Source organism: Phyllobates terribilis, unplaced genomic scaffold (genome assembly GCF_046119375.1).
Source record: "Phyllobates terribilis strain yellow unplaced genomic scaffold, ASM4611937v1 Scaffold_3__8_contigs__length_932513732, whole genome shotgun sequence".
Lineage (NCBI taxonomy): Eukaryota > Metazoa > Chordata > Amphibia > Anura > Dendrobatidae > Phyllobates > Phyllobates terribilis.
In genome coordinates, this window is record NW_027362763.1 from 642,618,943 (window position 1) to 642,691,031 (window position 72,089).

Here is a 72,089-nt window from a genome sequence, read left to right on the forward strand (position 1 = left end):
AGTGTGTGTGTATAGGTAATACAGAGATCACCAGTGACATTACACACAGGGCCTCTGTATATAGTGTCAGTGTGTGTGTATAGGTAACACACATACTCACCAGTGATGTCTCTAGGTGAAGTTCTTTATCTGCCGCAGAGCGATATATCTCATCTTCTATGCAGGACTTATCTCTGCAGAAAATAACATAGTTCGCTATAACTGATCACTTCCAGAGCACAATCTACACTTTTCTCAAGATTTCTACACTGCATGAAATGACAAAAAAAGAAATCTAATGAAGCACTACACAGTAACATTGCTCCAGTGTCATTCTGTGCCGGCTCATCTCTGTCAGCAGACATATTGTCAGATGGCAAAGATGTAGCAGAGCTGAAGACAGAAGACCTATGGATTACGTTGGAGTGAGGATTTTTCTTTATTAAAGATGGAGTCCCTAAATGTGTTTTATTTTTAATAAAAAAAAAAATTTCTGTCTTTTTTTTCTGTTTACTAGAAATTCATGGTGGCTATGTCTAATTTGGCGTGACACCATGAATTTCGGGCTTAGTATCAGCTGATAATACAAAGCTGGCCTGGTACTAACCCTATTATTACCCAGGGTGCCACTCACCACCAGGGCCGGTGGAAGAGCCGGGTAAAGCACCTGGAAATGGTGCTATGAGGAATGCGCCACTTTCAGGGGTGGCTGCGGGCTGCGATTTTCAGCGTGGGGGGCCAAGAACGCTTGGACCTTACCATGCTGCGAATCCCAACCCCCAGCTGCCTTGTTTTATCAGGCTGGCGATCAACATAAGGCGGGAGCTGGGCAATGGGCATAATTATCAAATAATATATACCTGACAGGGGCCCATAGATTCTGCTGCCTCCAATAATATATACCTGACAGGAGCCCATACATTCTGCTGCCTCCAATAATATATACCTGACAGGAGCCCATACATTCTCCTGCCTCCAATAATATATACCTGACAGGAGCCCATACATTCTGCTGCCTCCAATAATATATACCTGACAGGAGCCCATACATTCTGCTGCCTCCAATAATATATACCTGACAGGAGCCCATACATTCTGCTGCCTCCAATAATATATACCTGACAGGAGCCCATACATTCTCCTACCTCCAATAATATATACCTGACAGGAGCCCATACATTCTGCTGCCTCCAATAATATATACCTGACAGGAGCCCATACATTCTGCTGCCTCCAATAATATATACCTGACAGGAGCCCATACATTCTGCTGCCTCCAATAATATATACCTGACAGGAGCCCATACATTCTCCTACCTCCAATAATATATACCTGACAGGAGCCCATACATTCTGCTGCCTCCAATAATATATACCTGACAGGAGCCCATAGATTCTGCTACCTCCAATAATATATACCTGACAGGAGCCCATACATTCTGTTGCCTCCAATAATATATACCTGACAGGAGCCCATACATTCTGCTGCCTCCAATAATATATACCTGACAGGAGCCCATACATTCTGCTGCCTCCAATAATATATACCTGACAGGAGCCCATAGATTCTGCTACCTCCAATAATATATACCTGACAGGAGCCCATACATTCTGTTGCCTCCAATAATATATACCTGACAGGAGCCCATACATTCTCCTGCCTCCAATAATATATACCTGACAGGAGCCCATACATTCTCCTGCCTCCAATAATATATACCTGACAGGAGCCCATACATTCTCCTGCGTCCAATAATATATACCTGACAGGAGCCCATACATTCTCCTGCGTCCAATAATATATACCTGACAGGAGCCCATACATTCTCCTGCCTCCAATAATATATACCTGACAGGAGCCCATACATTCTCCTGCCTCCAATAATATATACCTGACAGGAGCCCATACATTCTCCTGCCTCCAATAATATATACCTGACAGGAGCCCATACATTCTGCTGCCTCCAATAATATATACCTGACAGGAGCCCATACATTCTCCTGCCTCCAATAATATATACCTGACAGGAGCCCATACATTCTGCTGCCTCCAATAATATATACCTGACAGGAGCCCATAGATTCTCCTGCCTCCAATAATATATACCTGACAGGAGCCCATACATTCTCCTGCCTCCAATAATATATACCTGACAGGAGCCCATACATTCTCCTGCCTCCAATAATATATACCTGACAGGAGCCCATACATTCTCCTGCCTCCAATAATATATACCTGACAGGAGCGCATACATTCTCCTGCCTCCAATAATATATACCTGACAGCAGTCCATACATTCTCCTGCCTCCAATAATATATACCTGACAGCAGTCCATACATTCTCTGGCCTCCAATAATATATACCTGACAGGAGCCCATACATTCTCCGGCCTCCAATAATATATACCTGACAGGGGCCCATACATTCTCCTGCCTCTAATAATATATACCTGACAGGAGCGCATACATTCTCCTGCCTCCAATAATATATACCTGACAGGGGCCCATACATTCTCCTGCCTCTAATAATATATACCTGACAGGAGCCCATACATTCTCCTGCCTCCAATAATATATACCTGACAGGAGCGCATACATTCTCCTGCCTCCAATAATATATACCTGACAGCAGTCCATACATTCTCCTGCCTCCAATAATATATACCTGACAGCAGTCCATACATTCTCTGGCCTCCAATAATATATACCTGACAGGAGCCCATACATTCTCCGGCCTCTAATAATATATACCTGACAGGAGCCCATACATTCTCCTGCCTCCAATAATATATACCTGACAGGAGCCCATACATTCTGCTGCCTCCAATAATATATACCTGTCAGGAGCCCATAGATTCTCCGGCCTCCAATAATATAAACCTGACAGGAGCCCATACATTCTCCGGCCTCCAATAATATATACCTGACAGGAGCCCATACATTCTGTTGCCTCCAATAATATATACCTGACAGGAGCCCATACATTCTGCTGCCTCCAATAATATATACCTGACAGGAGCCCATACATTCTCCGGCCTCCAATAATATATACCTGACAGGAGCCCATACATTCTGCTGCCTCCAATAATATATACCTGACAGGAGCCCATACATTCTCTGGCCTCCAATAATATATACCTGACAGGAGTCCATACATTCTCCTGCCTCCAATAATATAAACCTGACAGGAGCCCATACATTCTCCGGCCTCCAATAATATATACCTGACAGGAGCCCATACATTCTGTTGCCTCCAATAATATATACCTGACAGGAGCCCATACATTCTGTTGCCTCCAATAATATATACCTGACAGGAGCCCATACATTCTCCTACCTCCAATAATATATACCTGACAGGAGCCCATACATTCTCCTGCCTCCAATAATATATACCTGACAGGAGCCCATACATTCTCCTGCCTCCAATAATATATACCTGACAGGAGCCCATACATTCTCCTGCCTCCAATAATATATACCTGACAGGAGACCATAGATTCTGCTGCCTCCAATAATATATACCTGACAGGAGCGCATACGTTCTCCTGCCTCCAATAATATATACCTGACAGGAGCGCATACATTCTCCTGCCTCCAATAATATATACCTGACAGGAGCCCATAGATTCTGCTGCCTTCAATAATATATACCTGACAGGAGCCCATACATTCTCCTGCCTCCAATAATATATACCTGACAGGAGACCATAGATTCTGCTGCCTCCAATAATATATACCTGACAGGAGCGCATACGTTCTCCTGCCTCCAATAATATATACCTGACAGGAGCGCATACATTCTGCTGCCTCCAATAATATATACCTGACAGGAGCCCATAGATTCTGCTGCCTTCAATAATATATACCTGAAAGGGCCCATACAGTGCTGTCAATATGATTAGCGAACCAGGGGGGCCCTCTGTTCTCTGTACAGGGCCCAGGGGGGATAGGGGGCGGGGCTTGGGGGCGTGGCCAATGGGACCCAGGGCCCACCGGGGGATTTCCTGATCCTCCGGTGGGCCAGAACGCCCCTGGTGGGGTCCCTGTGCCCCCCTAATAGGTGACATACTAACTAGCTTAAAATTTACACCCCAGCACCATCTTTCTATCTCTTAAGCTGACAGTGGATGTGTTGGTAGTGTGGCGCCCCTGAGGGTTCAGTCGCCACAGGGGTACTGCACCTCAGAAAGAGGTGTGGTATCTCCTCTCTCAGGTAAGGATGGAGCATCACACAAGACCCTACTTCACACTCAACGCTACACCACTCCTGTCCTGTAGGGGGCCTAAATGCACCAGGGTGCTTCCCCGGCCCGGGATAGAGGAAATGGGGGGGAACCAAAGATAGTGGGAACCATGCAGTCGGTGAGGGTGGAGGAAGCACTTTACTTTAGCATCATATATATACAGTGGCCATCTTTATAACCTAGTCTTTTGTCGTGGTTCCTTGGGAAGGTCAGTCAGCACAAAGCTGCGGCCGGCTCAGGGGTCACGGTTCCCGGTCTCAGGCCTCGAGACGGGGGGTTGGGGCAGAGTTGAGTTATAGCTAGCTCTGTCCCCAGTCAGAGTCCAATCAAGAAGGCCCAGGAGGGGAGCAGAGGAGATAGGCTCCACAGGCGAAAGGATCCCAGGAGGGTACGGACGGAGCGGAGTCGCCACCTGTATTCTTCACTCTGGCCTAGCCTGAGGGACTCCTGCCGCAAGAGGGGACCGGCCTCCGATATCTGACAGTGTACTTCACGTCACCGTTAGAAAAGCCCGGAGGCTTAGTGGATCCCAGGGGGACACGGACGCAGCGGAGTCGCCACCTGTATCTCTCAACCTGTGTATATCCAGTGGGACCCAGCCTTACTCCACGTTCACATCACATACCGTCAGGAGAGGACTCAGTGGGAGAATCTAGGAAAGAGAGGAACACCCCAGCGGGGTCTTGACAGGTGCTCCTGATCTACCTAGGAAGAGCTGAACCCCCTTCCTGGTGGCCGCAGCGCGCCGCGAGAAGCAGAGAGAAGCTTTGCAGCTGCTGTTACAACTCTCATGTTAGTTTTTTTTTTGTTTGCTGGTCACATGACCATTTTGGCCTATTTAATCCGGCTCCGCCCTCCTGGCTTTGCTGGACTTCATTTGTATTTACTACTGTTGAGCTAGCTTGTTGCTCTGTTGCCGTTCTCTGTTAGTTTTGCTAGGTCTTCTGACCTCTATGCTTTTTGTTGTGTGTTTATCTTTGACTGCTACTATTTCTGCTAGGAGGTGTCCAACGTATCCCAGTCCCTAGATCTTGTAGGGATCCCTCCCCCACATCTATAGGTCTGCGTTCAGACTAGCCGAGGACTTTAGCGGGTCTGATCGCAGGATCAGGTTCCCCGTTACATCGTAGGGATCTAGTTTAGTTCTATTGTAGGGACAAATCTCCTTCCTTTCCTTAGTTTCTGTAGCAGATCATAACAGCTGCTACTTCATCAAAGTGAGTAAATCTTGGATGACTTCACATACTGCCTCCGTTTGCTCATTCCTGCGCGGCACTGCACCCACCACAACTCCCCAGATCCTCCATACTGCCCTGAGGCTTACTCCGCCTGTGGGGAGTAGTACCAAACAAGCTGCCAGAACATCAGCCTCAGAGGACTGCTGCAGCGCTGGTGGCCATCACCAGAAACCACAGGTGGCGTAGTCGAACATCCACTCATCCAATAGCCCATTCTTTTTATGTGACAGCCCTGGGCACGGACTGGGTCGCGGCCACGACGACACCCACATACCCCCACCATATACTGACCCAGCACCGAGTAACCCCACCGCTCAAGGAGGGTGTCGCAAAGTGGCGTAGTCGGCAGGATCGCGTGCCCGCAGCAACGGAAGAAGATAATCCCATTGCCGCCGGGTACTGTGCGCCTTTCACAAAAGACTGTCGTTACACACTCAATGTGGCGCCCGCCCAAGAAGAACGGACACCATTAGGTGCCAAAACAACAGCAACTTAAGACCTCCTATCGTGGGCCAGGTTTCCCAATGGTGCGAAGAGCTAAGACCGCTCCTTGCATTAGAGACTGTCCGCATAGTTGTGTCCGTCAAAACGGATGGGACTTCCCAAGGAGTGCCCGTCAGCCAGCCGCCCAGGAGCCTCCCAAAAAGGAGGAGGCGAAAAAGGCCGCACCTTGCAGCAGAGATGGACGCAGCCAAGGAGATGTCCTCCGAGTCCTCCGACGCTGGCCCACCAGCTGCCACCTCCCTCGGTATGGAGGGAATGTACCTGACCCAGGAGGAGGCCGAGTTCCTCCGCGGTGAAATCCAGGACCTGACCCGGAGGGTCGAAGAGGCCAAGCGACTGGCCGCTGCGGAGTGGAGAGAGGAGGTGCTGCAAAAGATCCAGGCCTGCCGCCAGAGCTTATCATGCCTGTCTACAAAGGCCTCGGCCCAGGGGGAGGAAGCCCCGGAGGCCTTGTGCAGCCCAAGAACGGGAAAGGCGGAAACCCCTAACCCGGGCGCGGGGCGCACCAAAGCCCTCCTCGATCTCCTGCCGGCACCCCTTTCCCCGGGTGCCATCGTTTGGGAGCAACTCTTGGCTCTGAAGGCTGAGACCCAAGCCACCGCCATCACTGGAGGCCTGATATGCCACACGACTCCCGGTCCAGAGATCCCTGCACTTTCTGGGGTGTCCACCTGCCCCAACCCGGACTGGTCCGCACCAGCAGAGGGCCCGCAGCAACCCCTCCTGTCGCCGCTGCCCGCGCCTCCGGTCGCCTGCCCGGCGGCAGAAGAGTTTGCCTGGGACAACCAGGAGGGTGACCTGATGGGCTTCCCTCGGGAGACCCAGTCTGAAACGCGGAGGCGGGAGGAGTTCTGCCGCAGGGAGCTTCTCCAGCTCGAGAAGGAGCATCGACAGAGGGAGATCCGCTGCGAGCACCTGGAGGTGCGCGCCAAGGCCGCAAAGTCGCAGGCCCGCCAGGCAGAGGCCGCCCGTTCAAGTCCCCGGGAAGAAGGCCTTATTGTGCGCTTCCACCAGAAGGCCGGATGGGGCTTCATTCGCAGCCCACAGTTCCACCGGGACGTCTTTGTCAACCGGCGGGACGTCGAGCCGCGGCTGAAGCAGGGCCACTAATAATTTTTTTATGTACAATCAGGAATTTTATCTCCAATGTAGAGGAGTATCCATGGGATCTAGCTATTCTCCATCGCTAGCAAATATGGTAATGTCCCATTCGGAATAAGTTCAACTGCACACTTTCGCTAATCCATGGGCCCGTGATGTTTTCTGGTATGGCAGATACATAGATGATTTGATCTTTATCTGGCGTGGGGATGTGTCTGCCATACCGGAATTCATCAAGTATTTAAATAACAATGAATTTAATCTTTCTTTCACTTACACCTCTGATTCTAAGTGTATATCATTTCTTGATCTAAAATTGGAGATTCTTGACGGTTCCATCACTACTTCCACATTTTCCAAACCCATATCTGGGAATACCATTCTACATGCCAAAAGCGGACATCCGCGCCATACTATAAAAGCTATACCTGTGGGGGAACTGACAAGAATCAAACGTAATTGTAACAATGCCAACAAATTGGATGAAGAATTCATCAGGTGTAAAAATAAATTGAAATCTAGGGGTTATCCGGGTTGGTCTCTAAAGAGAGCAGAAAAAATTGTGGACAGTAAAAATAGACTGGATCTGATTGATCTGTCTAGGACAAGGATTAATCGCAATGATATTACAGCACATAAAAATCGAAATGTTATTTCCTTTAGATATAGTTCACAATTTCAACTGATCAAAAATATAATACTGAAACCTCTTCCTATTTTATATGAGGATACTGTATTATCTAAAATTCTTGATTCTGGAGTTTTGGTGGTGGCAAAAAAAGCGCAAACAATAGGGGGGCTATTGGCATCTAGTCGCCCAAATAATCTACAAAAACGGCATACCTGGCTTAATTGTAAAGGGTTTTACAAGTGTGGTTACACCAGATGCGGCATTTGTCGCTATGTAAAAATCACTAAAAACTTCCTAATGCTGATTCTAGTGAAACACAATATAAAAAGCTATCTGAATTGCAACAGTAATTCTGTGGTTTACATCATAAGATGTGCCAGTTGTGAGCTGTTATATGTGGGATGCACCATAAGAAAACTAAAACAGCGAGTGGCAGAACATCTCTCTGATATTTTTAATGTCACTAATCAGAACATTTCTTGCGCCTCCAGACATTTTATTGAGCAGCATAATAGAGAGACATCCTCATTTCAGGTCTTTGGCATTGAAAAACTTACCTTTGATCCTCGAGGCAGGGATAATAGGAGACGCCTACTTGATCGAGAAGCATTTTGGATGTATCATCTGAACACTTGCCAACCAAATGGACTAAATTTACGGAGGGAACTGCTGTTCCATTACAGCGAGTAACTTTTCTATGCATATGTGATTTCTTCTTTGTCATGTGATTGTTTTTACTATGCATATACTTTGGAAATTGGTTTTATATTTCTGTATGCTAATTTATGCATCATGTGACTTCCATTTTGTATGTGATTGGTGAACAATGGTTTATATACCATGGGTATGCCATTTGCAAGCCAGTCTTGACAAAGAACGCATCTTTAGCGTTCGAAACGCGTTGCCCTGGCTACACTATGTGACTATGGAATCTGTTTTTAAAGAGCTTTTCTCACAATAAAGTAACCTAATTTTTGAACTATTCATGAAGCTGGTAATCCTTTCTCTTTATGCTTTGTTTGCACCCGGTTTATTTAGGATGACATTGTGCCTGCGGATGATGAGCAGTCTACAGACTGGATTGTGGATGGTTTGCACCTGTTTAGGTGATCACTATTGATTTTATACAAAGCCATTTCTACCTCTGACCTCAGAAGTAAAACCTGTCTGGAGTGGCTCTCCTGGAGGTCCAACTCAGGATCTCCATGCCCTGCAGCCACCCCAGGGCCTACGTTGAGGGTTTTGGGCAGGTCCCTCATGCTGCTGAACTGACACTTTTGTACAAGTATTCTATATCTATAATGTCTTCCTAATGTTTTATATGTTTATACTATATCTATATAACCTGCAACGTTAAAAGTATTTGAGCCTCCCATAAAGGGAAGATAGTTATTTGTTTAAAAAGCATTTAAAAAGTTGTCTGTACCAATCTTTTGCTCTATTGCAGCCCGCGGACGTGCTGTGTTTCACCAGGGGAGAATGGGGCGCCCCTGAGGGTTCAGTCGCCACAGGGGTACTGCACCTCAGAAAGAGATGTGGTATCTCCTCTCTCAGGTAAGGATGGAGCATCACACAAGACCCTACTTTACACTCAACACTACACCACTTCTGTCCTGTAGGGGGCCTAAATGCACCAGGGTGCTTCCCCAGCCCGGGATAGAGGAGATGGGGGGAACCAAAGATAGGGTGAACCATGTAGTGGGTGAGGGTGGAAGAAGCACTTTACTTTAGCACCTTAAGCATCATATATATATACAGTGACCATCTTTATAACCTGGTCTTTAGTCGTGGTTCCTTGGGAAGGTCAGTCAGCACAAAGCTGCGGCCGGCTCAGAGGTCACGGTTCCGGGTCTCAGGCCTCGAGACGGGGGGTTGGGGCAGAGTTGAGTTATAGCTAGCTCTGTCCCCGGTCAGAGTCAAATCAAGAAGGCCCAGGAGGGGAGCAGAGGAGATAGGCTCCACAGACGAAAGGATCCCAGGAGGGTACGGACGGAGCGGAGTCGCCACCTGTATTCTTCACTCTGGCCTAGCAAGAGGGACTCCTGCCGCAAGAGGGGACCGGCCCCCGATATCTGACAGTGTACTTCACGTCATCGTTAGAAAAGCCCGGAGGCTTAGTGGATCCCAGGGGGATACGGACGGAGCGGAGTCGCCACCTGTATCTCTCAACCTGTGTATATCTAGTGGGACCCGGCCTTACTCCACGTTCACATCACATACCGTCAGGAGAGGACTGAGTGGGAGAATCTAGGAAAGAGAGGAACACCCCAGCGGGGTCTTGACAGGTGCTCCTGGTCTACCTAAGAAGTGCTGAACCCCTTCCTGGTGGCCGCAGCGCGCCACGAGAAGCAGAGAGAAGCTTTGCAGCTGCTACTTCATCAAAGTGAGTAAATCTTGGATGACTTCACATACTGCCTCCGTTTGCTCATTCCTGCGCGGCACTGCACCCACCACAACTCCCCAGATCCTCCAAACTGCCCTGAGGCTTACTCCGCCTGTGGGGAGTAGTACCAACCAAGCTGCCAGAACATCAGCCTCAGAGGACTGCTGCAGTGCTGGTGGCCATCACCAGAAACCACAGGTGGCGTAGTCGAACATCCACTCATCCAATAGCCCATTCTTTTTATGTGACAGCCCTGGGCACGGACTGGGTCGCGGCCACGACGACACTCCCATACCCCCACCATATATTGTCCGGCACCGAGTAACCCCACCGCTCAGGGAGGGCGTCGCAGTAGCAGATAGTTCAAAGCTGTCCACCTTTCTCGAATTTAGTAAGTGACCCCCTGGTCCCCACAGAAGAACTGAACTCTGGTGGTGCCTTCTGATGGCTGCTAAGTCCCCGGCCAGACATGGTGCACTGGTGATTCCCCGTGGAATGATTACAATGATGCTGTTCCCTCCCGGTTAATCTACGATAGAGGCATCTTATAAGGACTCCATTGTGGGTGACCAGGACTGTGACCTTGACTTACCTTAAATAGCTCACAGCTCCCCTGCAGTCCTGAGCTCAGCGTGCAGACCTTCAGCGAGCTCCGGTAAGTGATGGGATTAAGCGCAATGTTCTTGACCATCAATTCTTTCCGCAGCTTCAGTGCGTGCTGCAGACCCGAGTCTTTCCATGGTGACTCCGCGCAGGCGTTGAACAGGGCAGTATATGTGGCATCTGTGGGAACCAGACCTCGCTTTTTCATCTAAATGATGTAACAAGAAATGAGTCTGTACTGTAAAAACTGTATGCAATAATAGCAATAATAATGTAAGTACATAATATACAGGGCATTATCAGATAATGTACAGGTACTTTACTGCATTACGTTATTGGTCCTCCCAATTAACAGAACAAATGGTCCATGGTGCTCACTGGGGCGCTGACGCCCCTTCACAGCAAGATCCATATAAGTGTGTGTGCCTGGTACTGCCGGCCTCGGTCAGATCCCCACAGCTTGTACACTGATGGACAGCGTACACAATGAATGTTATATTGAGGGCATAACAGTCATGTCAGATGGCTACTGCTATGTGTATATTCTATTCTGGCCCTGTGTGTCCTGCAATTGTCACCAGTTCTCTCCTCTGCAGGCTCTAGTGCTAAGCTTCAGTTATCTCTCAGCTAGTGGGTAGAGAATGCTGCACTGACTGCTCACGTACACATCGCACACAGGCGGGATGGATTCCCGCTTTCCATTCAGCACATGTTCAGAAGCAGTGGCAGTGATATGGTTGTGTAGAAGTGCTCAGCACTGAAGTGAGATAAACTCCTTACTAGAATAAGCTGCAGCACGATCTGCCCGTGTCTCCCTCTGATTGTCCTATCACTGTGCTCCTGCTCCAGCCTAACCTGATTTCATTAATCAATAGTGCAAGTAAAGATAAGACACTTTGTAATATACATTATCAGATAAACCTTCTTCTTTTGTCGCTTTAAAGACATTTTTTGGTCTCCTGCACTAATCATTCACTCTCAATATCTGCTAAATCTGTGGGAGAAGGGAAGGGAACCTGTCACGTGAAAAAACGCTATCAACCTGTAGATATGGGGTTACTCTGCAGGTTAATAGCATTCTGAACCTGCCCGGTGCCGGCATTTAGACTCCCTCTGCCAGGAGGAAATGAACTTTATTGCACCTGGTAGCGTTTGGGTATCAGTCATGGGGGCGGCACTGGTTCAGTCACCGCTCTGTGTATAGAGAGTGACGGCTGTCACCGTGCCCCCAGCCCTGATTGACAGCCGGCCCTAATGCTGAGCTGCCATCAGTCACTACAGGGGTCGCAGTTACAGGCGCCACTTTCTATACACAGAGCAGTGCCACCCCGGTGACTGGAAGTGGAACGCTACCGGGAGGAACGTGACAGGTTCATTTCAACAAAAATGTCTGCGATGCCCCTATAAACCTATGGAAGGGGGAGATGGAGGGAGAAAAAGCAGAGCACAGAAAAGGTAAATGCTGAGGCTTATAATGCAGAGAAAAAATGCAGGATACCCATCATATAATGTACACTCCCCATACATTCATGTACACTCAGGAGTGTATAATGAGTGGCAATTATTCCTTATATAGTTCTCCTTATTCTAAAAAGTCATCTGAAAGTGCTGTTAAATCGTAAGGGAATCTGCCACCCGGTTTTAGATGCCCCATCTGAGAGCAGCATGATATAAGGGGTGAGACCCTGATTACAGTGATATCTCACGCTTTTTGCTGCTTACTGCTATTTTGATAAAATCAGTGTTTTATCTGCTGCAGCTCTAGTAGTTCTCTGAATGCTGAGCTTTGTATAACCCCACCCACACCACTGATCGGCAGCTTTCCTCCAGTCAGTGGTGGGGATGGGGTTATACAGAGCACATGAATACCGAGGACTACCTAGCAGAATTTCATACAATTTGCCCAACAGAAGAAAATTCATATGTAAAAGAATACAACGACTATAATACTGCCCCTATGTACAAGAATATAACCACTATAATACTGCCCTCTATGTACAAGAATACAACGACTATAATACTGCTCCCTATGTACAAGAATACAACTACTATAATACTGCCCTCTATGTACAAGAATACAACTACTATAATACAGCTCCTATGTACAAGAATATAACTACTATAATACTGCCCCTGTATAAGAATATAACTGCTATAATACTGCCCCTGTATAAGAATATAACTGCTATAATACTGCCCCTGTATAAGAATATAACTGCTATAATACTGCCCCTGTATAAGAATATAACTGCTATAATACTGCCCCTGTATAAGAATATAACTGCTATAATACTGCCCCTGTATAAGAATATAACTTCTATAATACTGCCCCTGTATAAGAATATAACTGCTATAATACTGCCCCTGTATAAGAATATAACTGCTATAATACTGCCCCTGAATAAGAATATAACTGCTATGATACTGCCCCTGTGTAAGAATATAACTGCTATGATACTGGTATGAGAGGCGGTATTGCCATCATTATTTGCGCTGTTTTTGTCCTCCATTAATCCCTCCTCGTCTTAAACCTGTTTTGGGCTTAGATGAGGGCTCAGCTCTGGGCGCTTGTATGCGGTGACTTCTCTGGATGCCACATTTCCGGGCACTTGCTCTACAATGGCCTCCCTTCTGTTCCTGTATGGCCTCCGCTGGGTGCGGCCTCACTCGCTGGGAGGAGGTCAGTTACCGGACTCTGGGCTTGGACCTGGTGCCCTGTAGGTAGGAGCTGTGACTTGGAGGACCCCTGCTATGACTGACTCCTGACAGTGTTCAGGGCCCATCCTGCCGCTATAGTGACTCGCAGACCCGGCCGTACAGGGTTACTGGGCGTTCACCTCTGAGTGATGGAATCAGCGCGCAGACGATTATTGTCTCAGCCCGGAGCGGTGAGAGCCGGGGCCCTATAATCCGGCACATTCCAGCCGTTCATCCTAATCCGCCTACAGCGGCCGCTAATGTGCGCCCTCCAGGCAAGAGAGGAGGCGAGTCCCCACACCGGCCTCACATGCAGGCTCGCACCATGGGGATCGAAGCTTCAGCATCCCGCCCGCCGGAATAAACTGCACTCGCTTTCTTATATACCTTGTGTTTTATTCTTCACCATTTACTTCGTCAGGGAATAAAAACATTTAAATAATTGTTACGGAAAACAGCGCCACCCTGACCCATGGGTTGTATTTGGTATTACAGCTCAGGGTCCTGCAATACCGCCTGTGAGCAGATGTGGCGCTGTTTCTGTACCAGAGCAGCCATGTTTTTCCACTCTGAGCAGGGCTGTGTCCAGGAAATCTCTAACCATAGGGATCTGGTTTGAGCGGGTATTTCCCCTTTAAATGTTATGGTCACCTTTGGGGACTTTCTTTTGTATTTAAATGCATTTATTTTTGAGCCAAATATTTTTTGCAAATTGGTTCCATTAAAATTTTTCACCGTTTGGCTTTTACAGGCCTTTTAAGTGGCTGTGGAATGAGTCAACTGAGGACCTGTCAGTGAGCTCCTCTCACTGACACAAAGTTCTGCTCAGCTTTCATGTAGGCTCAGTAAAATGACAGCTTAAAAAAAAAAGCTGCAAGCTCACTGATGAATTCTCAGTTAACTCATTCCGCAGATGTCAGATGCAAAAAATTTAATAAATCCCATTTTTAATAAAATTAAAATATATGCATTTAAGAAAATGTAAAAAATGCCAGGTAAGTGTGAACGATGTCTTGTACGTGGCCAGGTGGATTGTCTGTACTTACCGTACAGGCAGGGGCGTACATAGGAATCATGGGGCCCCATAGCAGAAGCTCTAATTGCCCCCCCCCCCAAAAAAAAAAAATTTAAATAATTGTCGGGGTCACCAAAGATCAGATCTCACAACTTTCTATCCTTTACATAGTAATTTTCCTCCTGCTGATGTCCTAGATCTCTCTTTCATTGCCCCATAAAGTGTGATGCCAAAAAAAGGGCCCCCCAAACACAGTATGAAACCCCCATGGTGAATTCCTCCATATGCACAGTATAATGACCCTACTGTACCCCACCTCAACTCCCAGGGTAAAGTATGCTGACCCCAACACAGTATGATCCCCCAACTGTGAGCCGCTAGAGAGGATGGTACATAATAAGGGACGGCTCTATACATAATAAAAGAGGAAACTATATAACTAAGGAAGGCGCTATACATAATAAAAGAGGAAACTATATAACTAATGATGGCGCTATACATAATAAAAGAGGAAACTATATAACTAAGGAAGGCGCTATACATAATAAAAGAGGAAACTATATAACTAAGGAAGGCGCTATACATAATAAAAGAGGAAACTATATAACTAATGATGGCGCTATACATAATAAGGCTACATTCCTGCATCTGTGTGCAGTGTCGGTGTGCTGCCCTGTTTTACTGACGCATTGAGCATGTCCTATTCTAATCCTCAAAATCGGATCAGAACAGGACATTCTCTGCCCTCTTAGATCTCATTCTCAGATCCGTGATTTTCATGGATATGTGAATGGATCTATAAACTGTACGAGTCCGTGGACCATCCGATAAAAAGATCTGGCAGCACACGGACATTTCACACAAATGTGAGAATGTGGCCTAAGGGATTTTACAGATAACATCATCACTCCAAGTCACACAGTGCAGATACAGAATAATACTTACATCCAGGCACTTACCGCTGACGTCTCATCTGATCAGAGGTGGTTTCTGCTGCTTCTTCTCCATCTGGTCAGACCTTCATGTCGACATCTCCCAGCCACGATGATCAGTACAGCCCTAAAAATAACAAGGTCAGATATTGTCGGCATACATGTGTCTCCCCCGCTCTGCGTCCTCGAATACAGATATGTAACCCCCCCCCATTAATATACTATTAGCCACTTAGTAATCAAAATATAAAGTGATAAGCAGCACTGTGCCCCCCATTAACTATAATCTGCACCGGCCAATAAAATAAATCATTCAGTCTCTGTGACTCTCCCCAATTAACTGTAAGGCTATGTGCACACGGAAAATATACAAGGCTTTACAGTACAAGCAAAGTGAAACCCCCATCATTGCTCTCTACCAGCACCCCCATCATTGCTCTCTCCCAGCACCCTCGCAATTGCTCTCTCCCAGCACCCCCGTCATTGCTCTCTCCCACCACCTCCATCATTGCTCTCTCTCAGCACCCCCATCATTACTGTCTCCCAGCACCCCCGTCATTGCTCTGTCCCAGCACCCTCATCGTTGCGCTCTTCCAGCACCCCCATGAATTCGCTCTCCCAGCACTCCCATCATTGCTCTCTCAGCACCTGCATCATTGCTCTGTCCCACCACCCCCATCATTGCTCTCTCCCAGCCCCCATCATTGCTCTGTCCCAGCACTCCGATCATTGCTCTGTCCCAGCACCCCATCATTGCTCTGTCCCAGCACCTCCATCAATGCTCTCTCCCAGCCCTCCCATCATTGCTCTCTCCCAGCACCCCCATCATTGCGCTCTCCCAGCACCCCCATCATTGCTCTCTCCCAGCCCCACATAATTGCTCTCTCCCAGCCCCCCACCATTGCTTGCTCCCAGCACCCCCATCATTGCTCTCTCCCAGCAACACGTCATTGCTCTCCCCTTCCCTACCATCCCCATCATTGCTCTCCCCAGCCCTATCAGCCCCATTATTGCTCTCCCCAGCCCCATCAACTCCATTATTCCTCTCCCCAGCCCCATCAACTCCATTATTGCTCACCCCAGCCCCACCATCGCCATCATTGCTCTGTCCCAGCACCTCCATCAATGCTCTCTCCCAGCCCTCCCATCATTGCTCTCTCCCAGCACCCCCATCATTGCGCTCTCCCAGCCCCACATAATTGCTCTCTCCCAGCCCCCCCACCATTGCTTGCTCCCAACACCCCCATCATTGCGCTCTCCCAGCCCCACATAATTGCTCTCTCCCAGCCCCCCCACCATTGCTCGCTCCCAGCACCCCCATCAATCCTCTCTCCCAGCCCCCATCATTGCTCTGTCCCAGCACTCCCATCATTGCTCTGTCCCAGCACCTCCATCAATGCTCTCTCCCAGCCCTCCCATCATTGCTCTCTCCCAGCACCCCCATCATTGCTCTCTCCCAGCCCCACATAATTGCTCTCTCCCAGCCCCCCACCATTGCTTGCTCCCAGCACCCCCATCATTGCTCTGTCCCAGCACCTCCATCAATGCTCTCTCCCAGCCCTCCCATCAATGCTCTCTCCCAGCACCCCCATCACTGCGCTCTCCCAGCACCCCCATCATTGCTCTCTCCCAGCCCCCCACCATTGCTTTGTCCCAGCACCCTCATCATTGCTCTCTCCCAGCAACACGTCATTGCTCTCCCCTTCCCTACCATCCCCATCATTGCTCTCCCCAGCCCTATCAGCCTCATTATTGCTCTTCCCAGCCGCATCATTCCTCTCCCCAGCCCCATTATTGCTCTTCCCAGCCCCATCAGCCCCATTATTGCTCACCCCAGCCCCACCATCCCATCATTGCTCTCCCCAGCCCCACCATCCCATCATTGCTCTCCCCAGCCCCACCGTCCCCATCATTGCTCTCCGTAGCCGCATCATTCCTCTCCCCAGCCCCATTATTGCTCTTCCCAGCCCCATCAGCCCCATTATTGCTCACCCCAGCCCCACCATCCCATCATTGCTCTCCCCAGCCCCACCATCCCATCATTGCTCTCCCCAGCCCCACCATCCCCATCATTGCTCTCCGTAGCCCCATCATTCCTCTCCCCAGCCCCATTATTGCTCTCCCCAGCCCCATCAACCCCATTATTCCTCTCCCCAACCCCATCAACCCCACTATTCCTCTCCCCAGCCCCATCAACCCCACTATTCCTCTCCCCAACCCCATCAACCCCACTATTCCTCTCCCCAGCCCCAATATTTCTCTCCCCAGTCCCATCAGCCCCTTTATTGCTCTTCCCAGCCCCATCATTCCTCCCCCCACCTCCCCTCCCCAGCATTTCAGTAAAAAAACAAAACAAAACAAAAAAACAACAACTTACCTCAGCTCGCTCGCCTGCAGCATCCTCCTGGTTGCCGGCAGCTTTCTTCCTGACCCAGGCGCGCGCTGCATGATGACGTCATCAAGCTGCGCGCGCCTGGGTCAGGGAGGAAGCAGAGGACGAACCCTCCAGCTCCGCGGCTATTCTCCTCCTGACAGCAGCGGAGCTGCAGGGATCGCTCCCTGACCGCGGCGTGCAGGGAGCAGCTGCATGGTGGAGACCCGGCGCTGCTGCACCGGCGGCGGTATGTCCACCCCTGGACTGCTATGGGGTCCCCCGGCTCACGGGCCCCATAGCAGTCGCGTGGTCTGCCGCCATTGGCGGTACGCCACTGCGTACAGGAGCTGGGAGCACTGGCTGTAGCCTCCTCCATCTCCTCGCACTTGTCTGCCGCCCTCTGGCGGTCGCTGTAGGTCATGGCGCACACGGCGGCTCCGGACTCCACCAGGAACTTACACACCTGGACGTTGTTGCAGGAGGCGGCGCAGTGCAGCGGGGTCCTGACAGCGACACCAAGCGGAGAAAACGACAGAAACCGCCACAGAAAACCCCCTGAAAAACTAGACCGTCTGTCCTCAATCACCCAGACCCTCGGGGGCTCAACTTTTCTATTTCTTGGGCCAAGAATTTTTTTTCTTTTTCTCCCATTGATGCAATCTGCCCGGGGGCTGAGTCACGTGCTGGCCGGGGGGGCGGGGTAGTGCTTAATAAGTGCTCTCAGGCCTCTAACAAGGGATGGGGGGTTTTCTGCCGACCCCTTTAATGCGAGCCGATATTCGGGGCAGCAGCCGGCGCTGTCTGCTGCGTTTACCTTCACTCCGAACTGGACGAGGAACTGGACGATCTCGGTGTGGCCGGCGCACACGGCGGTGTGGGGGGCTGTGAGACCCTCGTCGTTGGGCTGGCTGGGGTCTTCCACCTGCAGATGAGGGGGATGGAGGAGATACAACATTAGTGCTGGCAGAAATCCAGAGCGCGGGAGTCATCAGCACAATAAGCGAAGGAGCGGGACGGGCCGGGGAGACGAGCGCGGTAATGAGGGGGGACGAGCGCGGTAATGAGGGGGACAAGGGCCGCATTCAGCAGAGGAAAGGAATGAGGGGGGCTTCTAATTCTACCAATCAGAGGCGGATAATATCTGGCTGCAGGACAGGAAGGACATCACCACCCAGCAGCTCTCATCACATTGCCCTCTGTTCACACCTGAGCTGTGTCCACAGTTTATAACTGAAGCAATAACTGTCATAAAGCCGCTGTAAATGGGACAGAAAATCTGCACCAAAATCTGTGCAAAACTTAACTGCAGATTTGGCCACAGATTTCACTCTTTGCAAACCATTAAGTGAAATTAGCAGTGACAATCCACACTGAGAACTTGTGTGGGCGCTATATGATGTGTGTTGTAGGTACTGTATAGCGGTAATGTGTGGGCGCTATATGATGTGTGTTGTAGGTACTGTATAGCGGTAATGTGTGGGCGCTATATGATGTGTGTTGTAGGCGCTGTATAGCGGTAATGTGTGGGCGCTATATGATGTGTGTTGTAGGTACTGTATAGCGGTAATGTGTGGGCACTATATGATGTGTGTTGTAGGTACTGTATAGCGGTAATGTGTGGGCACTATATGATGTGTGTTGTAGGTGCTGTATAGCGGTAATGTGTGGGCACTATATGATGTGTGTTGTAGGTGCTGTATAGCGGTAATGTGTGGGCGCTATATGATGTGTGTTGTAGGTACTGTATAGCGGTAATGTGTGGGCACTATATGATGTGTGTTGTAGGTGCTGTATAGCGGTAATGTGTGGGCACTATATGATGTGTGTTTAGGCGCTGTATAGCAGTAATGTGTGGGCGCTATATGATGCGTGTTGTAGGCGCTGTATAGCGGTAATGTGTAAACGCTATATGATGAGTGTTGTAGGTGCTGTATAGCGGTAATGTGTGGGCGCTATATGATGTGTGTTGTAGGTGCTGTATAGCGGTAATGTGTGGGCGCTATATGATGTGTGTTGTAGGTACTGTATAGCGGTAATGTGTGGGCGCTATATGATGTGTGTTGTAGGTACTGTATAGCGGTAATGTGTGGGCGCTATATGATGTGTGTTGTAGGTACTGTATAGCGGTAATGTGTGGGCACTGTATGGTGTGTGTTGTAGGTACTGTATAGCGGTAATGTGTGGGCGCTATATGATGTGTGTTGTAGGTGCTGTATAGCGGTAATGTGTGGGCGCTATATGATGTGTGTTGTAGGTACTGTATAGCGGTAATGTGTGGGCGCTATATGATGGGTGTTGTAGGTACTGTATAGCGGTAATGTGTGGGCGCTATATGATGAGTGTTGTAGGTGCTGTATAGCGGTAATGTGTGGGCGCTATATGATGTGTGTTGTAGGTACTGTATAGCGGTAATGTGTGGGCGCTATATGATGTGTGTTGAAGGCACTGTATAGCGGTAATGTGTGCGCACTATATGATGTGTGTTGTAGGTACTGTATAGCGGTAATGTGTGGGCGCTATATGATGTGTGTTGTAGGTACTGTATAGCGGTAATGTGTGGGCGCTATATGATGTGTGTTGTAGGTGCTGTATAGCGGTAATGTGTGGGCACTATATGATGTGTGTTGTAGGTACTGTATAGCGGTAATGTGTGGGCGCTATATGATGTGTGTTGTAGGTGCTGTATAGCGGTTGTTAGAACCTTGCTGTTAGGTTTTTTTTCCTTTGCTGGTCACATGACCTTGTTGGCCTATTTAATCCTGCTCCGCCCTTCTGGCTTTGCAGGACTTCATTGTATATCTACTTTCTAGCTAGCCTGTGCTCTGTATCTAACTCTGTTAGTTTGCTTGGTCTACGGACCTCTAGGTTCTATCTATTTTGTTTGTTCGTCTGTCTGCTACTATTTCTGTTAGGAGGTGTCCCATATTCCTCCCAGTCCTTAGTACTTGTAGGGATTCCCTCCCCAAATCTATAGGTCTCCGTACAGACTAGATTAGGACTTTAGCAGGTCTGATCGCAGGATCAGGTTCCCTGTTACATCGTAGGGATTCAGCTGAGTCTTATAGTAGGGACAGATCTCCTCTCTTTCCTTAGCTTTGGTAGCAGAACATAACAGTAAGTCCAGCCTGTAAATTCTCTAAGGAAAGATTTTTTTTTTTTTGTTCCATCATGGTGTCGGTTCAGGATTTGGCTAAACACCTGCAGGGACTCTCTCTGGAAGTGGCCGAGCTCCGTCAGCACGTGAGTAACTGTCCTGGAGCATATTTCTTGGAGCCTAAGGTATGTTTGCCGGATTTATTTTTTGGTGAACATCGAGAATTTTTTTCATTTAAAAATGCTTGCTTATTATATTTTCGTTTGAGACCCAAGTCCTCTGGGGATGAATCCCAGCGCGTAGGGTTCATAATGTCACTTTTGCGCAAAGAGCCTCAGGAGTGGGCCTTTTCTTTGCAACCTAGTGATACATGCTTCAGATCAGTGGATAGTTTTTTTTCTGCTTTAGGACTATTATATGATGATCCTGACCGTGTGGCATCAGCTGAGACTGAGTTGAGACGTTTAAAACAAGGATCAGGTAATATGGAAAAATATTGTACACATTTTCGTCGTTGGTCCACTCAAACAGGGTGGAACGATTCTGCTCTGAAAAGTCTATTTCTTGCTGGGCTCAGTGAAAGGGTTAAAGACCTGCTAATTGCTTATCCTACACCTGAGGATTTGCAACAGGCTATGCAATTAGCTATATGGGTGGATAGGAGACTGCGTGCTAGGGTTAATGAGAGCAAATCCTCTGCTATGTCAGTTTCTGGTTATGAGAATGTGTGTACTAACAGTGGTGAACCGATGGAGATTGGATCGGTGGCACCTCGCTCTCAAGAAAAACACCGTCGTTTTTCAGAAGGCTTGTGTTTCTATTGCGGGAAATCTGGTCATTTGATTAAAGGCTGTGAGCTTCGTATGAAGAAAGAAAAAAAAATGGTCAGTCACGCCCGTATTGCCTGTTTAAATTCCAAGGGTGTATTTTTAGCTGCTTCCACGATTGCTCAGGAAAAATTAATGGAATTTCGGGTGTTTGTTGATTGCGGGTCTACACTGAATGTAATTGATGGGGGATTCGTGGAAAAACTCAATTTAAAACCTGAACCTTTATCATCCCCCATTGCTGTGGTTTCTGTGGATGGTTCCCCTTTGAAGAATGTTACTCTCAAGGTCAGTGAATTTCCTCTCACTATTAATGGTGTTCACCATGAGAAATTGGATTTGGTAGTGTTGAATAACTTGCCTTCTCCGGTGGTCTTGGGATTGCCCTGGTTAAAATTTCACAATCCTGTACTGGATTGGTCTACCAGTGAAATTAAATCCTGGAGCCATAAATGTTATGACAAGTGTTGTAACGGGCGTATTGCAGCTTTGGATAGGGGAGAATTGCCTGTTCCTATTCAGGATTTTTGGAGAGTTTTTTCTGAGAAGGAATCGCAGGTTTTGCCTCCCCATAGAGACTATGATTGTTCTATTGAATTTGTCCCTGGAGCGACTCTTCCTAAAAGTCGTTTATTTAACCTTACTATTCCTGAGAGGAAGGCTTTGGAGGAATACATACAGACAAGTTTGGCCGCCGGTCACATTAGGCCCTCTAAGTCTCCTGTGGCGGTTGGATTTTTTTTTGTAAAAAAAAAGGACGGCGGTTTACGTCCTTGTCTGGATTTTCATGAGATTAACAAAATTACGGTACGCAATCCTTACCCACTGCCATTGATTCCTGATCTGTTTAACCAGTTATTGGGGGCCAAGTGGTTCTCTAAAATTGACCTTAAGGGGGCATACAATCTGTTGCGCATGAAGGAGGGTGATGAATGGAAGACTGCTTTTAACACTCCTGTGGGTCATTTTGAGAATCTGGTTATGCCTTTTGGTCTTACTAATGCTCCTGCATTTTTTCAGAATCTGATTAATGACATCCTTAGACCTTTGATCGGTAAAAATGTGGTTGTGTATTTGGATGACATTTTGATTTATTCGCCAGATCTGGAGTCTCATTGGCGGAGCGTGCGTGAGGTATTACAGTTATTAATGGACAATTCGCTTTTTGCTAAGCTGGAGAAATGTGAGTTCGCTGTACAGAGAATTAGTTTTTTGGGCTACATTATCTCCAGCAAAGGTTTTGAGATGGATCCGGTTAAGGTTCAGGCTGTGCAGGAATGGCCTAGGCCTATTGGTTTGAAATCAATACAGAGGTTTTTGGGTTTCGCCAATTACTATAGAAAATTCATAAAAAATTTTTCTAGTATTGTCAAACCTCTGACTGATCTCACCAGGAAAGGTGCTGATGCGGTTCAGTGGTCTTCTGAGGCCATTGAAGCTTTTGTGTATCTCAAGGAGAGGTTCACCTCTGCTCCCATCCTTATGCAGCCTGATGTTACTAGGCCGTTTTTGGTTGAGGTTGATGCTTCCTCTGTGGGGGTTGGCGCAGTATTGTCTCAGGATAACGGGGATGGATTACATCCCTGTGCATTTTTTTCAAAAAAATTTTCGGAGACTGAATTGAATTACGATATTGGTAATCGGGAATTATTGGCTATTAAACTCGCATTTGAACACTGGCGCCACTTCTTGGAAGGTGCGGAATTTCCCGTTCAGGTTCTTACGGATCATAAAAATCTGATATATCTTGACGCTGCCAAGCGCCTGAATGCCCGTCAGGCTAGGTGGGCACTGTTTTTCTCGCGGTTTAATTTCTCCGTTACTTACATCCCTGGTACTAAGAATGTTAAGGCGGATGCCTTGTCTCGCAGTTTTTCTCCCATAGTCGGTGCTGAGAAAGAGGAAAACATTTTACAAGAAGGTGTTGTGATAGCTGCTTTAGACTCCGTTTTGGAAGATGAGATTCTTAAAGCTCAGGAGAATGCCCCATCTAACACTCCTCATGGGAGGTTGTTTGTGCCTGGGACCTTTAGGAGAGATTTGTTTGTTGAGTGTCACGAATCTCGGTTGGCAGGTCATCCCGGAATCTCTGAGACCAAGAGACTGGTGGGTCGCAGTTTTTGGTGGCCTGGATGGCAGAAGGAAGTCATTAAGTGGGTGCGCCAATGTACTATATGTGCTAGATCTAAGTCCTCACATACTCCTGCTGCGGGGTTGCTTTGTCCTTTGGAGGTCCCCAGTGCTCCTTGGACACATTTGGCTATGGACTTTATAACTGACCTTCCCCCCTCTGAGGGTTTTACTGTCATCTGGGTGGTCGTGGACCGTTTTAGCAAGATGTGTCACTTGGTTCCCTTCGTCAAACTGCCCTGCGCTAAAACTCTCGCTAAGGCCTTTGTCAAGGAAATTGTCAGACTTCATGGCGTTCCTACTGACATTGTTTCTGATAGGGGTCCTCAGTTCGTGGCTCGTTTTTGGCGTGCCTTTTGTGACAGGTTGGGAATTCATTTGTCGTTTTCGTCCGGATATCATCCTGAATCTAATGGCCAGACAGAAAGGAAAAACCAGGATGTTGAGCAGTTCTTGCGTTGTTTTGTGGCAGACAATCAAGAGGGGTGGTCTGAGTTTCTGCCACTTGCCGAATTTGCTCTGAACAATCATACATCTTCTTCTGCTGGTTGTTCGCCTTTTTTTTGTTGTTCTGGGAGACATCCGTCGTTTGGGTCGTTCTCCAAGTTGGGATCTGCCGTGCCTGAGGAGGAGAATTTTTCCGGTGATTTGGAAAGAGTTTGGACGGATGTGCGTGGTAATCTTCAGGAGGCCAACAGAAAATCTAAAGACTACTTTGATAGGAAACGACAGGAGGTTTTGTTCGCTGTTGGTGACATGGTTTGGTTGTCCTCTAGGAATCTGCGGTTGAGGATTCCTTCTAAGAAATTGGGTCCCAAGTTTGTAGGGCCCTTTAAGGTGCTTCAGGTTGTCAACCAATCTGCTGTTAGGTTGGAGGTTCCTACCTCCTGGAGAATTAATCCGGTCTTTCATGTCTCTCTGTTAAAAAAAGCTGTTGTGTCGGATGGTGACGCCTCTGCCTCTGTTCCTCCGGTGGTGGAGGACGGGGAATATGAAATTTCTCGCATCCTTGACTCTAGACGGTATAGAGGTAGTTTGCAGTATCTTGTGGCCTGGAAAGGTTTCGGACCCGAGGATAACTCTTGGGTGAGGTCAGATGATGTTTCCGCGTCCAGACTTATCAGAGCGTTTCACAGGAGATTTCCTGATAAGCCTGGTCCTAGGGGATCCGGAGGATCCTCTTAGAAGGGGGGGTACTGTTAGAACCTTGCTGTTAGGTTTTTTTTCCTTTGCTGGTCACATGACCTTGTTGGCCTATTTAATCCTGCTCCGCCCTTCTGGCTTTGCTGGACTTCATTGTATATCTACTTTCTAGCTAGCCTGTGCTCTGTATCTAACTCTGTTAGTTTGCTTGGTCTACGGACCTCTAGGTTCTATCTATTTTGTTTGTTCGTCTGTCTGCTACTATTTCTGTTAGGAGGTGTCCCATATTCCTCCCAGTCCTTAGTACTTGTAGGGATTCCCTCCCCAAATCTATAGGTCTCCGTACAGACTAGATTAGGACTTTAGCAGGTCTGATCGCAGGATCAGGTTCCCTGTTACATCGTAGGGATTCAGCTGAGTCTTATAGTAGGGACAGATCTCCTCTCTTTCCTTAGCTTTGGTAGCAGAACATAACAGCGGTAATGTGTGGGCACTATATGATGTGTGTTGTAGGTACTGTATAGCGGTAATGTGTGGGCGCTATATGATGCGTGTTGTAGGTACTGTATAGCGGTAATGTGTGGGCGCTATATGATGTGTGTTGTAGGTGCTGTATAGCGGTAATGTGTGGGCGCTATATGATGTATGTTGTAGGTACTGTATAGCGGTAATGTGAGGGCACTATATGATGCGTGTTGTAGGCACTGTATAGCGGTAATGTGTGGACGCTATATGATGTGTGTTGTAGGCACTGTATAGCGGTAATGCGTGGGCACTGTGTGATGCGTGCTGTATAGCGGTAATGCGTGGGCTCTGTGTGATGCGTGCTGTAGGCACTGTATAGCAGTAATGTGTGGGCGCTATATGATGTGTGTTGTAGGTGCTGTATAGCGATAATGTGTGGGCGCTATATGATGTGTGTTGTAGGTGCTGTATAGCGGTAATGTGTGGGCGCTATATGATGCGTGTTGTAGGTACTGTATAGCGGTAATGTGTGGGCGCTATATGATGTGTGTTGTAGGTACTGTATAGCGGTAATGTGTGGGCGCTATATGATGTGTGTTGTAGGTACTGTATAGCGGTAATGTGTGCGCGCTATATGATGTGTGTTGTAGGTACTGTATAGCGGTAATGTGTGGGCGCTATATGATGTGTGTTGTAGGTGCTGTATAGCGGTAATGTGTGGGCGCTATATGATGTATGTTGTAGGTACTGTATAGCGGTAATGTGAGGGCACTATATGATGCGTGTTGTAGGCACTGTATAGCGGTAATGTGTGGACGCTATATGATGTGTGTTGTAGGCACTGTATAGCGGTAATGCGTGGGCACTGTGTGATGCGTGCTGTATAGCGGTAATGCGTGGGCTCTGTGTGATGCGTGCTGTAGGCACTGTATAGCAGTAATGTGTGGGCACTATAGCGGTGATGCATGCTGTAGGCACTGTATAGCTGTAATGCGTGGGCACTGATGCGTGCTGTGGGCACTGTGTGATGCGTGCTGTGGGCACTGTGTGATGCGTGCTGTAGGCACTGTATAGCGGTAATGCGTGGGCACTGTGTGATGTGTGTTGTAGGTACTGTATAGCGGTAATGTGTGGGCGCTATATGATGCGTGCTGTAGGCACTGTATAGCGGTAATGCGTGGGCACTGTGATGCGTGCTGTAGGCACTGTATAGCGGTAATGCGTGGGCACTGTGATGCGTGCTGTAGGCACTGTATAGCGGTAATGCGTGGGCACTGTGATGCGTGCTGTAGGCACTGTATAGCGGTAATGCGTGGGCACTGTGTGATGCGTGCTGTAGTCACTGTATAGCGGTAATGCGTGGGCACTGTATGATGCGTGTTGTAGGTACTGTATAGCGGTAATGTGGGCGCTATATGATGCGTGTTGTAGGTACTGTATAGCGGTAATATGTGGGCGCTATATGATGCGTGTTGTAGGTATTGTATAGCGATAATGTGTGGGCGCTATATGATGCGTGTTGTAGGTACTGTATAGCGGTAATGTGTGCGCACTATATGATGCGTGTTGTAGGTACTGTATAGCGGTAATGTGTGCGCACTATATGATGCGTGTTGTAGGTACTGTATAGCGGTAATGTGTGGGCGCTATATGATGCGTGTTGTAGGTACTGTATAGCGGTAATGTGTGGGTGCTATATGATTCGTGTTGTAGGTACTGTATAGCGGTAATATGTGGGCGCTATATGATGCGTGTTGTAGGTACTGTATAGCGATAATGTGTGGGCGCTATATGATGCGTGTTGTAGGTACTGTATAGCGGTAATGTGTCGGCACTATATTATATATGTTGTACTGTATAGCGGTAATGTGTGGGCACTATATGACGGCATTTTGTATACTTATACAAATAAATATTGGCATCCTGCTTTGCTTTTTGCTCACGGCCCCGTCGCCTTCTCTCCTCTGCCGGCGCCCCGTCGCCTTCTCTCCTCTGCCGGCGCCCCGTCGCCTTCTCTCCTCTGCCGGCGCCCCGTCGCCTTCTCTCCTCTGCCGGCGCCCCGTCGCCTTCTCTCCTCTGCCGGCGCCCCGTCGCCTTCTCTCCTCCGGCCGCGCCCCCTCGCCTTCGCTCCCCTGCCCGCGCCCCCTCGCCTTCTCTCCTCTGCCCGCGCCGTGCCCCTTCCTCACTAATGTTATTTGCTTTCCTTAGATTTGCTTTCTGACAACATTGTGCTTTCGCTGACCCACGCTGCAGCCGCAGAGGTCGTCCTGCAGATCATCTCGGAGTGTTACCCCCAGGTAATAATAAATACTATTAATTACAGCCCCATCTGTGACCTGAGCAGATCCACACTAGGCTATGCCACCGGAGATCCTTGGGGACCCCCACAATCTTTTTGTCACTCTTGGGCTAATGATACATGGGGTAAGAACCAGCGCCCCCCTGTCCATAGGCTGCTTGTGAAATTCTCTATATATATTTTTGTAGCTTCAGTCTTTGGACCTGAGTTGTCGTCGTCTCTCCAAGCTGACTGGTTTTGCTCATCTCTTCTACCTGACCCGGCACCTGCAGAGTCTGAACCTCTCCTATAACGAGGTACGTCGCCTCCTTGCGCAGGGATCGGGTCTGCTGCAGTCGTGACGTCTTTTCCCATTACCCCGTATATGCCATCGATCGTGGGGTACCGGTGGGTAACAGTGGCAGTCAGTGGCCTCCTGAAGACCCCCGTCCTGCCATCTCTGTACATCTGTGTTCCCAGTATAGTACAAGAAATCAAACAGTCGCAGAGTCCAGGGCAAAAATAAGTAAAAATTTATTTAAAAGTGAATAAATAAACTAAAACCCATAATTTTCATTTGTCTCGCTTTTCCCAATTAAAAACTAAAGAAATAAAAAAAAAAAATAAATAAACAGAAAAATTGGTAAATCGAAGCCGTAAAACTCCATCCTATGAAAATATAAAGAACCCAAATTGTAAACCGTTTAAAAAAATTAAAATCAAAATAATTGATTTTTCGATCGCTGCACTTCTCAAAAATGGAATAAAAAGCAATCGATCAAAATGGTATGAATAAAAATACAAAAAGACCCTCACCCAGCCCCAGCAACAGAAAAAGTTACAAGTCCCAAAAATGGAGGAATAGAAAGCCCATACTCATCCTGGGAAAAAAAAAACCCAGGCCATATAGACGGAACAATAAAATGGTTTGTGGCTCTTGGAAGAAGGCGAGAAACAAACAAATCTCTGTGTTTTCTGGTGGTAGCTGGTGACGGGAACATGTTCTTTTTTAGCTTTGCAGAGTTGAAGAGCTGGATCTGATCCACAACCTGGAGCTGAGAGAGCTGTGGCTGGAGGGAAACCCTCTGCACGGGGCGGTGGAAAGCTTCTCCGCCTGCTACAGGTGCCCGCACCTCTCTGCTATTACATTATTATACAAATGCAAATCACCGATTCAATGCTTTTATTTTTCTTTTTTTGTGTTGCACAGATTGGTAACTTATTTTCCCACCATTGAAAAACTAGTAAGTATACACCTAGGAAGACTGTAAAGCATCAACTGTATCCTAAAAAAAGGGGTATTTCCATCTCCAAGATCCTATCCCACTATGTAGTAGGTGTAATAATAATATTAGCAAATGCCTCCAATTAAAATTGTAGTATTGTTCTTCTGATTAGCTATGTCGCTTACCCCATGTGCACTGCATTGTAGTAGTTTAGGTATCCATGATTACGACCACTAACAACTGTCGCTATGAGTGGTCGTGACCATAGATACCCAAGCTACTACAATGCCCTGCACATAGGGTAAGTGACATAGTGAATCAGAAGAACTATACTGTTTTCTAATTGGAGGTATTTTCGAATATTACTATTATTAGATCTACTACATATTGCGGTAGGATCTTGGAAATAGGCTGTATCTTTGCCTTTAAAAGGATAGTTCAATCTGCTGCATGGTGTGCTACCCCGTGTACCCCAGCTTTATAACTTTCCCCCTGTGAGCCTTCCATCATACCAGTCACCTTTCCTGTCCTGTATTATATCCGCTGTCTCCATTCTTGCAGGACGGACAGTTTTTTAAAGAGAATCTATTTTTTGAGCCAGAAGAACCCCAACCTCTCCCACAGGCAAAGGTAAGTTGTATTCTTCTTTCACTTAAAGGGCTTGTCCAGAGCCGTTCACTTCCACATCGGATATTAGCGGTGCTGATGACGTTGCGATCCGCAGACCTACCGAGACGCTAGCATGATGGGCAGGTATCGTGCACCCGTCCGGTTCATTAGAATAGGACATGTGCCCAATATCTGAACACACGGGTCATAACGTCAGCAGCACCGCTCACTTCCAGGGCGTTGGTAAGCAATGCTGAAGTTCTTTTAATAAGCCCTTTAAAAGGTGTTGTCCCAATGGGATATTCTACGGATATACCTTAAAGGGGTTTCCCAGTTTTGGAAACTCCCTTTTCTTTTGGCTGCAGTTTGTTAAAAAAAAAAGCGCTTTACTCGCCAGCCCCAGGTCCAGCACTGAGTCTCCGCCGCTGCTCCAGGTGTCTGTTATTGCCTGCAGCTCTGACGTCACGTCAATAGTGCTTGTCCCTGAGCGTATTGTGCCGCTACTGGCTGTGATGGCAGCACTACTGATAATGACACACTAAAAGGCGCAGCGGAGACTCAGTACCGGACCCAGTGAGGATGAATAAAGCACAGTTTCTTCAACAAAAAAAAATTGCAGAGGGGGAACAGGAGTTTTCCAAAGCTAGAAATCTCTTTAAATATCTGAGATGGACCAACCCTTTTATTGTCCCTTATATGATAGGTTAGATCTAAAGTAGTAAGGTGGTGGGGTGCCATCTTTAGTTGCCTCAATATGTAGGTTTGTGTATATAAATAAAGATATTTTTCTCTACGGCACAGTGCAAAAGTTTTAGTTGGAATAAATGCTGTAGAGTAAAGAATGCTTTCAGAAAGAGAAGTGCTAACGCCTTCACCCTCCAAACCTGTTTTCACCTTCATGACCCGGCCAAATTTTACACTTCTGCCCAGTGTCCCTCTGAGGTAATAACTCTGGAACGCTTCCACATATCCCCCTGATTCTGAGACTGTTTTTTCCTGACATATTGTACTTCATGATAGTGATAAAAGTTGTTCAATATGACTTGCATTTATTTGTGAAAAAAACGGAAATTTGGCGAAAATTTTGCAATTTTCCAAGTTTTAATTCTTATGACCTTAAATCAGAGAGATGTCACACAAAATAGTTAATAACATTTCCCACATGTCTACTTTACATCTGCATCATTTTGGAAACATAATTTTATTTTTGTTAGGAAGTTATAAGGATTACAAATTGACCAGTAATTTCTCATTTTCCCAACAAAATTTACAAAACCATTTTTTTTAGGGAACACCACATTTGAAGTGACTTTGGGGGGCCTATATGACAGAAAATGCCCAAAAGTGACATCGTTCTAAAAACTGCACCCCTCAAGGTGCTTAAAACCACATTCAAGAAGTTTATTAACCCTTCAGGTGCTTCACAGGAATTAATGGAACGTGGAAGGAAAAAATGAACATTTTACTTTTTTTTTCACAAAAATTTTACTTTACCCCCAATTTTTTTTATTTTCACCAGGGTTACAGGAGAAAATGGACCCTAAATTGTGTTGCGCAATTTCTCCTCAGTACACCGCTACCCCATTTGTGGAAGAAAACCACTGTTTGGGCGCACGGCAGGGCTCGGAAGGGAAGGAGCACAGTTTGACTTTTCAAACACAAAAATGGCTGGAATCGAGAGCTGCCGCCATGTCGCTTTTGGAGATCCCCGATGTGCGTAAACAGTGGAAACCTTCCACAAGTGACGCCGTTTTGGAAACTAGATCCCCCAAGGAATGTTAGCTGTGCGGGGTGCACCTTGTACTCCCAGGTGCTTCACAGAAGCTTATAATGTAGAGCCGTGAAAATAAAAAGTTAAATTTTTCACACAAAAATGTTCATTTAGCCCCAAATTTTGAATTTTCACAATGGTAACAGGAGAAAATGCACTGTAAAATGTATTGTGCAATTTCTCCTGAGTACGCCAATACCCCATATGTGGATGAAAACTACTGTTTGGGCGCACGGCAAGGCTCGGTAGAAAAGGAGTGCCATTTGACTTTTTAAATGCAAAATTAGCTGGATCATTAGCCGACGCCATGTTGGGTTTGGAGAGCCCCTGATGTGCCTAAACAGTGGAAACCCCCTCAGAAGTGACACCATTTTAGAAATTATACCCCTTTGGGAATTTATCTACAAGTGTAGTGAGTTTTCCAGATACAAGCAGCAGTGGATGTTGCTGAGTGAAAATTGCAAATCTGCATTGTAGTGACCAGTACGTTGTAGTCCTCAGTACGCTGTAGCCCCCAATACATTGTAGTGACCAGTACATTGTGTCCAGCCCATGCTTCTGGAGACTCACACATGTAATTTAAGCCGGCTGTCATCACTACAGAAAGGCCAAACATGTGGACGCTAAATGTGGTTTAGGCTCAGATGACTGCCTTCTGGACATCTGTCAAGTCAGCAGTCTTCCCTATGATTCTGGAACCTACTGAAACAGACTAAGGTGCCTTTTTAAATGCTTCGGAAGCCTTTGCAGGTGTTTTTTGTTAATTATTCTAATTTACTGAGATAATGATTTTTGTGTTTTCATTGGATGTAACCCATAATCATCAACATTAACAGGAATAAACGCTTGAAATAGATCACTCTGTAATGACTCTATATAATATGAGTTTCACTTTTTGTATTGAAGAATTGAAATAAATTAACTTTTTGATGATATTCTAATTGTGTGAGAAGCACCTGTAAATGCGAGTATTATAACACTATTGCAATACTGCACCCCTGTATATTCCCCCTGGAGTTCACCAAATTCTGTACTATACATAGTAGACGAAACATAATAAATTCAGATACACGGCTGCTAGATATTAATTGAATTCTTTATTGGCTTCATACAAGATATCAAATGTAGAATTTCCCACCAGTCGTGTGGGGCAATAGTCATGTGGCCCTGATGATGATGGGCTCACGGAGAGTCGTCCGTCAGAACTCAGGAGAGGAAAAACCCCCGGTGGAGGAAACCTCTAGGGAACCATGTCTGAGGGCCTGCCCTTCCCTTGGGCGGTGCTGGATGATGGCAGCTTGTGTTGTAGATCGGGGTTGATGCAGCAGAAAATTCACTTATTCAGTGATTACATCTGACTGCAGAAAGTAATGAGAACAGAGACCGAGCCCGGAATCTGCCTCGTCCTGAAGTGCGGCTCCTCTGCTCCTGACATGGCGGCCGCTACATCATTGACTTCTTATAGCCGTCACCTCCAGCTGTACCCCGTCTTCCTAGTGGGACCCCAGCTCGCTTATAGTGATCTGTAGAAAGAGGGAACAGAACTGATCATGGAGCAGCCGAATATTTAATATTCGAGACGTTCACACGATTTACTCCCGGTCACTGCTGCTCAGTACACTCCTCTTACCTGGATTATATTTGGTCCATGGTGATGACAGAAACACCGACACTTGTTATAGCTGCGGGGGTCATTCTTGTTCTGGTTCACACCTCTGTGTACAAAATAACAGAAAACCCCTTATAATCCTGCTATAATTAATCTCTTAATACATCTTTATAGGGGCTGGAGCTAAGCTTTACTGATAAACGGCTCCAATAATGGCAGCCCCCCCCATCATATTTATACATTCACTATATTGAGGGTATTATGGAAAGTCCATGGTTACTTACTGGTGCAGGCTGGTCTGTGGTCCAGGGTCGTGTCCGGTTGAAGGTCAGGGCGATCTTGTGGACAGTCATTGACTCTACATGCCGTTTATAGGCATGGAGTCACTTCCTGACCTTTTTGGGAAATGCGCTGATCCTGCCGGTCTGCAGGCAGGATATCAGATGAGTCCTCATCAACCGATGCCGGAACTCTGCTCTGGGTTCACCGCCATCTGCTATAAGCTCGTAGGCAAACGCTATGGCGAATAAGCCACAGTCATAGCTGTTTCTCTGCTGATCCACATCGATAAATGTCAGATGTTTCAGGGGCTCTTCGACCACTTCACTGTACAGGTTGATAATCTGCTCACAGATGGACGGAGTCAGATTTCCGGAGTTGATGCTGTCGGCCACAAAGATTTGGCCATTTTTGTAGCAGGTGGTCAGCCAGTGCACCCTCTCCTCATCATAGTGGATTTGTACAGCATTCTTCAGTACACTATACCCTGGCACTAGAAGAGCGCAGGGGGGCTGCAGGCCATCAAAACCCTCAAACTGACTCTGCAGCAGGTCCTGGGCCATCATGACGATCTCATCATCCAGGAAGCCTTCCTCCCCTTTGCTCAGCAGGATGGTTAACTGCTCTGGAGACAGGATGTCCTCCTGTTTCCCGATATCGGGCAGCTCCACTTGTGGGGTCTCCATCTCCGGGGTTACCTCTCTCAGTAGATCAGAAAGGTTTTCTGTAGCAGCTCTCTTGGCCGGTGGCAGCATCTCGGGCTGACTGTCCTCGGAGGTTGGTGCTTTTCTTTTTAGATTGTCCCGGGGTCTTGTTTGTAGCAGCCCCTCGTGTGCACCTTGTGCACATTCTGGATCGGCAAGATCCTCTCCACTTTCTGCAATGCTGGCAGTGGATTCAGTATCACCTACTATGTAGGTTGGGCTCTTCTCACCGCTGTCTTGGCTGATGACTTGGTCTTTACGTCTGGTTATAGCAACTGACCTGAAGCGCCTGACTGCTGTAATGGTGGCAGATTTCGTGGCCAGGAAGGAATCCTTCAGCAGTGTTCTCCAATTGCGATGGGATTTCCTGAATCGGGTCAGAAGGCTAAAGCCAATTGACTTGCAGGAAGAGAGAGCCTTGACCAGCAGCCGCTGGCCATAACGGGGACGTCCATGAATCCTCATGATGGCGTCGCTTTCTTTCTCCTTTTATTCCTTTAGCTTTGTGTATCCAATAAAGAGTCACACAAAAGACAGCCCCGACTCTGCGCTCAGGCATTCTATACACTTTACTCCCATTGTGATGTCATAGAGCCGATGATGACACCAGAGTTCCATGTAGATCGTGACATCACCGCCATGTAGATGATGACATCACAGCTCCAGGCCCAGCTGCTAAGGGCTCCCCAGTAAGATTGATGGTGACTCTACAGCTACATGCAGTTATTTTCTAACCCTTGTTCACACATTTTCAGCCGCATTCTCCATATATTGGAATGAGGAGGCGCGTCTGTGTGTAGCCAAATCTCCACCGACGTATATAGAGATTGCAATAGGGGGGTATTGGTGGTTTATGGCACTTGCTGTAAAGAGTAAGTGCACAATATGACCCATGTTACATGTAGTTTTACCAGAAAGGTTTGCAATTAAACTTGTTAAAGGCGTCATGTTTTTACAGTATGTTCACACGTTGCGTTTTTGCTGCTGTTTTTTTCTGCAGCCAAAACTTGATGTCTTGACAGTAAAAAATCTGCAGACAAAAAACAGTTTTTTATTGCGTCTTTTTGCTGCGTTCTTCAGGATCCCAAAGTTCAGCTTTGCTTCCACCATACAAGCATGAGCAATGCAAGGTGTTAGGCCACCAGCAACAGACGGATGTGACACCAGAAAACATTTTGGGGGAAAAGGGGCAATTTGATACAATTATTTAGTGGAAAAAGATTTTTATGTCTGAAAAACTAGTGACTATTCATGAAAAAATACACAACTGGAAGTGTAAAAACAGCTAGGGGAATTGGTCAGTCATAGTTTACCCAAGACTTGGCGGTGCATTGAGATATCAGGTATTGTTTACTTTTACACATATCACTAATTTAATTAAAATGTACTAATCCTATCTGCCATCTCGGGTGATGAAACCAAGACCTTTAGGTTTAAATGCGGGAAAATCACAGAAATAAATGGGTTTCACGTCCAGCCATGCCTGTTTTGTTTTTTTTCCACTAAAAGCGCTGCAAGAACTGTTGGCAACGTTTTCTGCTGCATTTCTGCTGCTTTTTTGCACTTACTTGTTACTTTCTATGAGTGAAAAAATGCTGCAAAAATGCTGAAAGAATTAACATGCATCAGTTTTCCAATTCAGTCAGGAAGAGTAAAAAAAAAATAAGCGTGAACCTGAGATTTCTGAAATCTCCTATTTTTTGCCGACATTGTAAAAAGCAGCTTTTAATTTGCATAAAAACACAATGTGTGAACATAGCCTTAGGCTGCACTCACATGCTGCTTTCTCTAATCCCCTCCATGACAGCACCAACAGGAGGTTGCCTCCCCATCCTAATTAGGGACAGGAAACAAGAGGTTAAATAGCCCTTCCCTCTAACCTCAGTGTTTTTCTTGTCCCTAAGGGATGAAGAGGTTTCCTTCTGGTGGGGCTGTGGCCGGCAATCTGCTTCCCCAAAAATCAGTACCTTTCAGCCGGGTAGCCGTGGATCGATCGCCCTGTGCCTTCCTTCCATGTCCGCTGCTCTTTCCTCCCGGCGGGACAGCACCTTCCTCCAGAGCTCATTCAATGCTGGATGGTGAGAAGATATTGGCTAGGGGCCTCCTGTAGCTCCCCAGCCAGTTGCGATGTCTCCCCCTCTCCCTGAGCGCAACGCTCTCCTCCGGTGTATAGCTGCCGCATGGAGAGCTCATAGGAAGTGACGCGCGCCGGTCCATTCAATGGCCGCGTCGTCACTTCTGGTTGCGTTCCAGGGTGGAACGCACTGCCATTTTGGAAATTTGAAATTTCAATTAAAAAAGTGCAATAATCAGGATTGGTGGACCTGATATCAGGAGAGGGGGGGGCCTCATCCTATTGGATGAGGACAGCGCTGGATCTCAGTTCCTGTATAAAAGGACCCTGATGGAAGACACCATAAGGAAGGACTGAGGTTCTAAAGATGGATGTGTCTGCCCCTAAAGCTGCATCTGCAGAGCCCAGCACAAACTCTGGCCCAGTGAGTATGTCTGGTATGGGTAAGTCCGTCTCGGTGCAGGATCCATTCTTATGTTTTCCTTATCGCCAGGAGGAGCTGAACGATCACGAGTGCACCCTGCTGCTACTTTCTGAATCTATGGCTCGGCGATCTTCGTCAGTGCCGTGGACTTGGTATGTAGTGTCGGAGTGCATGTGTGACCAGTCTGCTCCTCCTGGCGGTGGTCTTGCAGCCATTGAAGGGCAAAGGGCATGTGCGACTGGCCCCTCTGTTAACTCCTCCTGGCGGAGGCAGGGTGCATATGTGACCGGCCCCTCTGTTTACTCCTCCTGGCAGAGGCAGGGTGCATGTATGACCGGACGCTCTGTTTACTCCTCCTGGCAGAGACAGGGTGCATGTATGACTGGCCGCTCTGTTAACTCCTCCTGGCGGTGGTCTTCTGGCTACAGGAATACTGAGGCCGCCAGTGGTGGTATCCGCTGCATAGGTTATGATTGATCTCGTCTCTTCCAACCATCATGTAATTCACCAGATTTTTAATATACCGTATATACTCGAGTATAAGCCGAGTTTTTCAGCACATTTTTTGTTCTGATAAAGCCCCTCTCGGCTTATACTCTGGTATATACTCGAGTATATAGAAATTCTGGTGGTGGATAGTGCTGGGGGAGGTTGCGACGGTGGAGGAGCGGGGCACACACAGTAGCCGCTGCTGCAGCTACCACGTGTGCCCGCTGCTAAAAAGAAATTAATATTCCCTCTTCTCCACTCCCATGGGCGTGGAGAAGAATGAATATTCATTCTCTTTAGTAGCGGGCACAGAGAAGCGTTGAGCCGCAGTTCCTGCTGACAGTGCCCGCTACTAAAGAGAGTGCATATTCACTCTTCTCCACGCCCATAGTCCCGGCGTGGAGAGGAGTGAATGTGCCAGCAGCTCAGCGTCTGAGAGTGCATGGCAGTGACGTCATGCGCTGCTCAGATGCTGACATGAGCTGCTGCAGCAGAAAAGGACGCAGAGCAGAGGTGAGGAAGGAAGGTGAGTATAAGGGTATGTGCACATGGGCGTTATTGGCAGCGCTTTGAACGCAGCATACTTTATTGGGGATGAGGGGACATGCATACCAGAATTGGGGGATGAGAGGTGCCATACATACCAGAATTGGGGGATGAGAGGTGCCATACATACCAGAATTGGGGGATGAGGGGTGCCATACATACCAGGATTGGGGATGAGGGGTGCCATACATACCAGGATTGGGGATGAGGGCTGCCATGCATACCAGGATTGGGGATGAGGGCTGCCATGCATACCAGGATTGGGGGATGAGGGGTGCCATACATACCAGAATTGGGGGATGAGGGGTGCCATACATACCAGAATTGGGGGATGAGGGGTGCCATACATACCAGGATTGGGGGATGAGGGGGCCATGCGTACCAGGATTGGGGATAAGGGGGCCATGCACAACAGAATTGGGGATGAGGGGGCCATGCATACCAGGATTGGGGTTGAGGGGTCCATGCATACCAGGATTGGGGATGAGGGGGCCATGCGTACCGTTCATGAGGGGGCCATGCACAACAGAATTGGGGATGAGGGGTCCATGCATACCAGGATTGGGGATGAGGGGGCCATGTATACCAGGATTGGGGATGAGGGGGCCATGCGTACCAGGATGGGGAAATTTACCAGTAGCTGCTGCATTTCCCAACCTAGGATTATACTCAAGTCAATAAGTTTTCCCAGTTTTTTGTGGTAAAATTAGGTGCCTCGGCTTATACTCGAACATATACGGTAATTTATATATCTATTTTTTCAGCGTTTTCAGATCTCTGCTTGCCATCAATGAATGAGAATATTCTTAATTACATCGCGAGGCATAAAATCTGTACAGCATAAGGTTCGTTAGCGCTGGATCCAGCCCAGACAATCCTTTGTTGGCTCCACAGATCGGGTGATTAATACTCTCTGATTCGTTACAGTGTATCAGCGCAGGTAAAATCTGTCAGTTTTGGCTCACGGGGGATTGCGTAGACCCCAGTTAGTAAATGATTAGCAGTGAGAGGAATCCGGTCTGTGTAACAAACATGGTCCCATTCACTGAAAGCAAGCCGAGATATTGAAATCACTAATAATTCAGTTACTTTTTTGTTTTCCTCTTTTTCCAGCGCTCAGATTTTGAATGATCAAAGGGTTATACTGAATGCATACGGGGGTCCGCAAGAAACGCCATCACTTGAGCCCCCCAAACCTGTCCCAGCGATCTGCGAGAAAGCCCCTTCCGCCGCCGCCAGGGACACCGTCCACTCATTCTCCGTGTATACGAGGATGAAGCCGGACTGGGCTCTGAAGTGAGTGAGACCACGGTGCGCGGCACTGGGCGCGGGGGGTTCTGTAACCTCATCATACACTTTGTATCCAAGATCTCTGCTTTCACTGAATAGGAACATTTCACTTTCCATTAAGGTACTGAAAACCTGTGCAGCCCCGACACTTCTCACAGCTGAGGTTTTGCCTCTATATCATGTAACTTTAGGTGACACCAGCCACGGGCGATGGGCTTCCTGCCGCCGTGGTCGGTGTCTTTTGATAAAATCTCTTTTCTCCATACAGATGTCTTGACGACAACAACTGGGATGTGCATCAAGCAAAGAAAGTGTTTCATCACCTGAAGGTAAATGGTTTTATTAAGCAACCTACTTGCTGACTGTCTCCAGTGACCTGAAGCCGGCACCTGCACTGTATCTCTGAAGGTCTTTGCATGTGTCCTGTGGAGGTGTTTAGAGGTTCAGTGCTGCCCTCTATTGGCCAGAGCTGATTACAGCTGCAAAGATCAGTTCTTGTTCTATGGAATCACTGTGCATACAATATCTGGAGAAAAGTATGTGCCCCCTCCACATTCACCTCCAGGGAGCTCTCACCTCCCATCCTACACCCATAGACATTAATATGGAGTCGCTCCTCCACAGATACAACGGCTTCTGCTCTTCTGGGAAGGATTTCTATAAGATTTTGGAGGCATTGGTGGGAATTGTTGCCCCTTCATCCAGAAGACATCACACCGCAACGGGACCAGATGTTACACCGGGGGACGATAGGGCCGGAAGTTATGCATGGGGAGCGATGGCACTGAATGTTATGCACAGCGGGGGGAAGGGCCAGACGTTATGCATCGGGGGTCGATGGGACCGGACGTTATGCACAGGAGGAGCAATGGGGCTGGATGTTATACACCAGGAAGGGGGGAGATGGGACCGGACATGATACATCCGGGGGGGGGCAAGATGGTGCCGGACGTTATGCACCGGGGGGGATGGTGGGGCCAGGTATTATTCTAGCTCACAGCTGGGGGTTCGGGGCGGGAGACCCCTCTATAATATCTATAAGCACTAATACGGTATATAGAGAGCAGTCGTCTTGATAAGAGAATCCATTTAATGTTTATCTCCATGTAAATGGAGAACCCCTTTAAGAGCGCTCACCCCCTGACTGTATAAAGGGGTAAATGATGCTTCTGTCTCGTCTCCAGGTTTACACGAATGATTTGGTTTTCCTTTATTATCGGTTTCCCTTTACAGAGTCGGGGTGCCATTCCTCCGGAGGCCTTTGAAGTGAAGGCGCTGGCGGCCGCCATGTCTGGATAAGGTGTGCGAGGACGAGTCTCCGCTGATCCGACTTCTGGTTACACGGAGGAGATTCCTGATCTCTTTTGTCCTTCTGTTCATGTCCTCGTGTTTCTTGTCTGTTGTTCGGGGTCTTGTGGTACAAATGGTAAAATGTGGCCTCGTTCCTGTCGTGTAGACGGCACCAAAGGTTTCTGCAGAGAATCTGCAGCGTTCTGTTACTGCTGCTCTGTGAGAAAGAAACTGTGCGATGTGGACGGAGGAAATATTGTTTCTTGTATTATAGGGTTTTATGGCTTCACTTTTGTATAAAACATCCATTAAAGGAAGCGTTCTGTTACTAGATGTTATATTGTGTGACTCCACCGCACCCACGACTCACGATCTACACCCGTCCTCACTATTGTGTGTTACCACCGCGCCCACGACTCACGATCTACACCCGTCCTCACTATTGTGTGACTCCACCGCACCTACGACTCACGATTACACCCGTCCTCACTATTGTGTGACTCCACCGCGCCCACGACTCACGATTACACCCGTCCTCACTATTGTGTGACTCCACCGCGCCCACGACTCACGATCTACACCCGTCCTCACTATTGTGTGACTCCACCGCACCTACGACTCACGATTACACCCGTCCTCACTATTGTGTGACTCCACCGCGCCCACGACTCACGATTACACCCGTCCTCACTATTGTGTGACTCCACCGCGCCCACGACTCACGATCTACACCCGTCCTCACTATTGTGACTCCACCGCGCCCACGACTCACGATCTACACCCGTCCTCACTATTGTGTGACTCCACCGCGCCCACGACTCACGCTCTACACCCGTCCTCACTATTGTGTGTTACCACCGCGCCCACGACGCACGATCTACACCCGTCCTCACTATTGTGTGACTCCACCGCGCCCACGACTCACGATCTACACCCGTCCTCACTATTGTGACTCCACCGCGCCCACGACTCACGATCTACACCCGTCCTCACTATTGTGTGACTCCACCGCACCCACGACTCACGATCTACACCCGTCCTCACTATTGTGTGACTCCACCGCGCCCACGACTCACGATCTACACCCGTCCTCACTATTGTGTGATACCACCGCGCCCACGACTCACGATCTACACCCGTCCTCACTATTGTGTGTTACCACCGCGCCCACGACTCACGATCTACACCCGTCCTCACTATTGTGTGACTCCACCGCGCCCACGACTCACGATTACACCCGTCCTCACGATTGTGTGACTCCACCGCGCCCACGACTCACGATCTACACCCGTCCTCACTATTGTGTGACTCCACCGCGCCCACGACTCACGATCTACACCCGTCCTCACTATTGTGTGACTCCACCGCGCCCACGACTCACGATCTACACCCGTCCTCACTATTGTGTTACCACCGCGCCTACGACTCACGATCTACACCCGTCCTCACTATTGTGTGATACCATGTCCACGCCTCACGCTCTACACCAGTCCTAACTATTGTGATACCACCATGTCCACGACTCACGCTCTACACCCGTCCTCACTATTATGCTACCACCATGTCCACGCCTCACGCTCTACACCCATCCTCACTATTGTGCTACCACCATGTCCACACCTCACACTCTACACCCGTCCTCACTATTGTGATACCACCATGTCCACGCCTCACGCTCTACACCCGTCCTCACTATTGTGATACCACCATGTCCACGCCTCACGCTCTACAGCGTCCTCACTCTTGTGATACCACCATGTCCACGCCTCACGCTCTACAGCCGTCCTCACTATTGTGATACCACCATGTCCACGCCTCACGCTCTACACCCGTCCTCACTATTGTGATACCACCATGTCCACGCCTCACGCTCTACACCCGTCCTCACTATTGTGATACCACCATGTCCACGCCTCACGCTCTACACCCGTCCTCACTATTGTGATAACACCATGTCCACGCCTCACGATCTCACCCGTCCTCACTATTGTGATACCACCATGTCCACGCCTCACGCTCTACACCCGTCCTCACTATTGTGATACTACCATGTCCACGCCTCACGCTCTACACCCGTCCTCACTATTGTGATACCACCATGTCCACGCCTCACGCTCTACACCCGTCCTCACTATTGTGATACCACCATGTCCACGCCTCACGCTCTACACCCGTCCTCACTATTGTGATACCACCATGTCCACGCCTCACGCTCTACACCCGTCCTCACTATTGTGATACCACCATGTCCACGCCTCACGCTCTACACCCGTCCTCACTATTGTGATAACACCATGTCCACGCCTCACGCTCTACACCCGTCCTCACTATTGTGATACCACCATGTCCACGCCTCACGCTCTACACCCGTCCTCACTATTCTGTGATAACACAGGCGCTTAGTGCACCTTTGAGCTATCATCAAAGGTGGGGGGGGGGCGAGGTGTGCAAATGGAGAGAAAACAAGCACGTGGGAAGGCGACCTTCAATGTTTGGCTGCACCATGATGCACTAAGCGCCTGCGCTTGGTTTGAACAGTCATTCTGTGCTGACAGACTCCCTTTTAGGTTGACTGCACAAGTCCATCAAGTTCAACCAGTACAATAACACGTTGATCTAGAGCAGTGTTCCCCAAACCCCATCCTCACGGCCCCCCACAGCTCACGTTTTCAGGATTTCCATAGTGTTGCACAGGTGAGAGAATTCCTGATGTCTTGATGATACTTCCATCACCTGTGTAACACTAAGGAGATCCTGAAAACATGATCTGTGGGGGCCATGAGGACTGGAGTTTGGGAAACACTGATCTAGAGGAAAGAAAAACAAAAACCCCGGGAGACAGATGCTAATTGCTCCATATCAGGGGAAAATTCCTTCCTGACTCCACAAACGGCAATCAGGCGAGTTCCCTGGATCACCATCATCACACAATCTACAAACTATCTATATATATATATAATCGTCTTATCCCGTCTGTCTGTCTGTCCAGGAAATCCCGCGTCGCTCATTGGTCCGCCAGCGGCCAATCAGCTCCACGGGATTTCTGAAAAAAGATGGCGGCCGTTAGCGGCTCATTTGCGGGACGGAGCTCAGCGGCGATGCAGCCAGGAGATGACCGGTGCGAGGCGCTCATCTCCCGGCCGGCAACAGCAGAAGGAACCCGACCGCCGGACCCATCTGCGGGACGGAGATGCAGCCGGGAGATGAGCGGCGCGAGGCGCTCATCTCCCGGCCGGTAGCAGCGGATGGACCGCCGGCGCCACTGACCTCCATGCGGAAGGGAGGACCGGGGAGTGGCGCTGCGGGTCGGGATACTTCTGCTGCGAGCGCCCGCTATGTCCCAGGTTCTCGGAGCGGAAGTAGCCGCACAGGCAGCGCCGCTCCCCGGTCCTCACCAAGACAATTCGATGATTGGTCGCGGTCTTCGGACCCGACCAATCACTGATCTTAGCGCAAAACTTAAACACCGCTGTGCTGATTAGTCGCCGACGCTGCCCGCGACCAATCACCGATTTGGGCGCCAAATTTAAATATCGGCCGCGACCAATCGCCACAGCGGTGGTTAAATGTGGAGCCAAGATCGGTGATTGGTCGCGGCCGATATTTAAATTTGGCGCCCAAATCGGTGATTGGTCGTGGTCAGCGTCCGCAACCAATCAGCACAATAGTGTTTAACTTTGGCGCCAAGATCAGTCATGGTCGCGGGCCAAGACAGCGACCAATCACCGATTTGTGCGGCAATTTTAAATAGCGTCCGCGACCAATTGGATGTCAGCGGCACTGCCTGTGCGGATAGTTCCGCTGCAAGAACCCGGGACATGAGCGGGCGCTCGCAGCAGAAGTATCCCGACCCGCAGCGCCGCTCCCCGGTCCTCCTTTCACACCCTAGCCGCTGATGTCCCCACAGTATCCGCATGGTGTTACTAAGAAACAGGCAATGTGAACTGAGGTCTAAGATGGTAGACATGCAAGAAATAGGAGCATGTTCACACTAGCAAAAAAGAAACAAAACCTACAAAAGACAAAAATATATCTCATACCCTACCATCATTATATATAAATGTAAAGCAAAGTTGCATAATAAATATAGGGTACTTAGTGAACTATTTTTGATCAAAAAAAGTATACAAGCCGTCCCACCAGCGGCAAGGTGACCCTAAATTGGGACGGTACCTATACTGCCTATATTAAAAACCTTACTGTATATCAAAGTTGAAGTAATGCATATAAAAGGGTAGACAAATAGGACCGGGTCCCAACTCCAGACCACCCAGGCCCGTGGTAAGCTACATATATACCAGTCAGCTCAACAAAGGGGATGCCACACCCTTAAATTGCACAGAATGCAAACAAGACAAAAAAACAGGCAATGTGAACTGAGGTCTAAGATGGTAGACATGCAAGAAATAGGAGCATGTTCACACTAGCAAAAAGAAACAAAACCTACAAAAGTCAAAAGACAAAAATATATCTCATACCCTACCATCATTATATATAAATGTAAAGCAAAGTTGCATAATAAATATAGGGTACTTAGTGAACTATTTTATATTTATTATGCAACTTTGCTTTACATTTATATATAATGATGGTAGGGTATGAGATATATTTTTGTCTTTTGTATGGTGTTACTAAGGTCCGGACATTTGTGTTAAAAATCGCTGATTGGTCGCTGGCGCTGCCCGCGACCAATCACCGATTTGGGCGCCAAATTCAAATATCGACCGCGACCAATCAGCACAGCGGTGTTTAAATGTGGAGCCAAGATCGGTGATTGGTCGCGGCCGATATTTAAATTTGGCGCCCAAATCGGTGATTGGTCGTGGGCAGCGTCCGCGACCAATCAGCACAGTAGTGTTTAACTTTGGCCGCAACATCAGTGATTGGTCACGGGCCAAGTCCGCGACCAATCAACGATTTGTGCGGCACATTTAAATAGCGGCCGCGACCAATTGGAGGTCAGCGCCGCTCCCCGGTCCTCCCTTCATGCCCTAGCCGCATGGATGTCAGCGGCGCTGCCTGTGCGGATACTTCCGCTCCGAGAACCCGGGACATGAGCGGGCGCTCGGAGCAGAAGTATCCCGACCCGCAGCGCCGCTCCCCGGTCCTCCCTTCACACCCTAGCCGCTGATGTGCCCACAGTATCTGCATGGTGTTACAAAGGTCCGGACATTTGTGTTAAAAAACGCTGATTGGTCGCCGACGCTGCCCGCGACCAATCACCGATTTCGGCGCCAAATTTAAATATCGGCCGCGACCAATCACCGATCTTGGCTCCACATTTAAACACCGCTGTACGGATTGGTCGCGGACGCTATTTAAATGTGCCGCCCAAATCGGTGATTGGTCGCGCACAGCGTCGGCGACCAATCAGCACAGCGGTGTTTAACTTTAGCGCCAAGATCACTGATTGGTCGCGTGCGGAGAGTGCGACCAATCAGCGAATCGTATTGGTGAGCGGGGAGAGGAATCGTATTAGTGAGGACCGGGGAGCGCCGCTGCCTGTGCGGATACTCTCACTGTGAGAACCCGGGAAATGAGCGACTGCTCGCAGCAGAAGTATCCGGACTCGCAGCGCCGCTCCCCGGTCCTCCCTTCACACCCTAGCCGCTGATGTCCCCACAGTATCCGCATGGTGTTACAAAGGTCCGGACATTTGTGTTAAAAATCGCTGATTGGTCGCTGGCGCTGCCTGCGACCAATCACCGATTTGGGTGCCAAATTCAAATATTGACCGCGACCAATCAGCACAGCGGTGTTTAAATGTGGAGCCAAGATCGGTGATTGGTCGCGGCCGATATTTAAATTTAGCGCCCAAATCGGTGATTGGTCGCGGGCAGCGCCTGCGACCAATCAGCGATTTTTCACACAAATGTCCGGACCTTTGTAACACTATGCGGATACTGTGGAGACATCAGCGGCTAGGGTGTGAAGGGAGGACCGGGGAGCGGCGCTGCGGGTCGGGATACTTCTGCTGCGAGCAGTCGCTCATCTCCCGGCTTCTCGGAGTGGAAGTACCCGCACAGGCAGCGGCGCTCCCTGCTCCTCACTAATACGATTCCGCTCCCCGCTCCTCACCAATACGATTCGCTGATTGGTCGCACTCTCCGCACGAGACCAATCAGTGATCTTGGCGCTAAAGTTAAACACTGCTCTGCTGATTGGTCGCGGCCGCTGCCCGCGACCAATCACCGATTTGGGCGCCACATTTAAATAGCGGCCGCGACCAATCACAGATCTTAGCGCCACATTTAAACACTGCTGTGCTGATTGGTCACGGACGCTGACCGTGACCAATCACCGATTTGGGCGCCACATTTAAATAGCGGCAGCGACCAATCACTGATCTTGCCGCCACATTTAAACACTGCTGTGCTAATTGGTCGCGGACGCCAGCCGCAACCAATCAGCGAGCTTGGCGCCAAATTTAAACAACGCTCTGCTCATTGGTCGCGGACGCCAGACGCGTCCAATCAGCGAGATTGGCTCCAAATTTAAACAACGCTCTGCTGATTGATCGCGGTCGCTGGCCGAGATCAATCAGCAGTATTGGCGCAAAATTTAAACCTCACTCTGCTGATTGGCCGCGACCAATCAGCAGAGCGTTGTTTAAATATTGCGCCAAAATCGCTGATTGGTCGCGGCCGGCGGCCTCCACCAATCAGCAGTATTGCCGCCAAATTTAAACACCGCTCTGCTGATTGGTCGTGACTAATCAGCGATTTTGGTGCCAAATTTAAACACGCTCTCCAGTTCTCACTAACACGGTTTGCTGATTGGTTGCGGCCGCTGCCCGCGACCAATCACCAATATTGCTGCCAAATTTAAACACCGCTTTGCTGATCGGCAACCGCGACCAAATGCGACCAATCAGCGATTTTGGCGCAAAATTTAAACACCGCTCTGCTAATTGCGCCCCATCGGCCGCATACCTATTCTAGAATACCTGATGCATTAGAATCGGGCCACCATCTAGTCTACTATATATAATAGTCTGTCTGTCCAGGAAATCCCGCGTCGCTGATTGGTCCGGCCGCGGCCAATCAGCGACGCGGGATTTCAGAAAAAGATGGCGGCCGTTAGCGGCTCATCTGCCGGACGGAGGTCAGCGGCGATGCAGCAGGAAGATGACCAGCGCTAGCTGCTCATCTCCCCGCTGCTGGCAGCACAAGTACCCCGATTGGCGGCGCCGCTGACCTCCCGACAGCAAGTGTGAACGAAGGACCGGGGAGCGGCGCTGCGGGTCGGGATACTTCTGCTGCGAGCAGCCGCTCATCTCCCGGCTTCTCGCAGCGGAAGTAGTCGCACAGGCAGCGCCGGTCCTAACCAATACATTATTGGCGCAAAACTTAAACAACGCTCTGCGGTCGGTCGTGACCAATCAGCGATTTTAGGGCCAAATTTAAACAAGCTCTCCGGTCCTCACTAACACAGTTCGCTGATTGGTCGCGGCCGCCACCTGCGACCAATCACCGATATTGCTGCCAAATTTAAACACCGTTTTGCTGATTGGTCGCGGTTGCCGGCCGCGATCAATCAGCGATTTTGGCGCCAAATTTAAACAACGCTCTGCTGATTGCGTCCGGTCGGCCGCATACCTATTCTAGAATACCCGATGCGTTAGAATCGGGCCACCATCTAGTAATAATATATTTTTTAAGAAGGGTGTCCAGGCCCTCCTTGTATACTGGTAGTGAATCCACCATGACAGCATCATGTGACAGAGAGATCCATAGTCTTAATGCTCTTACAGTAAAGAATCCCTGTCTGTTATTATGGTTAGATGGAGAGGACGCCTCCTTGTCATTGTTGCAGATCAAGGTGTAAAAAGATCATCAGAAAATCTGGGTCCTGTCCCCTCATCCATTTCTCCATTGTAATGAGATTTCCCGTCAGCCGTCTTTTCTCCAAACTGAATAACCCCCAGTCTGATCCCTCGTCCTCTGCAGTCCCTCATTCCCTTCATCACCTTGGTTGTTCTGCACCCGCTCTAGTTCATCTTTATCTTCCTTATAGACTGGAGCCCAAAATTGTCCCCAGTCCTGTGTGGCCGCAATAGGGACTTGTATAAAGGCAGAAGGACGTTCTCCTCAGGAGCAGCTCGGCCTCTTTTAATGCATCCCATCATTTTATTTGCCGGCCACTGGTCACTAAAGTGGACTTCAACTTCCACCCATACACGCAAGTCTATAGCGACTATTTTACCCATTGTTTTACCTTTTAGTACATAATTGATTAAACTGATAAACTGATTAAATTTGCTGATGACACAAAGCTAGGAGGGATAGCTAATACTAGAGAAGAGAGAGAGAGGATTCAAAAAGACCTAAATAAACTGGAGCAGTGGGCAGCAACCAACAGAATGGTTTTTAACAGGGAAAAATGCAAAGTACTACATCTGGGCAATAAAAATGAAAAAAGCATATACAGAATGGGAGGAATAGAGCTAAGCAACAGTACGTGTGAAAAAGACTTAGGTATACTAATAGATCATAGACTGAACATGAGTCAACAGTGTGATGCAGCAGCAAAAAAGGCAAATACAATTCTGGGATGTATTAACAGAAGCATACAGTCTAGATCACGTGAAGTCATTATCGGTCTTTACTCCTCTTTGGTCAGACCTCATCTGGAATACTGTGTACAGTTTTGGGCACCACATTTTAAAAAAGACATAGACAAACTGGAGCAAGTTCAGAGAAGAGCGACCAGAATGGTGACTGGTCTGCAAACCATGTCCTATGAGGAACGGTTGCAGGATTTGGGAATGTTTAGCTTGCAAAAAAGAAGACTGAGAGGAGACTTAATAGCTGTCTACAAATATGTCAAGGGCTGTCACATTGTAGAAGGATCATCTTTATTCTCATTTGCACAAGGAAAGACTAGAAGCAACGGGATGAAACTAAATGGGAGGAGACACAGATTAGATATTAGAAAAAACTTTTTGACAGTTAGGGTGATTAATGAGTGGAACAGGCTGCCACGAGAGGTGGTGAGTTCCCCTTCAATGGACGTCTTCAAACAGAGGCTGGACAGACATCTGTCTGAGATGATCTAGTGAATCCTGCTTTGAGCAGGGGGTTGGACCAGATGACCCAGGAGGTCCCTTCCAACTCTACATTCTATGATTCTATGATTGTACGTTTTATTTCCTCAACCCAAGTCATTGATCTCACATTCTAGGTACCTGCAGCCAACACTAGGGGGAGTTCTTTGCATTCTGTTTATATAAGGAACACAAATCTGTATGCATGAGGCACCCTCTAGTGGTGGCTATGAGCAAAGCAGAAAGAAATTTATAATTTACATGGGGAATTTTGATGCTATTAAAAAATAATATAGCACAGAACAACCTAAAAGTTACAAATATTCTGCATGATAGCCATAGGAAGTAATAGGGCATATAGAGAGGCTTTTAAGCAGAACAGACAAGCTGGTGTCGTACTAATAAAGGGAGCGTGACCAACCCCCATTAAATGCTATCACTGCCCCCCATCCCCTTATAGGGGGGGGGTTATATAAATGTAGACAACCCCTTTAAGCATCAGGTCTCTATAACAGATTGTAAAAGCTCCTCGTGGGGCGATTGTATTACACCGTAATGAATCATCTCAGGCACAGTTTTTACATCATAAGAAAATCAAAAAGCCGATAATTCCATCTTTAATGAGGAGAAAGGTAAATGATTATTTTATAAGAAGTAAAACTTCCAGTGTAAGACCCGTCCTTCCAACAAGCCGACATCACAAAGTAGAGGAGATCTCCGGAGAGCAGGATCAGCGCGACCATCGGAGGAATCCAGAGGTTTTATTCCCTGAAAATTGCACTTCTGTTATTAGTGAAGAGCTGGAAGGCAGCAAGGAGACGAGAGGGGGCTCACGGGGAAAGAAAGGGTTAACGTCCGGCCCCGGCAGGCAGCGCTGACAAGGGGCGATGGATGCTATATGCTGGGAAACCTTCCATCATGGGGACACTCTGCACCTGGGGGTCTTCAGGGGAAGTCGTCAAGATCCTGAGGCCCCAAAGGACGAGAGGCTGAAATACAGATCCGGTGCAGGTATAACACACGGACGCCCTGCAAAGGCTACGGGGATTTAGGGTCACTGCAGGGTAATGGGGGGGTTTTCAGGAATGATTGACTAATAAGGGGTTAAGCACATATGTGCTGCTCAACGAGAGCTCATTGATGGGAATAGCTGAGTTTTCAGGGCAAATTCAATATTGGAGCACATTAGTGACCTGTCCACCTTTCCAAGTTGTACAAAATTCTAATTTATTTTATCTTTTTACATAAGACTTTAAAATGCTGATTACTCACAGCCACCACTAGGGGGAGCTCAGTGCATACAACACACCACAGGCGCCCTCTAGTGGTGACCGCAGGCAGCATGAAGCTCATTACATACAGCAGGTGCCCTCCAGTGGTGGCTGCAGCTAGGGCAGAGTTCAGTGCATACAACATACCGCAGGCACCCTCTAGTGGTGGCTGCTGGCAACGCAGAGCTCTGTCCATACAACAGCGCAGGCAATGCAGAGCTCAGTGCATACACCACAGGCGCCCTCTAGTGGAGGCTGCTGGCAGCGCAGATCTCAGTGCATACACCACAGGCGCCCTCTAGTGGAGGCTACTGGCAGCGCAGATCTCAGTGCATACACCACAGGCACCCTCTAGTGGTGACCGCAGGCAGCATGAAGCTCATTACATACCACAGGCGCCCTCTAGTGGAGGCTGCAGCTAGCGCAGAGATCAGTGCATACAACATACCGCAGGCGACCTCTAATGGAGGCTGCTGGCAGCTCAAAGTTCAGTGCATACACCACAGGCGCCCTCTAGTGGTGGCTGCTGGCAGTGCAGATCTCAGTTCATACACCACAGGTGCCCTCTAGTGGAGGCTGCTGGCAGCGCAGATCTCAGTGCATACACCACAGGCGCCCTCCAGTGGAGGCTGCTGGCACCGCAGATCTCAGTGCATACACCACAGGTGCCCTCAAGTGGAGGCTGCTGGCAGCGCAGAGCTCAGTGCATACACCACAGGCGCCCTCTAGTGGAGACTGCTGGCAGCGCAGATCTCAGTGCATACACCACAGGTGCCCTCTAGTGGAGGCTGCTGGCAGCGCAGATCTCAGTGCATACACCACAGGTGCCCTCTAGTGGAGGCTGCTGGCAGCGCAGAGCTCAGTGCATACACCACAGGTGCCCTCTAGTGGAGGCTGCTGGCAGCGCAGATCTCAGTGCATACACCACAGGTGCCCTCTAGTGGAGGCTGCTGGCAGCGCAGAGCTCAGTGCATACACCACAGGTGCCCTCTAGTGGAGGCTGCTGGCAGCGCAGAGCTCAGTGCATACACCACAGGCGCCCTCTAGTGGAGGCTGCTGGCAGCGCAGAGCTCAGTGCATACACCACAGGTGCCCTCTAGTGGAGGCTGCTGGCAGCGCAGAGCTCAGTGCATACACCACAGGCGCCCTCTAGCGGAGGCTGTTGGCAGCACCTTAATTCTTGTATTAGAAGACAGACTTTAGACATAGTAAATAAATTGGTGCAGATTCCTGAACATTCACATCACACTGAACCACATGATCAGAAACTGGCACCTGAGATTTTTCTTGCTTCCAGGCTGAAAGTTGAGTACCAGGGGTCCCTAATGTTACAGCCCACCCGTCCATAGCTCTGATCACTGCTCTGCTGAAGGGGATGGGTGGTCTCATTTCTGCAGGGAGAAGTGCAGCTGCTGGCAGCAAAGTCCAACACCCGACCTGTATAGCGCCTTATAATAGGAGCCGTATACGATACCGCCCACCCCCAATGCAGAGCGGAAACCATCTGCACGGCCCTGTCCTGTGACCAGCCTGATCCCCACCGTCCACCATCTCTACAGTCTGGATCTAAATGTCTGGCCATTAATCCCTACAGCTCATAGTATCATTTGCAGGGGCAAATTCTATCCCTCCGTTCAGTTTCTGGGAAAGCTGAGTGATGAGCAATATGGCCGCCCTGACTGCTCCCACATAGGTGCACTGAGCGATACACAGAGCCGATCAGCCATCTCCCATGGTAAATATATGGCGGCCGTATTCTGCCCTCATCCAGCTCATTGGACGCGATATAGAAAAGCGACGCCTTCATAGAAAACAACCGAAATTACAGAATGTATTAGTGCAAGTCAGACTAAAGTCAAGGAGCTGTCCGGGCATGCTGGGAGTTGTAGTTTCACAACAAACAGAGACCGTTGCCCTGTGACTTACCCTTATACGGCAACAAGGCGTAGTGCAGCATCACTGCAAACCAGGGGAGGAGTCCTGAGGAGATAATTTGCATATTCCCACTGCATTTTGGGGTAAGTGAAGAGTCTCCGCGAGCTCAAAGAACACTGGATTTTGGCTGTTGGAGCTGAAAAGAGGACATCGGTAAAGCATTTTGAAGCTTTTTTTTTAAGCTTTCTTCACTGTTTTCAGAACATTAACAGTAAGAACATGGAAGAGTCCAGGAGCCATTTGGTGAGCTGCATATCCTGCTACATGTTCACAGACTTGCCAGTGGAAAAGCCAAACTTCACATGCCAGAAATGCAGCTTGTGTCCCTGTTGGAGGAAAAGTTGCGAAATCTAGAAGAGAGGTTAACTACCTTGAAAATCATTAAGGAAGGTGAAGAGTTCTTAGACAGAGCAGAATTATCTCTTCATGATTCAGAAAGAGAAGAAATTCTCTCTGCACCTGACGAAACAGAGGAATGGAAGCCTGTGACCCACAGAAGCAGGAGGATCGAGAGGCAGTCAGCACCCATACTGCTCAGGAACCAGTACCAGGCTCTCACACAGGAGAACCACGAAGAAATACAGCAAAATAAGACTTTGCCAGCAATGAATAACCTTGTAAGCCCTCAGAATCCTCCTGGATGGAGAAAGAAGAATGTTGTGAAGAAAAAACGGAGAGTGGTGGTCATGGGGGATTCCCTGTTAAGAGGAACAGAGGCCGCTATCTGCAGACCAGACATAACCTCAAGAGAAATGTGCTGTCTTCCAGGAGCAAAAATTAAAGATGTGTCTGACAGGATATCAAGACTCTTCAGACCTACAGATCACTACCCATTCCTGCTAATACATGTGGGGACAAATGACACCGCAAGAAAGGACCTGGAAACCATCTGCAGTGACTTTGAAGACTTGGGCAAGAAAGTGAAAGAATTGGGAGCGCAGGTGGTCTTCTCATCCATCCTCCCAGTGGATGGCCATGGAACAATGAGGTGGAATAAGATTCTACAGGTGAACAACTGGCTACGTCGATGGTGCCGTCAACAAGGATTTGGATTTCTGGATCACGGAATGAATTACCTATACGATGGACTACTTGCTAGAGATGGGGTGCACCTTACGAAGACTGGAAAACATGTATTTGGAAGTCGCCTTGCTACACTCATCAGGAGAGCTTTATACCAGAACAATGTGGGAAGGGAAGCAAAAGGCCAGAAAAAGCCATACAGCTGACAAATACTATTGAGATCTCTGCTACTGGAAGTGGAAAAGAAGAACAAAGACAAAAAAATCTAAATAATAAAAATATGGGAGGAAGAGAAACCAATCACAAACTAAAATGTTTTTATACAAATGCACAAAGCATGGGCAACAAACAAGGAGAATTGGAACTACTAACGCAGGAAAGGGAATATGATGTCATTGGAATCACTGAAACTTGGTGGGACGATACACATGATGGGAATAAAAGGCTAAAAGGATACAACTTATTTGCAAGAAACAGACTTGATAAACGAGGAGGAGGTGTCGCATTGTATGTTAGAAAAGCGAATATCTGCACAGAGATTGAAGCTTCAGAGACTGGGAGTTCTGTGGAAACTGTTTGGGTAAGAATACAAGGAGAGAACAACGGAAAGGACACCATTGTAGGCATTTACTACAGGCCACCTGGGCAAGCTGAAGATATGGATGAACTCTTTATGTATCAAATGACCAAGTTCTCCAAAAAATATGACGTAGTGGTCATGGGAGATTTCAACTATCCAGACATTTGTTGGGAATCTCTCTCAAGTAAAACTAACAGGTCAAGCAAATTCTTATCCTCTCTTGCTGACAACTTTATCTTCCAAAAGGTAGGGGAGAAAACAAGGGGATCTGCTACTTTGGATCTAATCCTTATAAACAGGGAGGAAATGGTTGAGGAGGTAAAGGTGGCTGGGACCCTAGGAGGCAGCGATCATGCTATTATAGAATTTTGGATAACTAGAGGAGGAAGACATGTGAAGACTCAAACTTCAAGGTTAGATTTTAGAAAGGCAGATTTTAAGAGACTCAGAAAGAGAATAGGAGGGATCCAATGGCTGGATGTCCTTAAGGACAAAAATGTCCAGGAAGGATGGGAAATTTTTAAAAATGAGATTCTCAAAGCACAATCGTTAACAATCCCGAAAAGTAGGAAGAATGGGAAGCATTTAAGGAAACCAGGATGGATGAACACAGAACTTAAACACATGCTAAAAAGAAAGAAAGAAATGTTTATTAAATGGAAAGAGGGAGGCATATCTAAAGAAGATTATAATGCAGTCTGCAGATCCTGCAGGGCACGTATCAGGTTAGCTAAAGCTGACAATGAATTAAGGCTTGCAAGAGATGTCAAAAGCAATAAAAAAGGATTTTGGGGGTATGTCAAAAGTAAAAGAAAAGTCAAAGATGCTATAGGATTTTTACAGGATGAAAATGGAGAAATGGTAAGACAGGATGTTGAGAAGGCCGAACTTTTTAATTCCTATTTTGCATCTGTTTTCTCTCAGAAAGAAAATGTAACATCAACTGATCTTCACTGTCTTTTTAAAGGAATAGAAGAATCCAAGTTATCTGTAAACAGAAAAGATTGTGAAGGAATATTTAGCTAACATAAATGAGTTCAAGTCTCCAGGTCCAGATGAATTACACCCCAGAGTACTGAAGGAGATCGTAGAAGAAATTTTAGAACCACTCTCCATAATCTTTGAAAATTCTTGGAGAACAGGAGAAGTCCCAGAAGACTGGAGAAGAGCAAATGTTGTTCCTATCTTCAAAAAGGGGAAGAAGGTGGACCCAGGGAACTATAGGCCGGTGAGTCTGACTTCTATACCAGGAAAGATCTTTGAACAAATTATTAAACAACATGTATGTAAGTACCTGGATAAGAATGAAGTGATTAACCAGAGTCAGCATGGGTTTGTAACTAACAAGTCATGTCAGACTAACTTAATTTCCTTCTATGACAGAATCACTGACTGGGTGGATCAGGGAAATGCTGTAGATATAGTATATCTTGACTTCAGCAAAGCATTTGACAAAGTATCTCACACCATCCTTATTGAAAAAATGACCAAGTATGCAATGGACCAGGCAACTGTTAGGTGGATTCATAACTGGCTTAGTGATCGGACTCAAAGGGTGGTTGTAAATGGCTTCACATCCAGCTGGATGAATGTCTCAAGTGGGGTACCACAGGGCTCTGTCCTGGGACCTGTATTGTTCAACATCTTCATCAATGATTTAGATGAAGGAATTGAGGGTAAACTGATTAAATTTGCTGATGACACAAAGCTAGGAGGGATAGCTAATACTAGAGAAGAGAGAGAGAGGATTCAAAAAGACCTAAATAAACTGAAGCAGTGGGCAGCAACCAACAGAATGTTTTTTAACAGGGAAAAATGCAAAGTACTACATCTGGGCAATAAAAATGAAAAAAGCATATACAGAATGGGAGGAATAGAGCTAAGCAACAGTACGTGTGAAAAAGACTTAGGTATACTAATAGATCATAGACTGAACATGAGTCAACAGTGTGATGCAGCAGCAAAAAAGGCAAATACAATTCTGGGATGTATTAACAGAAGCATACAGTCTAGATCACGTGAAGTCATTATCGGTCTTTACTCCTCTTTGGTCAGACCTCATCTGGAATACTGTGTACAGTTTTGGGCACCACATTTTAAAAAAGACATCGACAAACTGGAGCAAGTTCAGAGAAGAGCGACCAGAATGGTGACTGGTCTGCAAACCATGTCCTATGAGGAACGGTTGCAGGATCTGGGAATGTTTAGCTTGCAAAAAAGAAGACTGAGAGGAGACTTAATAGCTGTCTACAAATATGTCAAGGGCTGTCACATTGTAGAAGGATCATCTTTATTCTCATTTGCACAAGGAAAGACTAGAAGCAATGGGATGAAACTAAATGGGAGGAGACACAGATTAGATATTAGAAAAAACTTTTTGACAGTTAGGGTGATTAATGAGTGGAACAGGCTGCCACGAGAGGTGGTGAGTTCCCCTTCAATGGACGTCTTCAAACAGAGGCTGGACAGACATCTGTCTGAGATGATCTAGTGAATCCTGCTTTGAGCAGGGGGTTGGACCAGATGACCCAGGAGGTCCCTTCCAACTCTACCATTCTATGATTCTATGAACTGCTATAATACTGCCCCTGTATAAGAATATAACTGCTATAATACTGCCCCTGAATAAGAATATAACTGCTATGATACTGCCCCTGTGTAAGAATATAACTGCTATGATACTACCCCTGTATAAGAATATAACTGCTATGATACTGCCCCTGTATAAGAATATAACTGCTATGATACTGCCCCTGTATAAGAATATAACTGCTATAATACTGCCCCTGAATAAGAATATAACTGCTATGATACTGCCCCTGTGTAAGAATATAACTGCTATGATACTGGTATGAGAGGCGGTATTGCCATCATTATTTGCGCTGTTTTTCTCCTGCATTAACCCCTCCTCGTCTTAAACCTGTTTTGGGCTTAAGATGAGGGCTCAGCTCTGGGCGCTTGTATGCGGTGACTTCTCTGGATGCCACATTTCCGGGCACTTGCTCTACAATGGCCTCCCTTCTGTTCCTGTATGGCCTCCGCTGGGTGCGGCCTCACTCGCTGGGAGGAGGTCAGTTACCGGACTCTGGGCTTGGACCTGGTGCCCTGTAGGTAGGAGCTGTGACTTGGAGGACCCCTGCTATGACTGACTCCTGACCGTGTTCAGGGCCCATCCTGCCGCTATAGTGACTCGCAGACCCGGCCGTACAGGGTTACTGGGCGTTCACCTCTGAGTGATGGAATCAGTGCGCAGACGATTATTGTCTCAGCCCGGAGCGGTGAGAGCCGGGGCCCTATAATCCGGCACATTCCAGCCGTTCATCCTAATCCGCCTACAGCGGCCGCTAATGTGCGCCCTCCAGGCAGGAGAGGAGGCGAGTCCCCACACCGGCCTCACATGGAGGCTCGCACCATGGGGATCGAAGCTTCAGCATCCCGCCCGCCGGAATAAACTGCACTCGCTTTCTTATATACCTTGTGTTTTTATTCTTCACCATTTACTTCGTCAGGGAATAAAAACATTTAAATAATTGTTACGGAAAACAGCGCCACCCTGACCCATGGGTTGTATTTGGTATTACAGCTCAGGGTCCTGCAATACCGCCTGTGAGCAGATGTGGCGCTGTTTCTGTACCAGAGCAGCCATGTTTTTCCACTCTGAGCAGGGCTGTGTCCAGGAAATCTCTAACCATAGGGATCTGGTTTGAGCGGGTATTTCCCCTTTAAATGTTATGGTCACCTTTGGAGACTTTCTTTTGTATTTAAATGCATTTATTTTTGAGCCAAATATTTTTTGCAAATTGGTTCCATTAAATTTTTTCACAGTTTGGCTTTTACAGGCCTTTTAAGTGGCTGTGGAATGAGTCAACTGAGGACCTGTCAGTGAGCTCCTCTCACTGACACAAAGTTCTGCTCAGCTTTCATGTAGGCTCAGTAAAATGACAGCTTAAAAAAAAAAGCTGCAAGCTCACTGATGAATTCTCAGTTAACTCATTTAATAAATCCCATTTTTAATAAAATTAAAATATATGCATTTAAGAAAATGTAAAAAATGCCAGGTAAGTGTGAACGATGTCTTGTACGTGGCCAGGTGGATTGTCTGTACTTACCGTACAGGCAGGGGCGTACATAGGAATCATGGGGCCCCATAGCAGAAGCTCTAATTGCCCCCCCCCCCCAAAAAAAAAAAATTTAAATAATTGTCGGGGTCACCAAAGATCAGATCTCACAACTTTCTATCCTTTACATAGTAATTTTCCTCCTGCTGATGTCCTAGATCTCTCTTTCATTGCCCCATAAAGTGTGATGCCAAAAAAAGGGCCCCCCAAACACAGTATGAAACCCCCATGGTGAATTCCTCCATATGCACAGTATAATGACCCTACTGTACCCCACCTCAACTCCCAGGGTAAAGTATGCTGACCCCAACACAGTATGATCCCCCAACTGTGAGCCGCTAGAGAGGATGGTACATAATAAGGGACGGCTCTATACATAATAAAAGAGGAAACTATATAACTAAGGAAGGCGCTATACATAATAAAAGAGGAAACTATATAACTAAGGAAGGCGCTATACATAATAAAAGAGGAAACTATATAACTAATGATGGCGCTATACATAATAAGGCTACATTCCTGCATCTGTGTGCAGTGTCGGTGTGCTGCCCTGTTTTACTGACGCATTGAGCATGTCCTATTCTAATCCTCAAAATCGGATCAGAACAGGACATTCTCTGCCCTCTTAGATCTCATTCTCAGATCCGTGATTTTCATGGATATGTGAATGGATCTATAAACTGTACGAGTCCGTGGACCATCCGATAAAAAGATCTGGCAGCACACGGACATTTCACACAAATGTGAGAATGCAGCCTAAGGGATTTTACAGATAACATCATCACTGCAAGTCACACAGCGCAGATACAGAATAATACTTACATCCAGGCACTTACCGCTGACGTCTCATCTGATCAGAGGTGGTTTCTGCTGCTTCTTCTCCATCTGGTCAGACCTTCATGTCGACATCTCCCAGCCACGATGATCAGTACAGCCCTAAAAATAACAAGGTCAGATATTGTCGGCATACATGTGTCTCCCCCGCTCTGCGTCCTCGAATACAGATATGTAACCCCCCCCCATTAATATACTATTAGCCACTTAGTAATCAAAATATAAAGTGATAAGCAGCACTGTGCCCCCCATTAACTATAATCTGCACCGGCCAATAAAATAAATCATTCAGTCTCTGTGACTCTCCCCAATTAACTGTAAGGCTATGTGCACACGGAAAACATACAAGGCTTTACAGTACAAGCAAAGTGAAACCCCCATCATTGCTCTCTACCAGCACCCCCATCATTGCTCTCTCCCACCACCCTCGCAATTGCTCTCTCCTACCACCTCCATCATTGCTCTCTCTCAGCACCCTCATCATTACTGTCTCCCAGCACCCCCGTCATTGCTCTGTCCCAGCATCCTCATCGTTGCGCTCTTCCAGCACCCCCATGAATTCGCTCTCCCATCATTGCTCTCTCTCAGCACCTGCATCATTGCTCTGTCCCACCACCCCCATCATTGCTCTCTCCCAGCCCCCATCATTGCTCTGTCCCAGCACTCCCATCATTGCTCTGTCCCAGCACCCCATCATTGCTCTGTCCCAGCACCTCCATCAATGCTCTCTCCCAGCCCTCCCATCATTGCTCTCTCCCAGCACCACATAATTGCTCTCTCCCAGCCCCCCACCATTGCTTGCTCCCAGCACCCCCATCATTGCTCTCTCCCAGCAACACGTCATTGCTCTCCCCTTCCCTACCATCCCCATCATTGCTCTCCCCAGCCCTATCAGCCCCATTATTGCTCTCCCCAGCCCCATCAACTCCATTATTCCTCTCCCCAGCCCCACCATCCCATCATTGCTCTCCCCAGCCCCATCATTGCTCACCGTAGCCCCACCATCCCATCATTCCTCTTCCCATCCCCATTATTGCTCTCCCCAGCCCCATCAACCCCATTATTGCTCTCCCCAACCCCATGAACCCCACTATTCCTCTCCCCAGCCCCAATATTTCTCTCCCCAGTCCCATCAGCCCCTTTATTGCTCTTCCCAGCCCCATCATTCCTCCCCCCACCAGCATTTCAGTAAAAAAAACAAAACAAAAAAACAACAACTTACCTCAGCTCGCTCCCCTGCAGCATCCTCCTGGTTGCCGGCAGCTTTCTTCCTGACCCAGGCGCGCGCTGCATGATGACGTCATCAAGCTGCGCGCGCCTGGGTCAGGGAGGAAGCAGAGGACGAACCCTCCAGCTCCGCGGCCATTCTCCTCCTGACAGCAGCGGAGCTGCAGGGATCGCTCCCTGACCGCGGCGTGCAGGGAGCAGCTGCATGGTGGAGACCCGGCGCTGCTGCACCGGCGGCGGTATGTCCACCCCTGGACTGCTATGGGGTCCCCCGGCTCACGGGCCCCATAGCAGTCGCGTGGTCTGCCGCCATTGGCGGTACGCCACTGCGTACAGGAGCTGGGAGCACTGGCTGTAGCCTCCTCCATCTCCTCGCACTTGTCTGCCGCCCTCTGGCGGTCGCTGTAGGTCATGGCGCACACGGCGGCTCCGGACTCCACCAGGAACTTACACACCTGGACGTTGTTGCAGGAGGCGGCGCAGTGCAGCGGGGTCCTGACAGCGACACCAAGCGGAGAAAACGACAGAAACCGCCACAGAAAACCCCCTGAAAAACTAGACCGTCTGTCCTCAATCACCCAGACCCTCGGGGGCTCAACTTTTCTATTTCTTGGGCCAAGAATTTTTTTTCTTTTTCTCCCATTGATGCAATCTGCCCGGGGGCTGAGTCACGGGGGGGCGGGGTAGTGCTTAATAAGTGCTCTCAGGCCTCTAACAAGGGATGGGGGGTTTTCTGCCGACCCCTTTAATGCGAGCCGATATTCGGGGCAGCAGCCGGCGCTGTCTGCTGCGTTTACCTTCACTCCGAACTGGACGAGGAACTGGACGATCTCGGTGTGGCCGGCGCACACGGCGGTGTGGGGGGCTGTGAGACCCTCGTCGTTGGGCTGGCTGGGGTCTTCCACCTGCAGATGAGGGGGATGGAGGAGATACAACATTAGTGCTGGCAGAAATCCAGAGCGCGGGAGTCATCAGCACAATAAGCGAAGGAGCGGGACGGGCCGGGGGGACGAGCGCGGTAATGAGGGGGGACGAGCGCGGTAATGAGGGGGACAAGGGCCGCATTCAGCAGAGGAAAGGAATGAGGGGGGCTTCTAAGTCTACCAATCAGAGGCGGATAATATCTGGCTGCAGGACAGGAAGGACATCACCGCCCAGCAGCTCTCATCACATTGCCCTCTGTTCACACCTGAGCTGTGTCCACAGTTTATAACTGAAGCAATAACTGTCATAAAGCCGCTGTAAATGGGACAGAAAATCTGCACCAAAATCTGTGCAAAACTTAACTGCAGATTTGGCCACAGATTTCACTCTTTGCAAACCATTAAGTGAAATTAGCAGTGACAATCCACACTGAGAACTTGTGTGGGCGCTATATGATGTGTGTTGTAGGTGCTGTATAGCGGTAATGTGTGGGCACTATATGATGTGTGTTGTAGGTACTGTATAGCGGTAATGTGTGGGCACTATATGATGTGTGTTGTAGGTACTGTATAGCGGTAATGTGTGGGCGCTATATGATGTGTGTTGTAGGCACTGTATAGCGGTAATGTGTGGGCGCTATATGGTGTGTGTTGTAGGTACTGTATAGCGGTAATGTGAGGGCACTATATGATGTGTGTTGTAGCTACTGTATAGCGGTAATGTGTGGGCACTATATGATGTGTGCTGTAGGTACTGTATAGCGGTAATGCGTGGGCTCTGTGTGATGCGTGCTGTAGGTACTGTATAGCGGTAATGCGTGGGCACTGTGATGCGTGCTGTAGGCACTGTATAGCGGTAATGCGTGGGCACTGTGTGATGCGTGCTGTAGGCACTGTATAGCGGTAATGCGTGGGCTCTGTGATGCGTGCTGTAGGCACTGTATAGCAGTAATGTGGGCACTATAGCGGTAATGCGTGGGCACTGTGTGATGCATGCTGTAGGCACTGTATAGCGGTAATACGTGGGCACTGTGATGCGTGCTGTAGGCACTGTATAGTGGTAATGCGTGGGCGCTGTGGGCACTGTGCGTTCTGTAGGCACTGTATAGCGGTAATGCGTGGGCAGTGTGATGCGTGCTGTAGGCACTGTATAGTGGTAATGCGTGGGCACTGTGATGCGTGCTGTAGGCACTATAGCGGTAATGCGTGGGCACTGTGTGATGCGTGCTGTAGGCACTGTATAGCGGTAATGTGTGGGCGCTTTATGATGTGTGTTGTAGGTACTGTATAGCGGTAATGTGTGGGCGCTATATGATGTGTGTTGTAGGTACTGTATAGCGGTAATGTGGGCGCTATATGATGTGTGTTGTAGGTACTGTATAGCGGTAATGTGTGGGCGCTATATGATGTGTGTTGTAGGTACTGTATAGCGGTAATGTGTGGGCACTATATGATGTGTGTTGTAGGTACTGTATAGCGGTAATGTGTGGGCACTATATGATGTGTGTTGTAGCTACTGTATAGCGATAATGTGTGGGCGCTATATGATGCGTGTTGGAGGTACTGTATAGCGGTAATGTGTCGGCACTATATTATATATGTTGTACTGTATAGCGGTAATGTGTGGGCACTATATGACGGCATTTTGTATAGTTATACAAATAAATATTGGCATCCTGCTTTGCTTTTTGCTCACGGCCCCGTCGCCTTCTCTCCTCTGCCGGCGCCCCGTCGCCTTCTCTCCTCTGCCGGCGCCCCGTCGCCTTCTCTCCTCTGCCGGCGCCCCGTCGCCTTCTCTCCTCTGCCGGCGCCCCGTCGCCTTCTCTCCTCTGCCGGCGCCCCGTCGCCTTCTCTCCTCCGGCCGCGCCCCCTCGCCTTCGCTCCCCTGCCCGCGCCCCCTCGCCTTCTCTCCTCGGCCTGCGCCGTGCCCCTTCCTCACTAATGTTATTTGCTTTCCTTAGATTTGCTTTCTGACAACATTGTGCTTTCGCTGACCCACGCTGCAGCCGCAGAGGTCGTCCTGCAGATCATCTCGGAGTGTTACCCCCAGGTAATAATAAATACTATTAATTACAGCCCCATCTGTGACCTGAGCAGATCCACACTAGGCTATGCCACCGGAGATCCTTGGGGACCCCCACAATCTTTTTGTCACTCTTGGGCTAATGATACATGGGGTAAGAACCAGCGCCCCCCTGTCCATAGGCTGCTTGTGAAATTCTCTATATATATTTTTGTAGCTTCAGTCTTTGGACCTGAGTTGTCGTCGTCTCTCCAAGCTGACTGGTTTTGCTCATCTCTTCTACCTGACCCGGCACCTGCAGAGTCTGAACCTCTCCTATAACGAGGTACGTCGCCTCCTTGCGCAGGGATCGGGTCTGCTGCCGTCGTGACGTCTTTTCCCATTACCCCGTATATGCCATCGATCGTGGGGTACCGGTGGGTAACAGTGGCAGTCAGTGGCCTCCTGAAGACCCCCGTCCTGCCATCTCTGTACATCTGTGTTCCCAGTATAGTACAAGAAATCAAACAGTCGCAGAGTCCAGGGCAAAAATAAGTAAAAATTTATTTAAAAGTGAATAAATAAACTAAAACCCATAATTTTCATTTGTCTCGCTTTTCCCAATTAAAAACTAAAGAAATAAAAAAAAAAAAAATAAACAGAAAAATTGGTAAATCGAAGCCGTAAAACTCCATCCTATGAAAATATAAAGAACCCAAATTGTAAACCGTTTAAAAAAATTAAAATAATTGATTTTTCGATCGCTGCACTTCTCAAAAATGGAATAAAAAGCAATCAATCAAAATGGTATGAATAAAAATACAAAAAGACCCTCACCCAGCCCCAGCAACAGAAAAAGTTACAAGTCCCAAAAATGGAGGAATAGAAAGCCCATACTCATCCTGGGAAAAAAAAACCCAGGCCATATAGACGGAACAATAAAATGGTTTGTGGCTCTTGGAAGAAGGCGAGAAACAAACAAATCTCTGTGTTTTCTGGTGGTAGCTGGTGACGGGAACATGTTCTTTTTTCGCTTTGCAGAGTTGAAGAGCTGGATCTGATCCACAACCTGGAGCTGAGAGAGCTGTGGCTGGAGGGAAACCCTCTGCACGGGGCGGTGGAAAGCTTCTCCGCCTGCTACAGGTGCCCGCACCTCTCTGCTATCACATTATTATACAAATGCAAATCACCGATTCAATGCTTTTATTTTTCTTTTTTTGTGTTGCACAGATTGGTAACTTATTTTCCCACCATTGAAAAACTAGTAAGTATACACCTAGGAAGACTGTAAAGCATCAACTGTATCCTAAAAAAAGGGGTATTCCCATCTCCAAGATCCTATCCCACTATGTAGTAGGTGTAATAATAATATTAGCAAATACCTCCAATTAAAATTGTAGTATTGTTCTTCTGATTAGCTATGTCGCTTACCCCATGTACACTGCATTGTAGTAGTTTAGGTATCCATGATTACGACCACTAACAACTGTCGCTATGAGTGGTCGTGACCATAGATACCTAAGCTACTACAATGCCCTGCACATAGGGTAAGTGACATAGTGAATCAGAAGAACTATACTGTTTTCTAATTGGAGGTATTTTCGAATATTACTATTATTAGATCTACTACATATTGCGGTAGGATCTTGGAAATAGGCTGTATCTTTGCCTTTAAAAGGATAGTTCAATCTGCTGCATGGTGCGCTACCCTGTGTACCCCAGCTTTATAACTTTCCCCCTGTGAGCCTTCCATCATACCAGTCACCTTTCCTGTCCTGTATTATATCCGCTGTCTCCATTCTTGCAGGACGGACAGATTTTTAAAGAGAATCTATTTTTTGAGCCAGAAGAACCCCAACCTCTCCCACAGGCAAAGGTAAGTTGTATTCTTCTTTCACTTAACCCCTTTACCCCCGAGGGTGGTTTGCACGTTAATGACCCGGTCAATTTTTACAATTCTGACCACTGTCACTTTATGAAGTAATTACTCTGGAACGCTTCAACGGATCCCCCTGATTCTGAGATTGTTTTTTCGTGACATATTGTACTTCATGATTGTGTTAAAATTTCTTCGATATCACTTGCGTTTATTTGTGAAAAAAACGGAAATTTGGCAAATTTTGAAAATTTAGCAATTTTCAAAATTTGAATTTTTATGCCCTTAAATCAGAGAGATATGTCACACAAAAGAGTTAATGAATAACATTTCCCACATGTCTGCTATACATCAGCACAATTTTGGAACCAAAATTTTTTTTTGTTAGGGAGCTATAAGGGTTAAAAGTTGACCAGCAATTTCTCATTTTTCCAACAAAATTTACAAAACCATTTTTTTAGGGACCACATCACATTTGAAGTCACTTTGAGAGGTCTTTATGACAGAAAATACCCAAAAGTGACACCATTCTAAAAACTGCACCCCTCAAGGTGCTCAAAACCACATTCAAGAACTTTATTAACCCTTCAGGTGCTTCACAGGAATTTTTGGAATGTGGAAGAAAAAAAATGAACATTTAACTTTTTTCACAAAAATGTTACTTTAGACCCAATTTTTTTTATTTTCGCAGGGGTAACAGGAAAAAATGGACCCCAAAATTTGTTGTGCAATTTCCTCTGGGCACGCAGATACCCCATATGTGGGGAAAAACCACTGTTTGGGCGCACGGCAGGGCTCGGAAGGGAAGGAGCGCCATTTAACTTTTTGATTGTAAAATTTGCTTGAATAATTAGCGAATGCCATGTTGCGTTTGGAGAGCCCCTGATGTGCCTAAACAGTGGAAACCCCCCACAAGTGACCCCATTTTGGAAACTAGACCCCCCAAGGCACCTATCTAGATGCATAGTGAGCATTTGGAACCCCTAGGTGCTTCACAAATTGATTCGTAAAAATGAAAAAGTTTTTTTTTTCTCCACTTTTTAATTTTTACGAATCAATTTGTGAAGCACCTGGGGGTTCCAAGTGCTCACTATGCATCTAGATAGGTGCCTTGGGTGGTCTAGTTTCCAAAATGGAGTCACTTGTGGGGGAGCTCCAATGTTTAGGCACACGGGCTCTCCAAACGCAACATGGTGTCCGCTAACAATTTGAGCTGATTTTCCATTCAATTTGTTAGCGGACACCATGTCGCGTTTGGAGAGCCCCTGATGTGCCTAAACTGTGAAGCTCCCCCACAAGTGATGCCATTTTGGAAACTATACCCCTCAAGGATTTTATTAAGGGGTATAGTGAACATTTGGAACCCAGAGGTACGACACAGAATTTGATAACATTAGGTCATCATATTGAATAAGTTGTCATTACTCTTGAGCGCAAGTGCTCGCTACTTGAGTTTGCATCGGGTACTCAGGTATGCACCATGTATCACAAGTGAAATGCTCGAGTCCCCGCCCGCATGTTTCACGGTTATTAGACACCCCAAAAAACCATGCGGGGATCGCTCGTGCATGGCAGGCCATCCCCGCAAGGTTTTTTGGCCGTGAAGCATATTGGACGGAGACTCAAGCACCCGCAATACTCAGTGCATACCCTAGCAACCGATGCAAACTCAAGTAGCGAGCACTTGCGTTCAACACTAGTCGCCATATCGTCATCTTCTTTTTTTTTTTTTTTTTTTTTACTTTTGAAAAAAAAAAAAACATCCCCAGCCCTAGCGTTTATTTTTTACGCCGTTCCTCGTGCGGTATAAGTGATGAGATTACTTTATTCTTCGGGTCGGTGCGATTACAGCAATACCAGAATCATATCGGGTTTTTATGATTGACAGCTGTCACACACTAAAAAACACATATTTTGTAAAATCTAGTTTTTGCATCGCCATATTTTGGCCAACAGAGCCATGTGACGGCTTGTTTTTTGCGTGATGAGTTGACGTTGTTATTGGTGCCATTTTCAGGCATGTGACATTTTTTGATCGCTTTCTATTCCAGCTTTTGGGAGGCAGAATAAACAAAAACCAACAATTCAGGATTTGTTTTTTTTGTTTTTTTTTATTCTGCTCCGGGTGTGGTAAAATTGATAAGGTAGCTTTATTCTTCGGGTCAGTAGGTTTACAGCGGTACCACATTTATATTGTTTTTTATGTTTTGGCGTTTTTACACAATAAAAGCTATTTTATAGAAAAAATTATTTTTTTGCATCGCTTTATTCTGAGAGCTGTAGCTTTTTGATTTTTCGGATGATGGAGCTGTATGGCGGCTTGTTTTTTGCGGGACAAGATGACGTTTTTAGCGGTACCATTTTTATTTATATTCGTCTTTTTGATCGCGTGTTATTCCATTTTTTGTTTGGCGGTATGATGATAAAGCATTGTTTTTTGCTTTGTTTTTTATTTTTATTTTTTTACCGTGTTCACTGAAGGGGTTAACTAGTGGAACAGTTTTATAGGCCTGGTCGTTACAGACGCGGCGATACCAAATATGTGTACTTTTATTGTTTTTTTTTTGTTTTTTTTCATAATAATATTTATTGATGGGTACATTATATTTTTATTTTTAGTGGATTATTATTTTTTTTTTTTTTTCACTTTCTGGGAGTTTTTACACTTTGTTACTTTGTCCCACTGTGGGACTTTCACTTTTTTTATTCTGATCGCCTGCACAGCATAGGGATGGAGCACCATCCCTGTGCCGTGCAGGCAGTCAGCGCTGGACAGGGAGAAGATAGTTTGGAGATGCACTGCGCATGTCCAAACAATCTTCCTGCTGTCTGGTGACCCGGATGTTGTCATGACGACATCGGATCGTCATGGCAACACCCGGGAAGCCGCGGCAGACAGCGCTGGAGGCCGGAAGAGGAGGTGAGTATACCGATCACCTCCCCTTGCCTCCGCAATGCTGTGATCGACTTCGATCGCAGCATTGCAGGGGTTAATGTGCTGGGGGCGGTGCGGGACCGCTCCCTGCACATAGTACCGGGTGTCAGCTGTGACAATCAGCTGACATTCGGCGGCGATCACGCCCGCACAACCTCTGTGCGCGCGCTATCGCTATGACGTACTAATATGGGTCAGGCTCTTAAATCCCAGGGCACAGACGCGTATTAGTACGTCATGGGCTTTAAAGGGGTTAAAGATGCATTTTTTTGTTCTTCATCATCTATGTGTTCTCCATTATAAGTGTATTGATTTTTGGCAATTATATGCAGTGTGTGCGTTAATGTTATGTTTCCCTTGTCGTAGTTTAGTCCTAGTCTGCATGGGGGTGGTCCCGCCTCTGTTCAAACGGGTGACGTTGCATACATATGTGTTATGTATACCTGGACCATGCACGCAGGGGCATCGTCGTCCCCACACGCTGTTTTCCCTTCGGCATCCATGGGCTATCAGCCGCGATGCCGTCGGAGTCCGGTGTCTGGGTAACGGCGATGCTCTCTGCGTCACTTCTGGTCCGTTGCGAGGCATCTCTGGGTAGCGTTGTGGTTCACATGGTGACAAGTCACATGATTAGTATCATCCACCCCCAGCGTCTTGCGGTGTTTACGCAAGACACTATTTAAATGACCATCTGTGATACTTGAGCAGTCCCCTTGAGAAAGGCACATAGCGCCGAAACGCGCGTTGGGGATACACACACGGAGTGTGCTCTTTTCCCCCTACAGAGGTAAAAAAAACTTTTTTGACTTGTATCCATCTATATATTGTGGTGATAGGGAATGTGACCATCGGTTCATGGTGATGATGCTGCTCTTCCTGACTGAACATAAATGTTCGTATGTATATTTGATTCATATAGCGCAGCATTTTGTCCATTTCAATTTGCTTTAAATAACGGACACCTTCCATGTAATAGCCACACTTCGTGTGATGTAGTGCTTGATTTTAATGCTTTTATGCAATTGTGTATTGATCTATGCAACTATATGTGGATTTATGTGTATTTATCGTCTCCCCAGATTCTCTGATGTTTAATATTCAATAAAGTATTTTTCTATTTTTCTAACAATTGGGCTATTATCGTTGTTTGTGCTTTGCACTCCTTCTTTTTGCTATATGTTAACGATGGCCCCTATATAATCTGACTAGTAGATTGCAATAATGATAAATGTGGATATACCATATATTACTTAGTTACATAATAGTGGCAATTCTAAGTCTGATTCTAATTTCTTTCTCTCTACCACTGAATGATAGCAGCGTAACATAAACTCAAATACAGTGTCTTTTTTTTTGGAGGTCTAACTGTATTCCCATGCACCTCTGTCTTCACACCCAGACATGGGTATAAGCTTCCTGATTTTGTCTATTTGTTCTTGTCCTCCACCTTCTCCTCATCCTTCACATCCTCCTCCATATCACTACCATATCTACCATATCACCATATCTACGTCTCTTGCAAGGGGCAGTGGAGTTCCTCCAAATTTTTGGCAGCCGTTGCATTCACTGCATAGGCAAACAGTATGGGAGACCCACTTACTAATAATGGGAACATTGTTTTCAGGAGGCCCTCCGACCTCTACATCTCTTGCAAGGTCATTGGAGTGCCTCGTAATTTTTGGCAGCCGTTGCATTCACTGCATAGGCGAATAGTATTGGAGACCAACTCCTTTTTAATGGGAACATGTCGTACTCATTACTGTAGCCCAGCTCCATGTGTCTTTAAATTGTTAATTGGGTTTTTTCTAAATTTTGGCAGCCGTTGGACTCACTGCATACCCTATAACTGGGTACATGTCGTTTGTAACCTCTCTGGCGGCGTGCTTGCATAGTGCACCACCTCCCACTATGCAAGACCACAATCTTACCTGTCAGTCCAGCCTGTAAACCGTGCTCCAGATTCTTGCTGTGTGCATGTCTCTTGACTGACTGCTTAGGGTGGCGGCCCGGTTACTTCCTGATTCTTATAGCTGCTGTGGTGCACCTCTATTGCGTCTCTAGCCTTTTGCTGTGAGTCTCTGGATATTTAAACCCCCTCCACCCAGTAGGAGGTGCCTGAGCAACACTAACATTCAGTGTGTGCTTTTCTCTGAAGTTGCCAGGTCCAGTTCTATTTCTGTCTGTCTCGCCACTCTGGGGGCTGCATTCCCAGACCTGTTATCTGTGACTTCTAGTCTGTTTCTGCCTCTGGGGGCTGTATACCCAGGCTCGTTCCTGTAATTCGCTGCAGTAACAGTTCCTGTCTGAACTGTCTCCTAGCCTCTTATCTGTTTTGTCTCTATGTCCATTTCCTCCCTTTTTCTGCAGTGTCTGAACCAGCACTTGGCTATACCTAGGCTCGTTTCTGTATTTCGTTGCAGTAACAGTTCCTGTCTGAACTGTCTCCTAACCTGTTACCTGTTTTGTCTCTGTCCGTTTCCTCCCTTTTTCTGCAGTGTCTGAACCAGCACCTAGCTCCAACTCGTTGTCTCTGTACTTCTGTTTGTGAGTTTTGTGTCCACTCGCTACTTCATAGGAAGTACCTTGTGTGTATCTGGTTCTGCTTGTTCCCTTTCCCTTCTTTGGTATCTTTCTGTATTTTCCAGTCTGTTTCATGGGAACAGGGCTCTGTCCTTTCTGTCTTGTTCACTGCACGTGCGGTTTCGCTCTGCTCTTAATTGCCCACCGCTCCGGCGGTTCCCCTCTGCTCTGCCTTGCTCACCGCTCCGGCGGTTCCCCTCTGCTCTGCCTTGTTCACCGCTCCAGCGGTTCCTTTCTGCTCTGTCTTGCATACCGCACCAGCGGTTTTAGCTCTGCTCTGCTTGTTCACCGCGGTTGCTGGTTTCTGCTCTGCTTTGCTTGTCTACCGCTTCTGCGTTTTTTTGCTCTGCTCGGCTTGTCTACCGCATCTGCGGGTTTTGCTCTGCCCAGCTTGTCTACCGCATCTGCTGCTTTGTCTCTGTCTCCCAGTCTGTATTGGACTCTATCCTGCTTGCGCTCCAACCTGCTAGTACCTGCCTGTTTGCACTCCAGCTGTGCTTGCCAGTATTTCCCTGTCTGTACACCAGCCGTGCTTGCCAGTACCCCCCCTGTCTGCATACCAGCCGTGCTTGCCTATACCCACCTGTCTGTATGCCAGCCTGGCCTGCCTGTTCCTGCATTCCCCGGTGTGGGTCAACAGCTGTGACCGGGGTCTAACCTGGTGTAGCACCTGGTCCCTCTGCTCGGTTCCTCCTTGGTTCACGGAGTCGTTAGCCGCCGTGCGACCTTGGTCGGATCGGGTAGATACTTAGTTGCGCCCCTCCAGGCACTCCTCGGTTCATGGTACAGTGGGACCACTAATCACACTCACGCCAGACAGTCAGGCCGCGAGTGTAACATTGTTACTGTGCCCAGCTCTATGTGTCTTTAAATTGTTAGTGGGGTTTTTCCTAAATTTTGGCAGCTGTTGGACTCACTGTATACCCTATAACTGTATAGCAGATCCTTATCCTTTCTAATGGGAACATGTCATTACTGTGGCCCAGCTCTATGTGTCTTTAAATTGTTAGTGGGGTTTTTCCTAAATTTTGGCAGCTGTTGGACTCACTGTATACCCTATAACTGTATAGCAGATCCTTATCCTTTCTAATGGGAACATGTCATTACTGTGGCCCAGCTCTATGTGTCTTTAAATTGTTAGTGGGGTTTTTCCTAAATTTTGGCAGCTGTTGGACTCACTGCATACCCTATAACTGTATAGCAGATCCTTATCCTTTCTAATGGGAACATGTCATTACTGTGGCCCAGCTCTATGTGTCTTTAAATTGTTAGTGGGGTTTTTCCCAAATTTTGGCAGCCCTTGCAGTCACAGCATGGGCATTACCACTATAGGAGACCCACTCCTTTATAATGGGAATATTTTTTTTACGGAGACCCTCCTCTATGTCTCTTCAAAGGGGTATTGGGTTACGTCCAAATTTTTGGCAGCCCTTGCAGTCACTGCATACGCAATAACAGTATAGGAGACCCACTCTTTAATAATGGGAACAACAAAGCATAGCCGACTGCTGGCCCTTTAAGAATAGTAAGGCCGTAAAATAGTGTTTGTGACTTTCACAATCCCTCCTTCATAAATGAAACAGGATGTGTCTGATGATGTGTCACACACCACATGGCCAGATAAGGTTGTAAAATGTTAAAATGCCATTTCCTGGTGAATGCATTTGTCACGGTTGAAAGAAATGCAAAAATGCATCAAAAACGCTGTGTGTGAACATAGCCCAAGGTGTGAAGGAGGATTTTTGTTTTTGGTTATTGATTTTGCCTTATATACAAGTCATTACCC